Source organism: Myxocyprinus asiaticus, chromosome 6 (assembly GCF_019703515.2).
Source record: "Myxocyprinus asiaticus isolate MX2 ecotype Aquarium Trade chromosome 6, UBuf_Myxa_2, whole genome shotgun sequence".
NCBI lineage: Eukaryota > Metazoa > Chordata > Actinopteri > Cypriniformes > Catostomidae > Myxocyprinus > Myxocyprinus asiaticus.
The window spans coordinates 47,115,536-47,187,624 of record NC_059349.1 but is presented as its reverse complement, the minus strand read 5'-3'; positions in this window follow the sequence as shown (position 1 = coordinate 47,187,624).

Sequence of the window (72,089 nt, the reverse complement as noted above, 5' to 3'; positions counted from 1 at the left end):
CACCAGCATGTCAGAGTGTGCACCTCCTCTCTGTAGGCTGTTTCATCATTGCCAGTGATCAGACCTACCACTGTCGTATCATCAGCAAACTTAATGATGGCATTGGAGCTAAGTGTTGCCACACAGTCATGTGTGTACAGGGAATACAGGAGTGGGCTAAGAACACAGCCCTGCAGGGCTCCAGTGCTGAGGGTCAGTGATGAGGAGATGTTACTGCCCATTCTAACCACCTAGCATCTGCTTGACAGGAAGTCCAGGATCCAGCTGCACAGCGAGCTGTTTAAGCCCAGAGCCCGGAGTTTCTCATCAAGCTTGGAGGGCACTATGGTGTTGAATGCTGAGCTGTAGTCTACAAACAGCATTCTCACATAAGTGTTCCTTTTTTCCAGGTGGGAGAGAGCAGTGTGTATTGTAGATGCAATGGCATCATCAGTGGAGAGGTTGTTGCGGTAAGCAAACTGCAATGGGTCCAGTGATGGAGGCAGCACAGAGCAGATGTAATCTCTGATTAGTCTCTCAAAGCATTTACTGATGATAGGGGCAGAGCAACAGGGCGCCAGTCATTTAAGCAAGTGATTTTGGATTGCTTTGGTACAGGCACAATGGTGGACGTTTTAAAGCATGTGGGGATTACAGACAAAGAGAGGGAAAGGTTGAAAATGTCCGTAAAAACAACAGCCAGTTGGTTCGTGCACGCTCTGTGGCGTCTGTTCGCTAAGTGGCGTTTCTCCCGACGCGAAGACCCCCAGAGATGCGCATTCGGATCGGTGCTTTCCTTCCTGCAGGAGAGGCTGGAGGGGCAGCTGTCCCTCTCCTCCTTGAAGGTGTATGTAGCCACCATTTCGCCATATCATGATGCAGTAGATGGTAAGTATTTGGGGAAGCACGACTTGATCATCAGGTTTCTGAGAGGCGCTAGGAGGTTGAATCCCTCAAGACTGCACCTCATCCCCTCGTGAGACCTCTCTGTAGTCCTTCGGGGTCTATGGGGAGCTCCCTTCAAGCCCCTGGAGTCAGTTGAGCTTAAGGCACTCTCTTTGAAGACTGCCCTCCTGACTGCGCTCACTTCCATCAAGAGGGTAGGGTATCTGCAGGCGTTCTCTGTCAGCGAAACGTACCTGGAGTTCGGTCCGGGCTACTCTCACGTGATCCTGAGACCCCAACCGGGCTATGTGCCCAAGGTTCCCACGACCCCGTTTAGGGATCAGGTGGTGAACCTGCAAGCGCTGCCCCATTGCTGTGTCCAGTGAGTGCTTTACGCATCTATTTGGATCACACGCAGAGCTTTGGAAGCTCCGAGCAGCTCTTTGTCTGCTTTGGCGGGCATCAGAAAGGGAGCACTGTCTCCAAACAGAGGATCGCCAATTGGGTCATTGACGCCATCGTGATGGCATATCACGCTCAGGACGTGCAGCCCCCCGTGGGGCTACGAGTCCACTCTACTAGGTGTGTGGTGGCCTCCTGGGCCCTGAACAATGGCACCTCTTTGGCAGACATCTGCAGAGCAGCGGGCTTGGCAACACCCAACACTTTTGCGAGGATCTACAATCCCCGGGTTGAGCCAGTCTTGTCCCGTATATTGTCAGGTACGAGCAGGAGAGTTCCGGGACAGCTGGCCGGGTGTTCCCCTCCCCTGAGGTGAAGACATGTGCTTTTGACTCCCTGTCGTGTTCACAAGTTGTGATCCCTGGATGAATTTCCTCCTTAGCCCTGTGGCAGGTGAGTTTGCGGAGAAACTCGTTGCTGGCCCAGTACATGTGCTAACTAAGCCCTGTATGGGGGTAGGTGCTCCACATGCGCTGGTTCCCCATAGGTGACCCTATGTGATATATCTGCCGCTAAATCGTTTCCCTGTCAGTAAACTGCATCTTCCTTGGGCAGAGGGTCCTCTGCCCCTATTCACTGTGTTTGTAGAGTTCCTCCCCTCTTGGGTAGGACCTACCATGGGACTTATCCACATGACATACATCCGACAAGACTCGGTAAGACCATGTTACATATTTCCACTTGAAATGCCCCCTCTGGGCGGGGTGTGGTCTCCGCGGTGTCTTCCCCTTTGGAGTGACACCCCCCCCCGATGTAGACACTTATGGCCCCCAGCCGGTAAACAAAATTCCACTCTTTCTGGGGAGAAAAAAGAGGAAAAGAGGCCACGGCTGGGCTAGCCTGTCCCTTTTTGTTGGTCAAGTCGACTTGTTCCCAAAGGACCATTACATGATCATAAGAGCATTGGGGGAGGTTCGCTAGCAAGGCACACAGCAGTCTGCCTGTCTCGCACCGCCAGTCCATGTAACACAGTTCAGCTTATTGTGGCATTTCGTATAGGGACCCCTAGTGTCACTACATCGACACAACTTCAAGTGATTGACAGATAGGGAATGTCCTGGTTACTTTTGTAACCTCCATTCCCTGATGGAGGTAACGAGACATTTTGTCCCTCTTGCCACAATACTGAACTACCCGCTGAAATGGCCGGGACCTTGTCTCGGCTCCTCAGCACAAAACCTGAATGAGTGGTTGCGAGCCAGCTCCTTTTATACCCGTATGTCCGGGGGAGTGGCATGCAAATTCCACTCACCAATTCCCATTGGCCTTTTTTTTCTAAATCAGAGGTGTTTGGGGCTCCCAAGCGTGACCCCTAGTGTCACTACATCGACATAACGTCTCATTCCCTCCATCAGTGAATGGAGGTTATGAAAGTAACCAGGACGTTTTGCTTGCTCACTCATGTTTTCTTTAAAATTTGTACATATATTACCAAGTCTCCAAGGGTATGCAAACTTTTGAGCACAACTGTATATATATATATATATATATATGAGAGAGAGAGAGAGAGAGAGAGAGAGAGAGAGAGAGAGAGAGAGAGAGAGAGAGAGCTTCTGCCATCTGTACCACAGTCATTCTTATTTCATCAAGCCATTTCTATTAAGAAAAAGTTGTCGTCCCCTCCATATTTCTTCAGGCAATAAAAGGCCAGTAAGTCTGAGGAGGATTAGTTTGTATTTGTAAGTATCAGAAAATTGTCTTGTTTTCAAATTATCTGCAATTTTACTAATTGAAAGGCTATTTTCAGTGGTTGCAGTGCATTTTTATTATCAAAAAGTAATGGCAATCAAATTAGTATCAGTATAGAAGTAATCATCTGCAGTTGCTCTATCCTGCTTACAAGAAGTGTAACTGACTAAACTACAACACAAACATTATCATATTTTATCACTTTATTCTATGCTTTTTAATCTGTATTTTGAGACATCTGAATTACTGTTATTAATTATCATCAAATGCTACAAACCAAAAGACAATATGCCCATGGCTGATGTAGTGTGCTGTTTTTTTTTTATTTTTTATTATTATTTATTTTTTTATTTTTTTATTTAATAATCAACAGAAAAGTGTTATCATTTAAAACCATGAAGAAATGGCAGACTTTAATCTTTAGACACCTGTGTAAACCGACAGTGGAAATAAGATGGTAAACTTCATCCTCCTTAGTCTACTCTGACTGAACTAGAAAGAAGGATCCAGTCAATGAACAAGTTGGTAAATTGTAAGCGTGAATGTAAATGTACACTGCCTGGCCAAAAATAAAAAGTTGCCATTTGCATTTGAATAAGCAGATACTTAAGAGCCTATGATTGGATCATTATTGCAGTGATTAATATGTTTCAGCTGGCAACAATTCTTTTAACCCTAACCGATGCAGTGTGTAGCTTCTCATTTCTTAAACAACCATGTCGGAAGACGTATCCCATGGTCATGGAAAAGATGTTACTGTGTTTCAGAAGGGGCAAATTATTGGCCTGCATCAAGCAAAGAAAAAAACTAAGGAGATTGCTGAAATCACTGGAATTGGGTTAAGAACTGTCCAACGCATTATTAAAACCTGGAAGGATAGTGGTGAACCATCAGCTTCGTAGAAGAAATGCGGTCGGAAAAAAATCTTGAATGATCGTGATCGGAGATCACGAAAAAGCTTGAAGTCGCATCGTAAAAAATCGTCAGTAGAACTCACGGCTGTGCTTAATAGTGAAAGTAAGAGCATTTCCACATGCACAATGTGACGAGAACTTACGGACTGGGACTAAACAACTGTGTGGCCACAAGAAAGCCACTTGTTAGTGAGGCTAATCGGAAAAAAACTACTTCAATTTGCTAGGGAGATTAAAGATTCATAGCTTAAAGCATCACCGGCTACCACATCTGGCCCGATTAATCGTCATGCATAATGCCCACAAGCCTCTGGAGGCAGTGTTATGATCTGGGGTGGCTTCAATTGGTCAGGTCTAGGCTCAGCAACATTATGCGGCAATAAAGTCAGTTGACTACCTGAATGTACTGAATGACCAGGTTATCCAATCAATAGATTTTTTCTTCCCTGATGGCATGGGCATATTCCAGTACGACAATGCCAAGATTCATCATGCTCAAATTGTGAAAGAGTGGTTCAGGGAGCATGAGGAATCATTTTCAAACATGAATTGGCCACCACAGAGTCTTTACCTTAACCCATGGAAATAAGTGAATATACTAATTTTACTTGACACATTACAATATTAATCATGCTGAACACAGACACTTATTGTTCTATCATTGGACTCTGCATTGTGAATAGTTTATCAAACAACATACAGGTGTTGGCAATACATGGAAACTGGGTCTACCTTTCAATATATTTTATTTCATGAAGTTTGCATTCAGTTTGAACATGTTGCTTTCATTAATAGGTCTTTGTCTATATGATTTACTCTTTCAGGTACCATAAAGTAAAACTCTCAAAGAATTCACTGGATACAGATGTGGAAAAACATGTTGCACAATGACTATGAAAATGTTGGAGGGAGAAAGTGAGTATAGACCAGCGCACAGTAATTGCTGTCACAAGCATTTGTAACTTGTCAATGAGAGATGTTTAAGGTGATGTACCGTTAGGCATGTGCACTCGCTGGCCACACCTCAGACTTTCTGGCGTACAGAGGTTAAAGTGGATAAAATATATATAACGTCCACGAAAGTCAAATTTGGCAATATTTGTGCAGACCTCAGACATCAATACACCTTTCCTGGGACTTGGCATGGATGAAAAGCATTTTTTTAGGTTTTTCTTGATATAGTTTTATGGGTGTTTTTCCAGTCAACACCATTGTTTCCTCTCGCTGATGGTCAAAAATATGGCGGCTGAGGGAAAAAGTGACGTCACTGAAACAGGTCAATATAGATTTGTAAATATATATTGTTTATGTATTATAAACTATAGTTAAAATGCAAGAGAACATTTAGGCTGAATATCAATTTTACAATGTAACATTTATGAACCATATATGTTTACATGCAGAATTGAACACAGGCCAGCTCTGGCGCGCTGTCCATATAGTTATGGCCCGATTCCATCTTAACGCCAGCAATGTTGGTGCATCACCGGCTGTCACCTCTGGCCCAATTGACTACAGCAGACAGAAACGGGCCGAGGGGTAAGTCTCCAGCAGGTGAGGATCTAACCGGAACTGGCTCGAGTGTATTTTGCTATCTGGGTGGAGTTTAAGTTGTATCATGATCATTTTCATCAATACTTCAGAATGTCTGTTGAAAATTCAAGACTTTGCTTCAGCTGTTGCACCCTTGTTGATCCGTTCTCAAACGAACTACCGCAAACCCATCGACCCTGAACATCGTGTGTTTACAGTGAGTGTGTTTACAGCTTTTTATAGGCTTGTTTGTGGGTCATACCTACAATTCGGTGACATTTAAGTCCTCAGTGCAAGTTGTAGTATTTCTATTTATACTGTATTTTGTGTGTCCCTCGATTTATTGTCTACCCTGTTACGTCATGATACTGTGAGTGTGACATTTAATTGAAGATATATGTTATAAAATGACATCACACACAAAGGATGGAGAAGAAGAACTACTGTTCAGCAAAATTATTTTAAGTTTTTTGAAGTACGTATCTCTTGTTTTATTTGTTACTTTCTTATTCTAAGTTCAATATCGGTGTTCAAAACAGCTTTCTGTGTTTTAGCGCCACCAAATGCGCTTGTTTTGGTAACTGCAGCAGCTTCTGACACGTGATCCACAGCTAAAATTGTATTGGTCAGGGTGTTTCATTGCCAGATGAAGAAAAAAAAACACCATAAAAAGAAAGCTTGACTTTGTCGGCATTCGAATATTCGCTCCAGGTGGGAATGGCTTGTTAGGAATGCATTGTTTCTATTCAAAATGTCGATCGGGTCGAGAATCGCGTTTGGTCTAAAAAGGCCTTTAGAGTAACAAAATGTTAAAATATCCATTCAATAAATTTTTGTCTTCTTTTGTCATCTTTATTTTATTTATGTTTTTTTTATCATGTTATCTTACGGAGACACCCTTTGTTAAATAACAAATATGTAAATCGTTCATTTCCCTCAGGGCTGAGAATTCATACTGGTTCTATTTTCTCTTTGCAGTTCTAAAGATTTATTTGTCTCCAGGGAAAAGGGACTACGACAAAACTAAAGAACATAATTTCACATTAATTTATTAGAATAAATTAATTCTTAAATTTACAAGTAATACACCAGAAAACATGCTTACATGTTAAAGTGTCACATTACAAAGTGAGCCTGAGCTTTTTCTTATTATTATTACTTGTAAGGATTTGAAAAACTCTTGGCTGTTATTTTAAGCTGGAGAGAATGGCAGTAATATATCTTAGCAGTAGATAAGCTGGAGATACCTGCCATCTTAGTCTTCTCTGGGTCAGCATTTTGAGTGTCAGGACCATATGATGGAAGGCCAATGCAAGGCCGCCCACCACAGGCTGACACAGATCAAGCAACACACAAACAGTTGCACCCACACAGTGTATACACATTCAAAAACCACCAGCAGCAGAAGGTGAGAGAGGGCCAGGTTAACTTGCGGTCAGCGCTTTGCCTGCTGAAAAACACCTTGTTGTAGGAAAGAAAAAAACAAACAAACGAGATCTATGTCGTTTATTACAAAATAAATAAATAAAAATAACGCGGATACAGTAAGGCACTTACAATGGAAGTGAATGGGGCCAGTCCATAAACATTAAAATACACACCGTTTCAAAGTATAGCCACAAGACGTAAACATTATAAGCATGTGTAAAGTTATATCAAAGTCTTTGTAGCAAGTTAGTCCACTGTCAGCCATTTTTGGAACGCTCTCCGGAGGCTAATTCTAGTCATGCCAGTCTAGCTCCTATATAACTTGAATGGAGAAAGACCAAAATCTCAAAAAACGGTTGGTCAAGATCACAATCAAAGAACATCAAATCATCAATAAAATCTGAAAATACTAGCATCATAAATTGTGATTCTTTACCTCATATTACGCTAAACAGTGCCATTTTCCCGGCTTGTATAGCTAATGCACATGCATGTTCTAGAGTTGATTGATAGGTGATATCTGTATCTAAAATGTGATTGCTCTTTTAACTGTAAGGCGGGACTTCCTTTCTACATCAGTTGACCGTTGGCCGCTCAGAGCTCCTTGGTTGAGTGTTCCAATTTCTCCCATTCATTTTAATAGAAGTGGCCCATCTCTGCTAAATAATCTCTGGTTATATCCACTTCGTTGCCATGACGACACAATGCCATAAAGCCTATAAGCAATTTTATTGCACTAACAACAAGTAGAACAAAGATTTTATCATTCTAAAACCACGTTAATATGTATAATATTGCATAATATAAATGTTAATGTTTATAGACTGGCCCATTCACTTCCATTGTAAGTGCCTTACTATAACCCAGCTTTTTTTAATAAACAAGGGATGAGTTGAAAATATTTTTTGTGGTAATCAACATTATGCTACAAATGCTGTCAGTTTACCGTAACTTGTACTGAGCCTTGATTATTCCTTTAAAGGTGTCATGAAGTGCTATCTTTTATAATTGTATTATCTTCCCTGGGGTCCACTGATAATGCTAAGAAAGTTTTTTTTTTTTTTTTTTTTTTTTTTTTTTGCACCAAAACAGTCAAAATTTAGTTCATATGTTCATTTTCCACCCTGTTATCTGAATATATTAAACTGTTCATCTCAAGCACAACTGTTAACACTCAGCACCATAAACTATCAAACAGTCATGACATTTGAAATATTCATGAACGAAATGGTTTACTTAAGTTTTTTAAGTGTTTTAACTGCCCCCTCCTTCAATAACAGTTTCTTTGCAAGGCTTGAATCGTATTATGCCTGTTCACAAGCAATCCATGCTGACATGAGCCGAAAAAAATGCACATAGTCCAAAGAACAGTGAAATTAAGCACATACATACTGAGGCGCACATCAGAGAAAACACACCAAAATGGTCGAAGACATCCATCGTCAAAGATGTCCTATGTGTACAGACACCAACAATTACAAATAGTGCAGATGGGCGAAAGAACGCGTCCATGACGTGTTTGTGCTCAAAGCAACACAGGCAGCAGCGAATAAAAGAGAATTGATTCTTCCTTTCAGAGTTGTAACTTGACACTGTGTCTTTTAAAAGCGGCACGAGATATGTATCAAGTGGTCAAAGATGTTTGACTAGAGCATGAATATATTCAAAAATAATCCAAAATAGTCCAGATGGGTCCCCTTAGGTGTTATGTTAGGAATAGTTAGCCACGGAAGGCCTGCTTTCTTGACTTGAATTGCACACCAGTGTGCGGGGCCAAGGGTTCGATGACGCATGTTGAGGTAGGGCTGAACGATTAACCAAAATTAAATCGAAATCGTGATTTGACCCAGTGTGATTATCAAACCGCAAGGGCTGCGATTTAATTAAATAAATAATTAGTCTCCACGTGCTTCCCGCTGTGGTGTGCCTATGTGCACAGCTGTTTGTCTGTAGTGATTTCTTAAATACATGTAAACGGGTTCATTGTATTACACATGTAGTTTCAAAGTGGTTCTATGCTCAATACACACACATTCTATCTATCTGTTGCCCTGAGTGACAGATGTACTCTTGAGTTCGGTTCAGTGTGCTAACGTGCGATAAGCGCCTTATTTAAAGCACCCCCAATTTACTTTAATTGCACATTTGCGTAATTTCACATACAGTATATGTTTGGCCGCTACAATTGACTATACACATTTAAAATAATCCCATGAGAGCGTGTTTTTGTTGACAGCAAGGCAGTTGAGAGCATTTAATTCACAACAGGCTGTTCTCATCTCATCTACAAACATCCGCGTCAGCCCTTTCACTTTTCAAAATAAAAGCTTCCACCGAAATAAAGACTTAGGGTTTAACCAGACTGCATAGTAAGTTAAGAAATTATTACATAAATTACTATTGAATAATAATTCTAATAATAATACATTATTATAACAATATTGATAATTATTATTATACAATAATACATTTCTATAATAATTACTTAACATCATTATTATTGCAATAATATAATATTCAAATTGACTGGGTTTCAAAAAAAATAATGATGAAAAGTGAACTGACCCTTTCACAAATTGGACAATTATTATTATAATTATAATTATTATTATTTTTTTTACAAAGCAGACAGATGCAGTGTGATCATGATGTTTTCCCTCCCTCTGTTTCACTGTTTTATTTATTTACTTTGATTCATTTTAGAAAACTAAAAAATGAACACCCTTTTTAGAACAGTATTTTCGGTCGGCAGTAAAGCATGGGTAAAACATGGTTTAATTTTGGTTGAAAGAAATGACGCTTTTTGTTGTTGTTGTTGTGTATTTTGTTGATTCTTGTATTTCATGTCTTTTATTTTGAAAATTCTAGTTCCTGGTTCATGTCACGTGGTTCCCTAGTCATGTGATTCCTGTTTTCCCTCCATGTTCATGTGTCTTGTTTTCATTGGTTTATTGTTTAATTATCTTGTTTAGAGTTCTGTTTGTTCATTGGTTTGTCCTCCCATGTCCATGTATTTAAACCCTCATGTTTTCCATTGTCCTTTGTCAAGTATTGTTGATGTAGGTTGGTTCATAGTCATGCCATGTAAAAGTCAAGTCAAGTCAAGTCAAGTCAAGTCAAGTCAAGTCAAGTCAAGTCAAGTCAAGTCAAGTCCAGTCCATGTTTTGTTTTTGCTTCATGTTTATGTTAGGGTTTATTGGATTTCACGTTTATTAATAAATTGCACTTGGATTCTTGTCAGTCATCATCATTGCCAGCAGCCAATCGTTACATTTGTATATTTATCTATCGCAGTTCAAATCGCAATCACAATTTTTTTTTTTTTTTTTTTTTTTTTTCTAATTATCGCAATAAGATTTTTTTTTGGTCCAAATCGTTCACCCCTATATTGTGGGATGTGTAAATACAAATAAGCAATGTGTCATGACATCACGAACAGACAGATTTCAAAATGAGATGTTTCAGCAGGGTGGCTACTATAAATGCTCTTTTTAGACTGGGGAGGAATTTTTGAATTCTGAAATGTACAGTATGTTTGTATAGTACAGTTAACAAGGACAATTTGATTCTCCATTGCATGACCCCTTTGAAGAAAAACTGGTAACATGTTACAATAAGGTTCTGTTTGTTATCATTAGTAAATGCAATAGGTTTTATGAATTTTAAATGAATTCGACAGCATTTATTATTCTTGGTTAATGTTAATTTATCAAAATACCATTGTTCATTATTAGTTCATGTTCATTCATAATGTATACTTATGCTAACTAATGTTAGCATATACAACTTTTAATGCTGAAAAAGTGTTAGTATACAGTTACTGAACACCTGTACACCTACGGGATAGGAGCTCCAGTTAATGTCCACATAAAACATCAGAAATGGGAAAACATGTGATCTCAGTGATTTCGGCAGTGGCATGATTGTTGGTGCCAGACAGGCTGGTTTGTGTATTTCTGTAACTGCTGATCTCCTGGGATTTTCACACACAACAGTCTCTAGAGTTTACTCAGAATGGTGCCAAACGCAAAAAAAAAAAAAAAAAAAAAAAACATCCAGTGAGTGGCAGTTCTGCAGACAGAAACACCTTGTTGATGAGAGAAGTCAATAGATAATGGCCAGACTGGTTCGAGCTGACAGAAAAGCTACGGTAACTCGGATAACCACTCTGTACAATTGTAGTGAGCAGAATAGCATCTCAGAATGCACAACATGTCGAACCTTGAGGCGGATGGGCTACAAAAGCAGAAGACCACGTCGGGCACTTTATTAGGTCTATTGTGTTCCTAATAAACTGTTCAGTGAGTGTATGTTAATATTGGATTAATAACTGCTGTAAAAGTGTTGTTAATTTTTAGTTTGAATAGAACAAATTTAATTCTATTGTAAAGTTTTACAGAGAAACTTCTTAGCTATATGCAATATTTTCTTCTGTATGGGCCGTTTGCAGATATGAGGACCATATAATTTATTCGTAAAGTTTTTGTATTGTGTTGTTAACTCTCATAGTCAATTCCATGATGGATTTGATAAGTATGGAAAACAGAATCCATCATTTGTTTGAGATACCAAGGGCTATAAATTTTGAACAGCAAGTAAAACTCACAGCTTTAAAATCCCGCAGTGCTGCAAACTCTCGAAACATTGAATAATCCGTTTCATACATCTCTTCCTCGAGGGAAGTTTTTCCAGGTTGCAAACCATCCACAACACATCCACTTTCTGCTATTACTGCTGTGCAGACTGCCAAAGTTATACATGCATGGTCTGGAAACCTGTGTTGTAAAAGAAAACTGGTGCTCCCTTGACTTATAGCCAGAAAAATATTGCCAGAAAAAAAGCAATAATTTGCATCAGTTTATACAGTCAATCTATTATACATATACTCTGTGTGTGTGTGTGTGTGTGTGTGTGTGTGTGTGTGTGTGTATGTGTGTATATATATATATATATATATATATATATATATATATATATATATATATATATATACACACACACACACACAGATCTCCCACAACATTAAAACCACCTGCCTAATATTGTGTATGTCCCCCTCGTGCCGCCAAAACAGCACCAACCCGCATCTCAGAATAGCATTCTGAGATGATATTCTTCTCACCACAATTGTACAGAGCGTTTATCTAAGTTACCGTAGATTTTGTCAGTTCGAACCAGTCTGGCCATTCTCTGTCAACCCCTCTCATCATCAATGCATTTCCATCTGTGGAACTGCCCCTCACTGGATGTTTTTTGTATTTAGCACCATTCGGAGTAAATTCTAGAGACTGTTGTATGTGAAAATCCCAGGAGATCAGCAGTTACAGAAATACTCAAACCAGCCTGTCTGGCACCAACAAACATCCATGTTATTATCTAATCAGCCAATCGTGTGGCAGCAGTGCATAAAATAATGCAGATACTGGTCAGGAGCTTCAGTTATTCTACCATCAGAATGGGGAAAAAAATGTATCACAATGATTTGGACCGTGGCATGATTGTTGGTGCCAGATGGGCTGGTATGAGTATTTCTGTAACTGCTGATCTCCTGGCATTTTCACACACAACAGTCTCAATTGTTGCAAAAATTCAAAAACAAATCTAAGAAAACAAAGGCAATCTGAGTAAACACAAAATACTGTTTTTAAATGATAATGTTATTTATTGAAGCAAAACAGTTATCCAATACCAACTGGGAATGTGTGAAAAAGTATTTGCCCCCTTTGTTACTAAATCCCCAAATCTATGAAACTGCATTCATAATGGGGTTCAGATGGACTAGACCCACCCAGGCCTTATTACTGCCTGCCCTGTTCAATCAAATCTACACATAAATATAACGTTTTCAGCAGCATGAATTTGGCTAAAAGGTCTCACCCAGTAGCACACTAAGCCAAGGTCGAAATAAATTCCAGAAATGATGAGGAAAAAGGTGATTGAAATACATCAGTCTGGGAAGGGTTACAAAGCTACTTAAAAGACTCTGGGACTCCAAAGAACCACAGTGAGAGCCATTATCTCCAAATGGAAAAAAGTAGTGAACCTTCCCAGAAGTGACCAACCTTCCAAAATTCCTCCAAGAGCACAGCGACGACTCATCCAGGAAGTCACAAAAAAGCCAAGGACAACATCCAAGGAACTGCAGGACTCTCTCGCATCAATAAATTTCACTGTTCATGGCTCCACTATCAAAAATGCCATCCATGGAAGAGTGGTGAGGCAAAAACCACTGCTAACCCAGAAGAACATTAAGGCTTGTCTGAATTTTGCCAAAACACACCTTGATGATCCTCAAACCTTTTGGTAGAATGTTCTGTGGACTGATGAGTCGAAAGAGGAACTGTTTGGAAGACAGGGGTCCCATTACATCTGACGTAAATTAAACACAGAATTCCACAAAAAGTACATCATACCTACAGTCAAGCACGGTGGTGGTAGTGTGATAGTGTGGGGATGCTTTGTTGCTTCAGTGCCAGGGCAATGTGCAATAATTGAGGGAAACATGAATTCTGCTCTCTACCAGAAAATCCTAAAGGAGAATATCTGGTCATCAGTCCGTAAGCTGATGCTCAAGCGTAACTGGATTATGCAGCAAGACAATGATCCAAAGCATAGGAGTAACTCCACCTCTGAATGGCTCAAAAGAAGCAAAAGTTAAGTTTTGGACTGGCCTAGTTAAAGTCCTGACCTGAACCCGATTGATAGGCTGTGGCAGGATCTTAAATGGGCAGTTCATGCTTGAAAACCCTCCAATGTGGCTGAACTAAAGCCAAAGAAGAGTGGGCCAAAATTCCACCACAGCATTGTGAAAGACTGATATCCAGTTATAGGAAGTGTTTGGTTGCAGCTGTTGCTGCTAAAGGTGTCACCCCCAGCTTTTAAGTTTAAGGGGGCAGTTTGTTTTTCACATGGTGATATAGGTTTTAGATCTTTTTTTTTTTTTTTTTTTTTTGCTTCAATAAAAAAATAAAAAAATAGAAAAAAATTAAAAACTGTATTTTGTGTTTACTCAGGTTGCCTTTGTTTTTTTTTTTTGTTATTTCTCGTTTGAAGATAAAAAAAAAAGTATGAAAAATACACAAAAATAGAAGAATTCATATACTTTTTCACAGCACTTTATATATATATATATATATATATATATATATATATATATATATATATATATATATATATATATATTAGCTCAAGTGGTAAAACAGGGTCATGGGTTTGACTTCAAAATAAAACCCAAAATAAATGAGGAAAAGTATTGTAAAAAAAAAAAAAAAAAATACTTTACAGCAGTTACAGACATTAACAAGGAATTTGCTCCATAATATTTACTGAGGTTTTGTGAGTCAATATTAAAAATCAATACCTCTGTGAAAATGACCTCAGTAACCTTCTCAGGGAAAACTAGTCTCTTGTGAACAGTGTTTTAGACAGGGTTAAAAATGACAGACGACCTCTCCTCCCACAGCTCCACTTGACCTCTGAGACCTCTCTGCTGTTGCTATATTCAGAACAGACTTACCTGATGAATGAAAGAATGAGATGAGGCACATGTCTACACATCCCCACAAAGCTCACTTTGATTTTAGCTCTACCCAGCTCTCCTCTGAGACTCATCTAATCACAACAGATATCTATCTAGCCATCTTTCCTTTCTCCCCTGCCACATTCTACTGTCAAAAGCCTAGAAAAAATAAAATAAATAAATGTTCATCAGTGCCAATAGACATAAGCAGATATGAGAGCCATTATTATCCATGTACACACTGCAACCATTTAGGTGTGTCACTAACTACGTCTCCATCCAAAGATTTTTTTGCAAAAAAAGGTTTAGCGCATCAAAATTAAGCTAATGGAAATGCAAATTATTGATAAAATCTCACAAGTGTTGACATAATATTTTTCCATTTAACTTTAGTTCATAAATCCTATGTCGACATGTCAAATGTTGAAAAAAAAAAAAAAAAAAAAAATTCTAGTTTGGAAACAGTTTTTGTTGAGAAAAATGGCATTAACGCAAAAAAAAATAAAAATAAATAAAAAAATAAATTGTGTCACATGACAGAATTTACATCACATGTGTCCTCACAGCAAACATCATAGTGGAGAGGAACATGTGGAGTGATGAGGAGACTCGAGTTTTCCTTAATTTATTTAAATACAATGACATTACCTTTATTCTTGACTTTTTATGGACTGCACGTTCCCGAACCGGTAAAGGTTACGGCGTCTTTTACCAAAATGGCCAGAAAAATAACCCCCAGGTTATATCAATCCCGTGCGACTGACATGCTGGTAAAAAAATAAAATAAATATATAAATAAAAAAACTGTAAATCTGCACTGTTGTGCCTGTAATCCTTATAATAAGTTCTTCAATGAAGTGGATGTTGGCCAACGAGAAGACACCAGAAAATTGTTTTCTTCTTTTTTATTGTATTGCAATAACAGAGAGTTTTCAGAACAGGGACAAAGGGACAAATCAAATTACGTAATGTGAACGGACTGTCCATATTTTTAATTCAAGGGTGCAATATAGCACTACAGGCTCGCTATAATGCCACCTGTTCTATTGTAGGCCATTTTGTCAGGTATTAGAAAAAATTTCTTCTAATAATCCCAGATACAGACAAGCATGCATCTCCCTTTTGACGTCGTCTTCTGGCATTTCTTACAATTGCAATTATGTGAAATTAAAATGACAGTAAGCTGGCCATTTTCAATAAATAACCTCAATACTCTCTCCATTTTATACATGTGGGGACATCTGGGACAGATACAGTACACAATTTGCAATATACTAAAAATTCTGTATGAAACGCCTAAAGAGCAATTTTCTTTTGCACTAAACGAAAACCTATGTGACAAAGTGTTTAAGAATGAAAGTCATCACGCACACCATTTAATCAGTAAAAGGTCATTTGAATGGAAAAAAAGCAGGAGACAGTATTGTCTCAATTTTTATTTTTATTTTTTTATTTTTTTTTTATGTATTTCCACTTTGTCCATAACAGAACAGTGCAAAATAAGGAAGTATACTGTTCTGATCTGATATAAAGACCACTAAACATGAATTGGTTACATGAGAAGGAGTGGTTTGCAAACATTAAATCACTGTGGTTTATAGGCTGTATATTGGCTGTGTTGCAATGAAAGCTTAGTTAAGTTTTTTTTAATTTATTTTTTTACACTTGTTTTATATAAGTATTTGCATTTACATTCTGGGGAGTAACTAACTAAAAGTAGCAATGCTACTAACTTGACTATAGTTGTAGGTAGTGTAACAGTTGTTCAGTTTAACAGCTTTTCCAGTAACAAGCTACTTTTTCCAACAAGTAGCGGTATAGCCTCACAAAACGTGACATTTTTCCCACACTGTACTGAGCATGAAGTGATATCTGTGTAGTGTTGGGAATTCAGTATCATTTAAGTAAATTAGTTAATTCAAAACAGTAATGTAAATGCACTGGTTTAAATAAACGATTCCCTAGTTCACTTATATGAAGCGTTGGGAAGTGCTTAAAGGTGAAGTCAGTAATCTTTTGAGGTATGTCAAAGTGGCTTACATTGGCTTACACTGACATCTAGTGGCCTGGATGCTGCATCATTCAAACAGTAGTTTTCAGTTACCAACAGGGTTGGGGAGTAATGGAATACATGTAACGGGATTACGTATTTAAAATACAAAATATTAGTAACTGTATTCCACTACAGTTACAGTTTAGATCAATGGTAATCAGAATACAGTTACACTCAAAAAGTATTTTGATTAATGAAGAGATTACTTTGCATTTTATTGTCATTTGTTTCATTTAATGTTTAGACTATTCAGTTGGAAAACATTTATCCATATAAACGATACAATCTGAGGAGCTTTCGAACAGCAGTGAAACACTTTCTTATGATGTGTTACATTCATATTAGTTCATACTGTTGTGAGTGAAAAGGTGGATATGACATTGAGGAATTTTCCCTTGGGAGCTTAATAGAGGACCTACATCACTTTTCTACAGCTTAACAAGAAAACAATTAGAATCGCTATGACAGATGAAACACAAATCCAATATATACATGACTACACGCCATGTCAATGTTTTTTAATGAGGTTAGGATATTTTTACAAGAAATGCTAACCAATGTAGCCTTTAACATCATATGGAAAGCTACAACCAATATATCTATGGTGAAAATGCACGTTGGAGCATAACTTTTTTTTTTTTTTTCCTCTAGTAAGACCTTTGATATTAGAGCAAAGATGTACTGCAAACTTCTTATTCTTAATGAAAATGTAATATTGTTTTTCTGTAAAAATATATATTTTTTAAAAATACTTAAAGCAAGATAAATTTAAGTGAATTTTCTTACTTTATTTACTTGTTTATAGTCAAAACAAGTTACAAATTTGCCAGTACTGAAGAAGTAATCCAAAGTATTTAGATTATGTTACTGACTTTGAGTAATCTAATGGAATGCGTTCCAAATTACATTTTACAGCATGTATTCTGCAGTCTATAGCGGAATTTTTAAAAGCTTCCCAACCCTGATCACCAATGCCATTGAAGAAATTCATTATGCCCAATAAGCCAGGATTAATTCTAACCATGATTGAAAGTGTCCAATAACAGGACAGTTACTGAGAGAAAGCGAGTAGTATTCAGCTGGTCATGTGATGCTAACATGGCTGCCCCCATGAGGCACCCCTGCCCCATGTAGAATAAAAGAGCTCTTATAAAGTTACTGATATGACTGAACTCTTCATCTCACATGAGTAGTAATAATTGTACACATATGTTTCAAAATTAATATTAATTTCTTTAGAAGTAAAACTTTTTATATGAGGAAAAAAAAAATTACTGAGTGCACCTTTAAGTTGTGAATCGGTTGATTCAGATGGTTAATGAAAATATACCAGTTCAAATAAATGATTTACCTATTTCCATGAGCCCCTGCAAATGTTTTTTTTATTTTATTTTTTATTATTATTTATTTATTTATTTTTTACATTAAATATTTAATTGCAATGTTTTCAACTTAATAACTGTATATAAAAGTTGGTGTTTTCTAGCTTTGTTAGTAGAACTTAGTATAAATGTAGACCTATTTGTTCAATTTAATGTTGTCACCCTAATTTAAATTGAGTTTTGCTTCCTTCAGTAGCTTCAGTGTAGTTAGATACTTTTTGTTAGTCACTTGTAGTGTAGCCCACTACATTTTTAAAGGGGTAACTTGAATATAGTTTAGCTACTTATAGTTACCAGTGGCTTGTAGCTTGGGAAGCTACAGTTTCAAAGTAGCTTCCCCAGCACTGGTTAGTCACGATGGAAACAAATAAATGGTTTACTACAATTAAATCCTTGAGGGGCAAGTAATAACAATTGGTCACAAAAAGAAAACAGGACTTATTCCAGAAATTTCAATGACTGACACAGTGATAACCAATACAACAATTTAGCATCTCCTGGCGGTAAACAAGAAACATGGATGCCAACAATTTAAACCATTTAAAAGCTGCAGTGTGCATGCAGCTTTGTTGGTGTTTTTTGCAACCAACACTGCATTGATGTCTACTGAAATAAGAGCAATATACTGCATCATGCGGCCATGCCAAATCACAGAGTCTCTTGTTAATAGCATCCTAATAACTCTTTTTTTTTCATGTTTTAAATTTTTAATGTGTGCTTTATGAAAGCATCTCTCCGGGGAAGGTGAGCACTCATACATTTGAATGAACATAGCTCCAATAAATCTTAAGTTTATGCAACAAATAAATGAATAACAGCAAAGAAAATATGAATCCATCTTAACAGCCCCTCTTCAGTGTCAAAAGAAAATATTGCTCAATTTAAATTTAATGACTGGTTCCATCTTCACTGGCGGAGTGGCTGGGCACATCGCTCCTGCCGTAATAACAATAATAGACTGTTTTATAGGCTGCCCTTCACACAGGAGAGTCTAGCGTAGAGAACAAACAACATAACAACAGGAGCTTAACCAGAAACCATGGCTCAGAGAGAGGAATGTGACGGAGTCTCACGCCAGAGAGGGTTCATTGCAGAAAGGTGGTCAAACTAAAAATGTGCTGATGAATATTACTAGAGCAGTGAGTTAATTATAAATATTTCGTTTTCATTTTACATTAAGCAAGTAGTGAATCATTGTTCATAAAAAAGAGGAGAAAATAAAGAAGATAAAAATAATGCAAATAAAAAGAGTAAAGGAAACCTTGTCAAAATGTTCAAAAGTAGAGCCATACATTATAAATTTTGACATAAGACTTGTGCGATAGAATAATTTAATGACCTTAAAGTTATTTCCAATTTTTAAATGTCATGCCCACGTAATGTTGGTAAACCTGGTCATTTTCGCAATATTTGCAAGAGAATACAGAAAGGGACTGTTTACATAAATCAAACTCCACTCATAGGAATTACAACAGTAACGCATAATCCACCTAGAAAATTAGTCCCTGCCTCAAAAAGCATGATTTAGGCCACATCTACACTAATATGTTTTTGTTTGAAAATGCATTGAATTTGCTACGTTTACACCTCTCATCCACACTAGAATGGTGTTTCCTTAGCCAAAAGAGAGATTTCTGAAAATGCTTTCAATAAATGAATACTTTGGAAAATGTCTCGGTTACTGATGTAACCTTAGGTCCCTGAAAGGAGGGAACAAGATGCTGCATCAGTAGCTGAAGCTGTGATACCTCCTTACAGAGGGGCGTTGACCTTGAAACCCTATTCCATCATGCCAATTCGATTGGCTGGTAACACTTGCTGTTCTGCCCTATGCATGCGTCATCACGGGCATATAAGCTGGAGCCCAGCACCACAACATCAGGATTTTCTGACTGAAGGAAGGAGAGCACATCTCTCAGTCCCTTACATGCTAAAATTAGCAATGCGGTTCAGCTACACAGGTCTTGTTCCCTCCTTTCAGGGAATCAGGCTTACATTAGTAACCGAGAGGTTCCCTTTCAAGTAGGTAACTTTGACGTTGTGTCAGTAGCTGACGCTGTGGGAGCCATATACTATAATGCTGTGCTACTGATAGGGCAATGCCCCCTAGACTACAATGGCAGTCTTTGGCTAGTCACCAACAACAGTAAAAACAGACCTCGATGTGACCTGTGTCACACCACCTACTCGTTCCCGGCTCGCAACAGGGGGGAAACCGAAATGGCGGCTTAGGCAACATGGAGGCACATTAAATAAAAAATAAAAAACATGTGACATGGCAGTTTTGGTATATATATAAATTCTGTGGTAAGTGACATGATGCCACAAATGCAATTAAACTTGTAACACTGCTTTGAATGTACACTTACAAAAACAGTCTAATTTTAAGAGTCAAAGATATAGCTGTTTTTGGTGCAAACAGCCTTGACTTACATTATAAGGGGATTTTATGCAATAAAATAGACTGTTTTTTTGTTTTGTTTTTCTGTTTCAATTAACATTTTTATTGATTCATAGACATAACACAAAGAAAAAAACACAACATATATATAATGAATCACATTTAACATTAAACCCCCACTATTACCACACCCCCAAAAAACATGGGTTGTGTCTCCATCTTCTGATTGGCATCACCAGCAGGTGGGTGTGTCTTTAAGACCAAACCTATACAATCTAGAGGGGGTCCAATTGAATCTATGTAAAACCTTAAAATGCATAAGGCGCACCCTTGCATCTCTAGATGCAGACTTGACATTTTATAGAATCGTAGCCCACACTTCCTCCTCCAATACTAAGTTTAAATATTTCTCCAATAGTCTCTTGATAGAAGTTAAAGCTCCATCCCCCAGACTCTGAATTAGCTGGGAGTAATACACTGATGCATCATGACCTTTGTCAAAAGCAGTAATCACCTCTCCCAGAGTATCTGCCATTTTAGGGGTGTGTGTGCTACTCCCAAAAACAATACAGAGCAGGTGGCACAGCTGTAAATACCTATAGAACTGAGATCTGGGTATCCCAAAAAGTTTGTTGGGCCTCATGTATTCAGATATAAGACAAAGGCAGGCCTAACACAGTCGTAAAAGCCTGACTGATGCCTCCATACAAACTCATAAATCTTACTGATAAAATCTGTGCCAAAATCAAACAAAGGGAGTCCAAAACAGACTATAAATCCCATGAAGCCTTGCTCACAAAGGATCGAACTCTCAACACCTATTGGATGAGGCACATGACAGAACGCCCCTCAACCATGACATCATCAGGAGTAGAAATACCTCTGAGATCTTTCTGAGCATTGCTTCCAGCAACTTTGCTTGCCATGTGTAGATGCAGCTCATCGATGCTCTCAGGTGTAGCCTCGTGGCACAAGGAAGTAACACCCGACTTGAAACTGTGGCCATACAATCTCCATCTCGCTGGACAAATTGAGATTACTCTGTGTTCCACTGAACACTCTAACGGATCCGAAGGAGACCGCCGAGCAATCCACACCTTCATCCATTTGCCTGCAGAAGTGAAGAAAAAAGATTTATCTTCCCTTTTCAATCAAGTCGACGTCGCTGATTTCTCCGCCAGCCCGCAGAGAATCGGCAGCCATACCGCCCACTGACAGAGCAAGGAAACAGCCTCCCGTCATCACCCAAGCCTCGAGGAAATGAGTCGGAGTCAAACGACGGATGAACACACATTCTACCTGCGTCCTCATGTGATTCAAGTAAGAGGTTTACGTCTGGGCAGAGATAGAATATAATAGTGTGTTATTCTTGTGTATCAAGGTTATTGTTTGTACAGTTAACGGACCGCCGAGTCTGCTCATAGCTGCTAATAATACTCAAGGTATTACTGTAATGTACTGTTATCATGAATGAGATCTGCTGTGTTGTAGTCCAAACACATTTGACTGTTGTGTATTTCTGCCATCGCGGCATACTGAGTTTATCCATTAAAGAACCAAAGACTATAGGACGGTTTACAAGCCGTCCACCGCGTCTCTGAGTGATAAACTAACAGCTGCTTTCTCTCCCACGATCGCGAAACTGGCTTTGGTGCCGCCACTTTATTCTCTCTCTCTCTAGTACTAACCACACACACGCGACCCCTCACAAACATTCTAGCACACACTTTTGGCTAGTAGATAACTTTGTGATAAAGCTCAGCTTTGTCCCTAAGTTATCGTACAAGCGGAGACACGCGGTAAATGGGCAGACGCCATTAACCGGCTTCTCTCCGCCCACATTCGCGGCCATATTCTCTGGCCGGAAATCTCGCGTGACTATATAATATATATAAAATCTATATATATGAGTATATATAAAATCTATTCTAGAATAAATCTTATGGACTGAAGAAAAAAATTATAGTCCCTACCAGATGGGTTCAGAAGTCTCCAAATATCTGTAAGACCAAGATATTTACACATCCTGTGAAGTGTCAGTTTTGCTCTAGGGGGCTTGCACACTTCTGCATCACTATGATCAAGGACTGAGTCCTTCAATAGATTAAAGTCTCCTCTCAATATTATATCATGAGGGGTGCCAGCGGCTTGCAACATCCCTTCAAGATCTATAAAAAAACCCTGATCATCAGCATTAGGTGTGTAAATATTAGCCAAAATCAAACCTTGCCCCTGAATTTCTGCTAAAACAATAATGACTCTTCCTAATTTATCTTTAATCTGTTTGAGACATTTGAATTGTAGATGCTTATCAGTGTAATGACTCCCCTGCCCTTACTCTAGCCAGCACTAAAGAAAACATGTCCACCCTATAACTTCCCAAATTTTTCAGCTTCCTGTGGGTAAAGATGCGTTCCTTGAAGAAACACTATATCAAATTTCTTTCGTTTAAGAAAATAAATAACCTTCCTTCTTTTTATGGGGTGCCCCAACCCATTTACATTCAACGTGGAGAGAGACAATCCACTCATATTAACATTTGACATTTTGACATATGATAAAAAATAGATTGTGTGTCAAAAATAAAATTATAAAGACCACATTCCAAAATTAGTGCAACAGTCAAACCCCGAACTTCCCCTCGAACCAAACAAACAGAAAAAAGAAAAATGTGCGCATTAACCCCGCACACGAAAGTGGCAACTGGCATCCATCCCTCTAAACTCAAACAGTTCATGTACGCCTACGAGAGCCCCCGTGACAACTTTGCCATCGGATTGCTCAAGTCCGGTGCTTCTATACAAATTTTGTGAGACAGAATTACATAACAGAAGAAAATCTATAAAACAAACTCCAGCCAATAGGCAGAATGAACACAAAGAACATGTAGATTAATTCACAAGACTGTCCCGAAGGTGTGTTACTCCACAAAACAAGCTCCTGCCGCTAGTGGACCCAGCACAAAAACAAAAAAAAAGCAGTTCCGTTTCCTCAGACAGTCAAACGAGTGCTCAGTGAGCTGGCTGTTCATGAGTGCAGCAGATGACCTAATCCTTCCAATGTCCTGCAAAAAATACTCCACAAAACAAACTCCAGCCAATAGGAGGCATAAACACAAGGAACATGCAGATTCATCCACAACTGTCCTGAAGGAGTGTTATTCCACAAAAAAAAAAAAAAAAATTCCAGCTGCTAGGCAGAACCAAATGAATGTTCAGTGAGTCAGATCCACTGGGCAGCAACATGAAAATAACCAAATGGCTTACTCACTCCATTGTCTCAATTAAGGACAATGATTACTTTGGGCATGTAAATATTTTGAGACCATCCTTAGTATCTAGTCTCAATTTGGCCAGGAAGATTAGTGCAAAAGTGACCTTCCGTTGATGTAAGAGTTTCTTGCATTCCTTGAATCAATCACGTTTCTCTCTTGTCGAATTCGCAAAGACTGGGAACAAGAAAATGTTGTGGTTCTTCCAAGAAAGCCTTCCTTTACTCCTTGCCTCGCGTAATACGAGATCTTTATCTTATGATCTCAGAAATTTGGCCAGAATTGATGGGGGCCTGTCTTCTTCTGCGAATCACCAAGCTGGGACCCTGTGTCACGTCTAGATGTGTTTTTGTTCATGTTTTGTGTTCATGTCTTTTATATTGAAAAGTGTTTCCATGTTATGTTATTTCCTGTTTTCTTTGGCATGTTTGTTCCTGTTTCCTTGGTCATGTGATTTCATGTTTCCCTCAGTGTCATGTGTCTTGTTACTTTGTTATCAGTTCTGTCTTGTCATTGGTTATCATTGTCATGTTTCTCCCTTGTCCATGTATTTAAGCCTCATGTTTGCCATTGTACATTGTCAGGTATTGTGAATGTAACTTTGTTGGATTGGTCATGCCATGCCATGCCATGTCATGTCATATAGTTTAGCCAAGCCAAGCCAAGCCAAGCCAAGTCAAGTCAAGTCAAGTTATAGTCAAGTTCATGTTTTTTTTTTATTTTGTTCACGTTGGGAGTTACGGTTTTTGGATTTCACAAATGATAATAAACTGCACTTGGGTTCATCACACATCATCGTCTTCATCATCAGCCTATCATTGCCAGCATCGTTACACCCTGTGAGCTTGTTTGATTTCCAGCTTATGGCCTGTTATGTTGAGCAGACTCGGGAAGAGCTCGTCTAATTTCACCACCACGACCTTCGCCAGCATTACAGACATGCTTGCCAGTTGATGTTGAATCTTTCCCAATGCACCACCCAAACTGAGTCCCTAGTCTGCGGCCCTGTCTGGGGTATCAGCTTGAGCACGTAAGTGTCTTTTAATGTTTCCAGGGCCCGAGGATTTTGAATTCTTTGGCATGTTGACTTCATAGAACAGTTATGTGGCAGGGTGTATCGAATCTCACTGGTTTAAGACATAAATAAAAAACTAGCAAAGTGCGCAGAGCTCGCCGTTCACATGTCCAACCCCCGCATGGCGCTACACGATTCCCCAATAAAATAGACTGTTAACTTGAAGGTACTTTTCCCAATATCCCAGCTTGCAGTTTTAAGTATTGTAAAAGAGAGTCTGGGTAAAAGTGGGAAGTGATTAAAACTTTTCGTGTGTTGAAACCCCTGTTCTCTCTTCGTGCTGGTGTGAAGCTCTAAGTATCAGTCTGACAGCCTTTCACTTCCTGTCAGAGCAAGTTGAATTTGAGTGACAGGAAACTCTGGAACCTCCCTACTTCTCTTCTCGGGACCAGTCCGACCTTTCCATCATCCAACTGCACAGAGAGAAAGAGAGAATTTTCATAATAAATATTTTATGACATACTTTTTTGCCGATCTGTCTATCTTGTTGTTAATGTTTTTTTTTTTTTTTTATTAAATTATGTATACCAGTTGTAAAATGCTATGGGAAATGCATCACAACAGTCATACCAATACATCTTAATAGAAATATAAATAGTATGAGAAGAGAGCAAAGGAGTGAGTAAAAATTGATAAAAATGGGTAAAGAAAGAAAGAGTGAGAAGCCATAACTACCAGCAATATTTGCTGCACTGCTTCAGTTAGACTTTATTTTTCTAACCAGCAGTCTGGTTATGTGACTCCATCTCCGCACTTAATTGTTAAACAAAGTCAGTAACTTTTACAGCCAATAGACTTGTTACATTGGATATTTATGTCAATTCAGGAATGATATACATCAAGTTTACAGCTTTTTGCTAATGAGTTTTGACTTGTAGTTTGTACAGAGCATATTTGACCATTAGCAATTGTTTTTGGAGCCCTAGAGTCAGTCTGTCACAGCTGAGCAATCATTACTATCTGTCAAATCCAGACAAGGCTCGAATTTCAAATGAACAACATAACGAGGGCACAAACTTTTTTTTTTTTTTTTTTTTTTTAAATGATAGACACACAAAAGGCTAAAAGTTGTCTCGAAAAACAATTAAACAGTTTTCACTTGAGTCACTTTTGAATGAGTTTGTGTGTGTGGGTGAGTGTCCATCCTGCCATTTTAATAATTCTCTAGGTGATGCTGAATTGCAGAAGCTGAAGAGTAGTTTGAGTTTTGCAGTAATGGAACAAGGGAATAAGTTTAACCACAGTCATTGTTAAAGAAGTCAGTGTTTTGCTGTAATTTTGATTCAAAGTAAGAATCTCAGTTTATTGTTTTCTTTCCATTTGGATGAGTTTGTCTGCATCCACTAAAACAAACAATAAAAGAGAAAGAAATCACAGACCAGAAATAGGAAAATCAGCCCAGCCCGCTAAATAAGTAATGTTTTTGGGCAAGCTTACACAAATTTGCATGAACAAAATTTTACAGTCAACATTCACAATGAAAACTTTATGAAAGTTATGACCAAAACCATTTTACTGTACTTACATTATGATTATTTATTTCCCCAAAGGAAATATGATAATTCATCATGCTGAGCGTTTCCTACTAATTCTCATCCCATCTCATCAAGCCATTCATAAACGAGTGGCCTGTCTCCTTTTCATACTGTCTTTGAAAACTGCCTCCTTTGTTTCCCTTTTGAGAAGCACTGAGAACAAAGACACAGATGAGCTCATAACATCTGAGATTATTCTAACCTATTATATTAAAACCCATGATCTTTTCAAGTCACCTTCAGTAATATAAAAAAGAAAAACTCTTAGAAACGCTTTAATAATCCCAGAGGGTAGTTTTAGCTTCTACAACAGCAGCAATATTAAACATTAAAAACACCACAGTACAGACACAGTGTAATGAAGACAGAACATTAAGTTTAATGGCATTACAGACTTAATACAAAACATGAACACATTATCTGACAATGCTATTTGCATGTGAATGGGAGAAATGCTTTTGTACGGGACAATTTAAAAGATAATGAGATGTTAAACTAATTAGGGAGGAGCATGCATGTTCTTATCTAATCCTCAACACAAATGTATAAAAAGGCTACATACCTTACTGCTGTGGACATTTGCCATACTGGGGAAGGTCTCAGCATTTCTAGTGGCATTTACATGCACAACTGGGGAGGAACTAACTAATAGTACCGACACTACTAACTTAACTATATTTTTCAGTAGCATTACAGTAGCTCAGCTATTTTCACAATACCATAGCTTTTCCAATAACGATCTACATTTTCCAACAATTAGTGGTGTAGCGACACAAAACCCTATATTTGTCACATTTATTGTGAACACAGCAACCAAAAAAGTGATCAAAACACATTCACCTAAACTTTTTATCTAATATGTAGCCCTGGGAAAATCAAATAATTTAAATGAATCAGTTCTTTCGGGCAGTTCATAATAATGAACCCATTAAAATAAGCATTTACCTTAAATTTATGTTGGGTACCCCAGTTCATTTTAGTGAGTTGGATAGTTTGTACGCTTCATGTAAATTAACTAGTACACGCAAATGATACACTGATTCACTTGAGCCCTCGCACAGCCTTAAAGGGACTTTTGAAGCCAAGTATTTAGTTAATTGTTGCTGTTTATAATGATATTTTGACTCAGTTATACAAATGGTTTTCTTTTTCAGGGTTGGGAGGGTTATTCCACTACAGATTACAGAATACATGCTGTAAAATGTAATTTGAAATGTATTTAGTTAGATAACTCAAGGTCAGTAATGTATTCTAAATACTTTGGATTACTTCTTCAGCACTGGTAGATTTTTTCACTTGTTTTGACTATAAAAACTCTGCCAGTACAGTGAGACAAAATACATATGTTAAAAATACATTATCTGAAAAACCGAAATATCTTATTCAGTGTTGTTTCTAAAACAAGATAAATCAAATTGATCTTGTTTTAAGGATTTTTAGATATTTTTACAGGGAAACAATAAAAAAAAAAAATATTATCAAGAATACGATTTTTGCCCTAATATCAAAGGTCTTACTAGAAAAAAGAAATTATGATCCAACGTGAATTTTCTTGATAAAAAATATGATCGTGCCTGGTAACGTGCATGTAAAATGCCTAGAAATAGCATTTTAGCTTAGCGTAAAGCTGACAATTTACACAAGGTTTATTTCTATTTCTTCTGCTCCAAACTTACTTCAAACTTACTTCTCTGTCTGCTTGTATAAATGTAACACATCATAAGAAAGTGTTTCACCGCTGTTCAAATGCATTTTGAATCGCATCGTTTATATGTATACATTTTTCCATCTGAAAGGATTAAATATTAAATTAAACAAATGACAATAAAATGCAAAGTAATCTCTTCAGTAATCAAAATACTTTTTGAATGTAATTGTATTGTAAATACCAATGATTTAAATTGTAACTGTAGTGGAATACAGTTACTTATATTTTGTATTTTAAATAAGTATTCCCGTTACTTGTATTTCGTTACTCCCCAACCCTGTTCTTTTTATATTTAGTATAAATCTGGCCTATATGTTCATGTTGTCACCATAATTGTTGTCACCTTAATTAAATAATATAATATAATTGTTGAATGTTTAAAAGTATTTTCTTCTTTAAATAGTTTTAATGTAGTTAGCTACTTTTTGTTAGTATCTTGAAGTCTAGCTAACTACATTTCAAAAGAGCAGCTTAACTGTAATTTAACTACTTTAAGTTATGAGTAGCTAAGGAAAGTACAGTTTCAAATTAGCTTCTCCAACACTGACTGTTTGATCTCTTTTTTTAAACCCTATAATCTCAACAAGAAAATGTAAATGTACATTTTAGCTCATATCTTTTGAACCAAAGTTAAGACCTACTTGGATCGTGCCGGATTCAAAAGGTACAACAGTGGTTTGGCTATATCTTCACAAACACCATGACATCAGCATGAATCTTGCTATGTTGACACAATTCCCTGAGCATACAGAAGAAGTTTGGTGACAACACCACTTGTCGAAATGTCATTAAAACTCTGTCCAAAAATTATAACTTTGGAAAAACTCAGCTCAAAGTTTTTTTCATTATTTGAAACGGTTCATCTACATATTTTTTTTCACTATTTTTCAGACAAGGTTTATCCAATATTCACCAAAATCATCTTCAGACCCAGCTTCACAAACATGAGCAATTGGAAATGTTATTGTCAAAACCACATTAACAATTTCATTGCCGAGACGGTAAAACAGTTTACAGCTCACTGTAAAAGTTGAATATTGGTAATAGAGTAATATTGTCCAAGTATGCATCTGAATATTAGCCTGGCTTACTCTACAAAGCAAAAAATAAAAAAAATAAAAAAAAAAATAAAGAGAGAGAAATTCATTCGTGGGCAGAAATGGTGCTTGACTGAACTGGTAGTGTGATTTCTCTGAGAGTCAGATCTTCTGACAGTGGCCCCCACGTCTGAGTCACCCACTCCAGAGAGCCAATCTCACACAGAGGACCCTTCAGGAGGTAAATAGATGAAGCCCACCAATGGCCTTATACTCTCTATCTCTCTTTCTCTATCAATCCCTCCATCACTATGAAACAAAATATATGACAAATGCTGATAGTGTCTTTACGTCAGTCATGCATCTATGAAGGCTGAAGATGGGTGATTTTAATGTGATATTTACAGATGGTTAAGATATTCTGGGAACTGAAACTAAAAAATAAGCAGGTCAGAGTGGAACATAATCATGTTCTCTCTCTCTCTCTCTCTCTCTCTCTCTCTCTCTCTCTCTCTCTCTCTCTCTCTCTCTCTCTCTCTCTATCTATCTATCTATCTATCTATTTATTTATTTATTTATTAGGGGTGTGACAGTACATGTATTCGTCCCGAACCGTCACGGTACTGACGTCACGGTTCGGTGCATGCAGTCAGACGAAGAATACATCTGAGTCAGTCACAGGTGATCCACTCCAATCCAGAAGGGGGTGCGCGCGGTAATGCAATGCTGTTTGCCAACCGCCACAACAGGAAAAAGAGCAGAAGAAGAAGAGACCATCTATGCACCAACCCAAAACAAGAATGGCTTCTCCTAATGCACAAGTTTTATTTTTCATTATTCTATTTATTTTGTACTTTTATAACATGAGATGCTTTTCAGTTTTGTAGCTGACTGTGACCAAATACCTTTTGTTTTTTATCAACCATACAAAAAAAATATGGCCTATGCAAGAGTGCATTCTGTTTACTGCTTTGTGCTTAATACACTATAGGAGGCTGTACTGTACCAACTACCTCAGGGGGGACTAAATGTCACTAGGTGGAACAAACTGTAATTTGCACTACTGTCTGTTCAAAATAAATGAAAAGAAACCTAGCATTTGGGATTTGTTGCTTTTTCCTGTTGTACTGAACTCGTATCGAACCGTGACCCCAAAACCGAGGTACGTACCGAACTGTGACTTCTGTGTACCGTTACACCCCTACTATCTATCTATCTATCTATCTATCTATCTTTCTATCTATCTTTCTTTCTGTCTGTCTGTCTGTCTACACATATATAAATTAAAGGGGTCATGACATGAAGAATCACATTTTCCTTGATCTTTTGACAAATAAGAGGTGATTGCTCTATTAAAACATACTGTAAGTTTCAGAACTGAAAACTTCTCCTTAATAGAAAATTAGTATTTATTTAAACCAGGCTGTTGAAATGGCCCGTTTGGAATTTGTGGAACTTGTGACATCACAAGGACCAAATACATCTACATATGACTGCCTCTTCAGCAAGACAACAACGCCTATTTTTCATCATTGCACCCTTGGCCCCGCCCACTGGTGCTCAGTCTGTCACACAGGTGAAGAGGAGAGAGATGGGCCTGTCATGGGAGATTCATCTACACTTTAAAGGGGACTTACACTGGACACCTTCATATGCCTATCTGGATTTAAATGTTTTTCCACATTTACCTGCACTAGCTTTGACCGTTATCATGCATCCCGCCTCTTTTAAAAGACATGATGTCAATTTAAAACTCTAAAAAGGAGACCTCTGTTCTGTTTTATTCAGCTGCAATGTGTCTTGCTGTTTTGAAGGCATCCTAGTACATTTTTGCACCCACCTGTGCTATATTTAATTGTTGGTATTTTGTAAATATGCACTCGATGGACATATTTGATCATTTTGATGTATTTCAGGCGATTTGAGCCACGTTTTAAGAGCCAATGACTAGGAGAAACACATGCTCTACAAATATGGAAGATGTGAGATGTGAAGACCAGCATCTCTCTGCTTTGGCCTGTTGAAGCCAGCTGAAGCACCCAACATCATGGATTGTATTACATTTGCGTATTCAGAACATTTCAGCGTGGATTGTATGTGTTTTTAGGCTCATATAAGTGCGGATTGCTTGTGAACCAGTCAAAATATGATTCAAGATTTGCAAAGGGACTGTTATTGATGAGGCAGTTAAACACTACCAGACCCGTGAGTAAATAGTTTAATTCACAAATGTTTCAAATGTCATGACTGTTTGATAGTTGCTGTGCTTGAGTGAACATTTTGATAAATTCTGATGAAATGTGTTGGGTGTACGTTATGCATTAACCCTGAATGTAGTTTTATAAATTATAATGTGAAGCTTGTTCACTTTCTTCTGATTGAGTTTTAAATATGGCTGAATTTGAGGGGCTGCATGAAGTTAGCCAATCAGAACAGTGGGAATTTGCATTGAAGTCTTAAAGGTCCAGATAGCTTAAAACCGATCATCTCAGACAGCAGCCCAGAGACAGGTTTTGGTGAAAAAAAAAAAAAAAAAAAAAAAAGCTACTGAAAGAGGCCACTGCCATCATAGAATACCATTGCCATGAAGGGGTGTACGTGGTCTGCAACAATCTTTAGGTAGGTGGTACGTGTCAAAGTAACATCCACATGAATGCCAGGACCCAAGGTTTCCCAGCAGAACATTGCCTAGAGCATCACACTGCCTCCGCCGGCATGCCTTCTTCCCATAGTGCATCCTCCAGCCATCTCTTCCTCAGGTAAACGACGCACATGCACCCGGCCATCCACATAATCTAAAAGAAAACGTGATTCATCAGACCAGGCCACCTTCTTCCATTGCTCTTTGGTCCAGTTCTGACACTCACGTGCCCACTGTAGGCACTTTCAGCAGTGGACAGGGGTCATTATGGGCACTCTGGTCTGTGGCTATGCAGCCCCATACACAGCAAGCTTTGATGCACTGTGTGTTCTGATACCTTTCTATCATGGCCAGCATTAAGTTTTTCAGCAATTTGTGCTACAGTAGCTCTTCTGTGGGATTGGACCAGACGGGCTAGCCTTCACTCCCCACGTGCATCAATGAGCCTTGGACGCCCATGACCATGTAGCCAGTTCACCGGTTGTCTTTCCTTGGACCACTTTTGGTAGGTACTAACCACTGCATACCGGGAACACCCCACAAGACCTGCCATTTTGGAGATGCTTTGATCCAGTTGTCTAGCCATCACAATTTGGCCCTTGTCAAAGTCGCTCAGATCCTTATGCTTGCCCATTTTTCCTGCTTCCAACACATGAAATTCAAGAACTGACTGTTCACTTGCTGCCTAATATATCCCACCCCTTGACAGGTGCCATTGTAATGAGATAATCGATGTTATTCACTTCACCTGTCAGTGGTTTTAATGTCGTGGCTGATCAGTGTATAGTTGTACAGTATAAAATACATTATGGCTATGGAGAGTCCTCGTAAACCACAAATACCAACATGTGTGTTTGTGTGTATGAGAGTGTCTGTGATGATAATATATCCAGCAGGAGTATTTTGTGTGCTGGCCTCTCTCAGAAAGGAGAGAAAATGAGTTTGACCTGCCTGGCTCTTAGTGCTGCTCTCTGACCACTGCGTGTCCGGCCTGGCTTTCATGTGTTCAATTAATGTACAGCCAGCTGCTGGCTCACTCTTTCCCTCTTGTTCTCTCCTTAGATTATCCATATAATCTTCTTCTAACCCTCTCTGCTTTGTTTATCTTGGGAGATGACCCAAAAATGGATGTGTTCTTCAGAGACAGGCCAACCTCCAGACATCCAGGGGCCTGTAGGTGGAAACACTACATTTATCTATGTTGGCGTTACCTGCCAACAATCACATCCTCCTTCCCAAAAACACATTGTTAATGGAATAGTTCACCTAAAAAAATTAAATTCTGTCTTTATTTACTTACATCATATCATTCAAAATCCATTTGACTTTCTTTCTTTTGTGTAAAATAAAAGTAAAAATTCTAAATACTGTTATGGTCCCTCTTTTCCATACAATTGCAATGAATGGTGAATGAAGCTTTCAAGCATCTAAAAGAACTCAAAAGCACCATAACATATCATATAAGTGGTTCATATGACTCATGCACCATATCCCAATTCTTCTGAAGTTATATAATAGGTTTGTGTGAGGATCAGACTGAAATTTAAGTCGTTATTCAGTGAAAATATTGACATCCACTCTAGCTCTCCATGGTGCATTAATAAGAGTTCAAAAGAGAAGTGGCTGTTTTGTTTTGTGAATACGGTCTGTTTCTCACCCCAAACCATCATATCGCTTCAGAAGACATGGAATATACAACAAATCATATGGATTTTATTAATGCTACCGTATGTCCTTCTTGGAGCTTCACAGATTTTATATAAATTACACTATTCATTTAAGTTTTTGTATTTGTCTCACTCAAGACTTTAGAAGACTTGGAAAATAGTGCACAAGTCATATGGAGCACTTTTATATTGCTTTTATGTCCTTTCTGAAGCTTAAAATATCCATTCCCCATTCATTGTAATTGCTTTGAAAAGAACGACCAACTACATTCTTCAACGCATCTCCTTTTGTGTTTACAAAAGAAAGAAAGTTATACAGGTTTGGAATGACAGGATAGAGAGTAAATGATGAAAGAATTTTATTTTTTCTGTGAACTATTCCTTTATTCCAGGAATTATTTTTAGCTTCCCCTTGTAGTGTTCGAGGGATGGGAAGTGGCAAACTTTGGTCTTAGCTAAGAGTGAAAGGCATGTACGAAGAGCAGCAGGGGTTCTAGTAATCCAGTCAGGGCTGTAGGGAGGTGCTGTTCTCTCTCACACATAAAAAACTGAAAAACAGGCAGCTAATCCAGTGTAGCAAGACTCCAGAGGAAATGGAAGCTAACGGTATTAGCGCAGGCACAAGCACCTTTGATCCTGAGCAGAGTCTTCCACGCTAAGTCTTTCTTTTCCAAGTAATATTTGTTTGTGCGAGAATCTTTGCCTCTGATCTTTTTCATAGTGCATTACCTTGAATAATCAGTTAATTATTTTAAAAATGATACCATGATAATTCATGCTTGAATCACACTACCTTGATGGGAATAGCATGGTGTTCATTGTCATTGCATGTATCTTGAAACTGTAAATGATATGGCAACCACACAAGAAATGTGTACTAAATGAAAGTGCCACGATATTACCATCTGATACCATCACTGTACCATGGAATTCCCAAAGTACTTTTTATAAGGAGAAAAAGTGATGTTTTAAAAAGCCATCTGAGCCACGGTGCAAATGTATATAGACATGTTCTAGACAAGCTGGAACAGTAGCGTGGATACAGGCTGATACAGGTTCAAATCTGGCCGGGAATATGTTCTTATGCTCTCTCCCCAATTGAAAGGAAATGAATGTAGCTAGCTAGAAGCTAACGCTAATGTGCAAATGGAAACAATATATGTCAAAGGGGTCTGTGGTACCAATAGTTAATTTTATTACATGGTTGGTATGTCCCAGTAGTGACATACACTACATACTCAAAAGTATTTTCCCCTCACCAGCGAATTACATACTTTAAGTGTGCATTAGTAGTTTCCAAGCTTCAAGCTACTCAACTTAAAGTTGTTTAACTAGTCAATCTGTTCTTTAAAAAAAAAAAAAAAAAAAAAAAAAAATAGTTAGCTATACTACAAGCTACTACAAAAGCAGCTATCTTAAAAAAAAAACAACAAAAAAAAAAAACACATCAATCTACACTCCATACCCCATAATGACAAAGCAAAAACCAGATTTGTGATAACTTTGCAAATTTATTAAAAAATAAAAAACTGAAAAATCACATTGACATAAGTATCCAGACCCTTATAAGTGGAGTAATCGATTCCTGAGTAAGACTGTTGATATTTGAACTCAACAGCCAATCAAACACAACCCTCCCTTCAGTGGTCCTTCAGAAGCTCTGCCCCGCAAATTCATGCATGCGCAATAGTGTTATGTGGATTGGTCCGATCCACTTTGCTTATTTTCCCATTTACAGAGCCAGGGCTGTGTACAAACACCAGATTTTTTTTTTTTTTCAGCACGCACACAGAACGGATAGCTAGCAAACCGTGAAGAGAAATTCACGGAATTTGACAAAAAGTGTATTAGATTAAAATTACTTACTCCACCTTTAACTCAGTACTTAGTTGAAGCACCTTTGGCAGCTATTACAGCTTCAAGTCTTTTTGGGTATGATATGACAAGCTTTGCACACCTGGATTTTCTGCCATTCTTCTCTGCAGATCCTCTCAAGCTCTGTCAGGTTGGATGGGATCATCAGTGGACAGCCATTTTCAGGTCTCTCCAGAGATGTTCGATTGGGTTCAAGTCTGGGCTCTGGGTGGGCCACTCAAGGACATTTACAGAGTTATCCCTAAGCCACTCTTGTGTTGTCTTGGCTGTGTGCTTAGGGTCATTGTCCTGTTGGAAGGTAAACCTTTGGCCCAGTCTGAGGTCCTGAGCGCTCTGGACCAGGTTTTCATTAAGGATATCTCGGTATTTTTTTGTGTTCAGCTTTCCATCAACCCTGACCAGTTCCCCAGTCCCTGCTGCTGAAATACACCCCCACAGCATGATGCTACCACCACCATGCTTCACAGTTGGGATGGTATTGTTCAGGTGATGAGCAGTGCCTAGTTTCCTCCAGACATGACGCTTGGAATTGAGGCCAAACAGTTCAATCTTCGTTTCATCAGACTAGAGAATATTGTTTCTCACAGTCTGAGAGTCCTTTAGGTGCTTTTTCATGTGTCTTGCACTGAGGAGAGGCTTCCATCTGGCCACTCTGCCATAAAGCCCAGATCGGTGGAGTGTTGCAGTGATGGCTGTCCTTCTGCAAGTTTCTCCCATCTCCACACATGATCTCTGGAACGCAACCAGAGTGACCATCGGTTCTTGTTCACCTCTCTTACCAAGGCTCTTCTCCCCCGATTGCTCAGTTTGGCAAGGCAGCCAGCTCTAGTAAGAGTCCTGGTTGTTCCAAACTTCTTCCATTTAAGAATTAAGGGGGCCACTGTGCTCTTGGGGACCTTCAATGCAGCCAAAAATTTTTGTAGCCTTTCCCAGATCTGTGCCTCGACACAATCCTGTCTCTGAGCTCTGCAGGCAGTTTCTTTGACCTCATGGCTTGGTTTTTGCTCTGATGTTCATTTTCAGCTGTGAGATTAAGGTCTGTATAGATAGGTGTGTGCCTTTCCAAATCATGTCCAATCAATTGAATTTGCCACAGGTGGACTCCAAACAAAGTGTAGAAACATCTAAAAGATGATCCAGAGAAATGGGATGCACACAAGCTAAATTTCAAGTGTCATAGCAAAGGGTCTGAATACTTATGTCAATGTGATATTTCAGTTTTTTCTTTTTAATACATTTGCAAAGTTATCAAAAATCTGGTTTTTGCTTTGTCATTATGGGGTATGGAGTGTAGATTGATGTGAAAAAAATCAATATTTAAAGCATTTTAGCTGCAATATAACAAAATGCGAAAACAATGAAGGGGTCTGAATACTTTCTGAATGCACTGTGTATATATATATACACTGGAGGCCAAAAGTTTGGAATAATGTACAGATTTTGCTCTTATGGAAAGAAATTGGTACTTTTATTCACCAAAGTGGCATTCAAATGATTACAATGTATAGTCAGGACATTAATAACTTGAAAAATTACTATTACAATTTGAAAAAAAAAAAACTAAAAAAACAAACTACTTAAAGGTGTTCTCATCAAAAAATCCTCCACGTGTAGCAATGACAGCTTTGCAGATCCTTGGCATTATATCTGTCAGTTTGTCCAGATACTTAGGTGACATTTCACCCCACGCTTCCTGTAGCGCTTGTCATAGATGTGGCTTCCTGTAGCGCTTGTCGGGCACTTCTCACGCACCTTACAGTCTAGCTGATCCCACAAAAGTTAAATGGGGTTAAGATCCATAAAACTCTTTTCCAATTATCTGTTATCCAATGTCTGTGTTTCCTTGCCCACTCTAACCTTTTCTTTTTGTTTTTCTGTTTCAAAATTGGCTTTTTCTTTACAATTCTTCCCATAAGGCCTGCACCCCCGAGTCTTCTCTTTACTGTTGTACATGAAACTGGTGTTGAGCAGGTAGAATTCAATGAAGCTGTCAGCTGAGGACATGTGAGGGGTCTATTTCTCAAACTAGAGACTGATGTACTTACCCTCATGTTTAGTTGTATCTGGGCCTGGGCCTTCCACATCTCTTTCTGTCCTTGTTAGAGCCAGTTGTCCTTTGTCTTTGAAGACTGTAGTGTACACCTTTGTATGAAATCTTCAGTTTTTTGGACCTTTGTATGAAATCTTCAGTTTTATGGCAATTTCAAACATTGTATAGCCTGCATTCCTCAAAAGAAGGATTGACTGACGAGTTTCTAGAGAAAGCTGTTTCTTTTTTTCTCTCTCTCTCTCTTTTTTTTTTTTTTTTTTTTTTGTTGTTGCCATTTTTGGCCTAATATTGACCTTAAGACATGCCAGTCTATTGCATACTGTGGCAACTCAAATACAAAAACAAAGACAATGTTACACTTCATTTAACGAACCAAATAGCTTTCAACTGTGTTTGATATAATGGCAAGTGATTTTCTAGTACCAAATTAGCAATTTAGCATGATATTTAGCAGGATAAGGTGTTGGAGTGATGGCTGCTGGAAATGGGGCCTGTCTAGATTTGATCAAAAAAGACTTTTTTCATGTCCTGACTATACTTTGTGATCAGTTGAATGACACTTTGGTGAATTAAAGTACCAATTTCTTTACGAAACAGCAAAATTGTACATTATTCCAAACTGCTGGCCACCAGTGTATATACTGTATATATACACTACCTGTCAAAAGTTTTGAAACGCTTACTCATTCTTCATTATATATATATTTTATTTTATTTTTATTTATTTATTTTTTTCCCCCACATTTAGAATAATAGAAAAGTCATCAAAACTACGGAATAACATAAATGGAACTATGGGAATTATGTTGTGACTAAACAAAATCCAAAATAAATCAAAACTGTGTTATATTTTAGCATCTTCAAAGTGGTCACCCTTTGCCTAGAATTTGCAGACATGTACTCTTGACATTTTCTTATCCAACTTCTTGAGGTATCACCCTGGGATGCTTTTTAAACAGTATAAAAGGAGTTCCCATCTACGTTGGGCACTTATTGGCTGCTTTTCTTTATTATTTGGCCAAGTCATCAATTTCAAAAACTTTTTTTATTATTAACTTTTAGTTTTATAATTAAATAAATTAATATGATGGCACAATTATATTTTTGTCTACAAAACTAATTTCAAACATTTAAGCATATGCCTTCAGATCAAAAGATTTTTAGGATCATGGGAAACATTTCAGTCAAGTGTTACAAAACGTTTGACCGGTAGTGTATATATATATATATATATAAGAAAATATTAAAATATTTTTGAATATATTTAATAATAATATTTTTAGATATATAACGAATCAGAAGATATTATTTAATTTATTAATATCATTTGATAGTTATACATTTAATTAGGGTGAAATTTCCATACGAAAATTAACCATGGGTTTACTACGGTAACCATAGATTAAACATGGTATTTGTAGTAAATCCAGTGTAACCACAAAACAAACCATGGTTATTATATGGACACTACAGTATCACTGTAGTAAAAACATGGTTAATTTTATCAAAATTGTAACATGGTTGCTACAATAATGGTCAATACAATATTATTTTAGTAAAACCATGGTCAGTATTCAAAGGATTAAAGAAATAGGCTCTCTACTGAGTTCAAAGCATAAACAACTTCAGATATCTTGTGTATGGATACGTTCCATTGGCTGACAGCAATGACAAATGCTTTGATTTTACCTGTGTGTGTTTTCGAAAGCTATTTGCATGGAAATCACGTCACTTATGAAGATATATCACCACCCCTGTACATAAGCGTAAACAACACTAATATTTATCTAAGTGTATGTACACACATTGCTAAACACTCACAGCAGGAAGCTTCATTCGCTCGTCCTGATCAAAGTCCCCAGCACGGCTTAGTGTTTGGAACTTCTAAAACCTTTTAAATATCACAACTGTCAGCTTACGGCGGGTGCACACTGTGTGAATGTTTTCTGACCTTGCGATTGTTGCTTGACAGATTGTATGATATAAGCCTGGTGAGATCTTGTGTAAAAGCCAAGGCAGACTTTGCAACATCAGTGGTCTTTTATGTGTTATCTTAAGACTTTGGCCACGATATACAGCATTGACTTGTCATTTTACATCATCAGTCTTGTCAATTTCTGATATCCTAATTGACATGCAGAATTGAAATGTTACCACACAAACCCAAGCCAGAAATTGTGCTAATGCTGGCAATGTTTTTCATGAAGAAAAGCAGAAAAACAGCCTATGGTCTATTATTTATTAAACGCATACGCAACGCGAGGGGGATTTCTAGAATTTTATGAATGACATGAGTTTGGGTCATACTGAAATCTGCAGATATTTTTGAGGCGTTTTGCAGGTGCAGATTAAGTGTGGGTCTGAGTTATTTGATGTTTTCACCATCAAATTTTAAGCAAGAATAAAATAGTAAACAGTTTTCAGTGTCCTCACGGGTGGGGAATCAGGCTCATTTTCAAACCGTTATGGTTAGCAAAATAATATATGTGATTTATTTTGCCATGCTTGAAATCAAGGACTTGTGGTATTTATTTTTGGGTTATGGACTGCTCTAAAGCACGAATAAACTGCCTTGGGCCTGCCATTGTCAAGAACACCCACATTTACATATAAATTGGGAAACCGAGAGAGCGAGAGTAGAGAAAATAAGGGGGGGGGGGGGGGGGATAAAGAGAAAAAACATAATGATATATTGACAATGTGTGGTCTTTAGTTAGGATAAACGTGCCAGTTGTAAGTGTAAAGAATGCTTTCTGTAATATCTCATGATTTTTGGTTTCTGTCGGTCTCTTCTGTCTGTATATGTGTGTACATTTTTCGTGATAAAGGTAACCTTGATTAGAGACCGATTTTATCTCTAATTAGCAATTGTAATACTTATGGGCTTTTCCCACAGGACATATTCTTGCATTTCATCTATGCTATTTTTAATTGTTTATCTATGGACACATGCCTTTGTAGGACGTCTTTGGCTGTTGTGCCACATCTTGCAGTTTTATCAGCGTCTCGCACCATATGCGATGTTTCAACTTTATTTCAACTTTGAAAAAAGGTGTCTTGAGACTTTCTTTCTCTATCCCTATGTGCTCCATCTAGCTGTTTTAAATGCAAGAATGCATGTTTTGTGAATGGCCACATCTTTTGTGAATGGCTGCTTTCTCATTTGGTTCGATTGCTTGGTCCAAACCTGAATAAATTCAATAGATGTTCATTTCTATTCAATATGACTGAAAATGACTACTAAGATAACTGAATCAACTTGGTCATATTGGGTTACACGAACTAAAGTCATTTTAAAGGGTCAGGTGTGCTTTCCCGTACAATGACATAACTCACTGTTTACCAAAACCATAGTAACTACGTCACACATCCATCATTCGAACCACATTGGCTGAGTTGGTGTAGTAGGGGCCATACGCATGTATACGCTGTATGCTTACTTTTTTCCCAGGGTTGTTTGTGTATAAGGACTTCTAAGGATCAATATTTGTGTATACACTCGGTATACCCACTTGTTTTGTTGCTTCAGATGTCCACAATCTACTGTCATTAGTTTCCTTTAATTGTATTGGATGCTGTTCCCTATCTGTCACTCACTCGACGTTGTGTCGATGTAGTGACACTAGGGGTCACTCTTGGGAGCCCAAGACACCTCTGGTCTTTGATAAAAGGCCAAGGAAAATTGGCGAGTGGTATTTGCATGCCACTTCCCTGGACATACGGGTATAAAAGGAGCTGGTATGCAACCACTCTTTCAGATTTTCTCTTCAGAGCCGAACAGTCATGCTCACTGAGCTGAATTCCCACGACTGTTCATTCACCTCTGCTGGATCTGACGGCACATTTCAGCAGCTTCTCCCCCCTCTGCACTGGTGCACTGCAGAGAATGCCCCTGGGCGCTTCAGCAAAAATAAGAGTATATTTCTCTAAAAGAGTATATTTCTCTAAAAGAGCGGCACACACGGAACGTCTTTTTAAAGATGCGTCTTTTTAAAGATGCCTTTCCGATTGTGTGTTATTCCTGGTTGCGCTCGTTATCTCTCGCCTTCTGACGGTCACGATCACTGTCTTTCGTGTCTGGGCACTGCTCACGCGGAGAGAGCGTTCGTGGATGGTCATGTTCTCATTGTGAGGACATGTCCATGGCAACGATGCGGTTGCGGCTTGCCTTCATAAGAAAGCAAGCCACCCCAGAGGCTCCCCGCCTCGGTCCTTTTACCCACGGGTATGAGGCCAGCGCGGCTAGCAATGGGGGCGATTTGGGGACCCCAATGAGACCGCCTCTGCCGGGTATCCCCCCGCGGACCTCCCATTCCCCAGCACGCTCGTCTGCCCCGATCGGGCTTCCAGATGAGTCCAACGGCTTGTCTCACGGCGAGTTCGACCTCTTATTCGTCCAGTCAGACGCGGAAGCCTCAGCTGGGCTCCTCCCTTCGGGGATGATTGCCCAATCACAAACTGACGCGGAGATGATGACATGCTTTCCCAGGCTAGAGTGGAACCCTCCGCTCTTCCCTGAACCCTTGCGGCTCGATGATTGGTTCCTGGGCTTGCAGCGCCGCTCAAAGCCACGCCCTGCCCCCGTTCCTTTCTTCCCAGAAGTGCATGAAGAGCTGACAAGGTCATGGGAGGCACTTTTTTACTGCCCGGTCCCGATCTTTTCAGCTTCCCCGCCCTCACTACCCTTGATGGTGGGGCGGCCAAGGGCTATTTGGCAATCCCCCAGTGGATAAAGGCACTCGCGGTGCACCTATGCCCGCAGAGCGCCACCACCTGGCGCGGGTGCCCAAAGCCCCCATCCAAGGCCTGTAGGTTTACGTTGTCTCTGACAGCCAAGGCCTACGGTGCCGCTGGACAAGCCGCCTCTGCCCTGCATGCCATGGCTGTCCTGCAAGTCCGCCAAGGCGCTAAAGGAACTGCACAAGGGTAGTTCCGCCCCAGGATTGAGGCAGGAACTGCACTCGGTGACCGACCTTGCTCTCCGAGCGACGGAGGTCATGGCACGGTCTCTCGGGCGGACGATGTCCACATTAGTGGTCCAGGAGCGCCACCTTTGGCTCAACCTGATCGAGATGGGATTCCTTGCTGCCCCCATCTCCCAGGCTGGCCTATTCAGCGACACCATCAAGGACTTTTCCCAGCAGTTCTCGACGGTGGAGCAGTAGACAGAGGCTATCCGGCATATCCTGCCCCGGCACGGCTCAAGATCCCGCACTCCGTCTGCTCGTCGCCAAGGGCGTCCCCCTGCGGTGACTGCACCGGCTCTGCCGCGGCCCGTCCCTTCGGCCCGGTCCCGGCGTGGAGCCCACCGCAGGAAGCAGACGCCACCCGTCTCGTGGCCGCCCAGAACCTGTGAAAGGCTTCAAAGTGCCCTTGAGACGGGCGACCCAGGGACGACGAAACCTGCTGCTCTGGAGCTGGTAAGCAGACCTCTCCATCTTTTTGTTACCTTTGCATGCCCAAGTGGCTGCAGTACTCAAGAGTTCAGCAAGAGTGGTTTCCTTGTTCCCTGGGTCACGTATCAGGTGTGGAGGGCCGTCATCATGACCACCGTCCACCACTCTATTTGGCAGGTTTGGCACTCCAGCGGCGGTCTCCCGCCACTGAGTGCCAAGCTGTGGCACAAATACGCCCCCGATGTGACAGTCTCCACAGGTCACGAGGACAGGCCTCTTCCTCCCCCATCCCAGGCTGTTCTGGGGGTGGTCACAAGGAGCCAGGTAAGTGCTTCGATGTCCTTAGACTCAGCACGGCCACGACATGGTGTGGCCCCTCGAGCTCTGCCCCGCCACGAGGCCCCACCTTCAATTCGATGGTGGAGCAGTAGACAGAGGCTATCCGGCATATCCTGCCCCGGCATGGCTCAAGATCCCGCACCCCGTCTGCTCGTCCGGTATGTCCGACGACATTGTCCCTTTGGTCCGCCTTGCGCGGAACTTGGACGCGTGGCTTGCGCTTTCCAATCCGTCACGATGGCTGGTCCGGACCGTCCGACTCGGCTACGCGATTCAGTTCGCCAGGCATCCGCCCAGGTTCAGCGGTGTCCACTTCACCTTGGTGAAGGACGAAAACGCTGCTACCTTGCGCTGAGATCGCTACCCTCCTACAGAAGTGCGCAATAGAACCTGTCCCTCCGGCCGAGATGAAGAAGGGGTTTTACAGCCCCTACTTCATCGTACCGATAGAAGGCGGTGGGTTGCGGCCAATCTTGGACCTGCGAGTACTGAACCGGGCTTTACACAGACTCCCATTCAAGATGCGGACGCAAAAACGCATTCTGGCGAGCGTCCGGCATCAAGATTGGTTCGCGGCGGTAGACCTGAAGGATGCGTACTTCCACATCTCGATCCTTCCTCGACACAGACCCTTCCTGCGGTTTGCATTTGAGGGTCAGGCATATCAGTACAAGGTCCTGCCTTTTGGCCTGTCCCTGTCTCCTCGCATCTTCACAAAGGTCGCAGAGGCAGCCCTTGCCCCGCTAAGGGAGGTGGGCATTCGCATTCTCAACTATCTCGACAACTGGTTAATCTTAGCTCACTCTCAGGACATGTTGTGCACACACAGGGACTTGGTGCTCTCACACCTCAGCCGACTAGGGCTTCGGGTCAACCGGGAAAGAGCAAGCTCCTCCAGGTTCAGAGCATCTCTTTTCTCGGTTTGGAGTTGGACTCAGTCTCTTTGACAGCACACTTCATGAACGAGCATGCCCAGTCGGTGTTGGTCTGTTTGAAGGCGTTCAAACAGAAAACAGCGGTTCCACTGAAACTTTTTCAGAGGCTCCTGGGGCATATAGCATCCTCAGCAGTGGCCACCCCGCTCGGCTTGATGCATATGAGACCGCTTCAGCACTGGCTCCAGACTCGAGTCCCGAGATGGGCATGGCGCTGCGGGACATATCACGTGGTCATTACGCCGGTCTGCCACCGACTTTTCAGCCCTTGGCCCGACCTCTTGTTTCTACAGGCAGGTGTTCCCCAAGAACTGGTCTCCAGGCGCGTCGTGGTCAGGACTGATGCCTCCAAAACAGGCTGGGGCGCTGTTTGCAATGGGCACGCAGCCGCCGGCTTGTGGACGGGCCCATGACTGCATTGGCACATAAACTGCCTCGAGTTGTTGGCAATTCTGCTCGCCCTGCAGAGATTTCGGCCATTGATCCAGGGCAAGCACATGTTAGTTCAGACAGACGACACGGAAATGGTAGCATGTCAACTGCCAAGGCGGTCTGCGCTCTCATTGTATGTCACAACTCGCCCGCCGTCTCCACCTCTGGAGTCAGCAGCACTTCAAGTCACTGCGAGCCACTCACATCCCGGGCAACCTCAACACTACAGCAGATGCTCTGTCATGACAGGTTACCAACAGGGGAGAGTGGAGACTCCACCCTCAGGTGGTCCAGTTGATTTGGAGTTGATTCGCCTCCCAAGAATCCTCCCTGAGCTGTTTTTAAATGTAAAGCAGCGTCTCGCACAGGAACGCCTGTAAATATGTGTCATTCCTACAATTCTGTGTCATTTAAGTCCCCATTACAAGTGTGTGTGGTATTTATATTGTTTAATTTCACCCGATTTACAATTTTGATAGGCTTGTTAAAAAGAATAAAGACTTTTTATAATGTTACACACTTCTGTGAGCTTAAAAGTTCAATTTTAAATAATTGAAATCCTTTTCTATTGCACTGTGTCATTTTCTCATGTCCCAAAAACTGCACATCAAACATATTTGACAAAATAAATGCTAAATCATTGTATTTCCATTTTCCCCCCACATACAGTTAAGGTTTTAGTGTAACAATCTCTCACTAGCGTGTATTCATTTGTGGTAAATATGTAATTTTAACACTGATAGTGGAGGTATTTTGTGTGTCCCTTGATTTATTGTGCACTCTGTTCTGTAATGATACCATGACCTTTCATTGAAGATATACTGTATGTTAGGAAATTACATCACCCATTCTGCACCCAGTTATTTGAAGTTTATAACTCTATTTTTTTATTTATGTTTTCCTTTATTTTGTGATGTTAGTCATATGTGGTCAAGCACAACATGTCCACCCTGTTATGGGAAGATTTAAGGGAAATTAATATAATTTAAAATTTCAATATACAGTATTTATGTTAACAGAAATAAAATAGTAAATATTAGTTTACAAATATCTTTCCTAGATATCAATCACAGACCATGTAGTGGCTCATTTATCCACTGAATGTCCACCCTGTTATTGTCCACCCTGATGCTGCCCATTTAACTGGATGGACATCTGAATTTTTTAGTAATTTAGCTTGACCAGTATGACTAATACAATCTTTAATATGTCCCTGTAGTGATGAAACATGAAGAAACTTGTAAAAGTACGTTTTATTTTTCAAAGGTTTCAAAGCTGGAATGTCACCGAATTGTAGGAGTGACCCATTTACGATATGTACAGAGTTGTAGTTCCGCCGCTCTCTATACGTAGATCACGCAGTCTACAGTAACAGTAAAGTACAATCTATAGTAACAGACACCCCCACTTTGTAATGTGACAGATGTGTTGCGTTGCAATAGTAGGGTGTCCCTTTACATCAGACTTCGGCATTCCCCTGACACGCTTGAGCATACGCACATGCGCACTCTTTAAAAACATATTAACGACACTTATGCCTTAACATAAACACATTAAAGTCGAGTTCTCTGACACAAACCATGTGTAATAAAGTGCTTTCTCTTTAATCCTTTATATGGCTGCATCCACGTTTATGTGACGTTTCAGAATTCCGCTTTCTGCAAAACCCCGGAATAAATCGTTTTCTTAAATACATGTAAACGTGGTCAAAGTCTTGACAGAATGAAAGATATATATGGAATAAAAGATATAGAAGCCTCAGCAAAGTCAAATAATGTCCACACAGCAAACTAATAAGGAACTGTGCTTCTAACCACAGGTAAAGAGCTGTAGCTTGCGAATGTTCGCTGGAACTACATTTTCGGGAAACACCAAATCGTTGAACTTGCGACTATAGTTGGCTAACGATGCTTTTGGGAAACGCACCCCAGATCAGGTAGAGGTAGCTCCTTTAAAAGAATGTTCCATGTTCAATTCAAGTGAAGCTCAATTAAAAGCATTTGTGGCATAATGTTAAGTTCCACAAAAAATTATTTCAACTCTTTCCTCTATTTCAAAAAAAAAAAAAAAAAGTTTTATATACATTAAGGCACTTACAACGGAAGTAAATGGAGTCAGTTCATAAACGCTAATATACACATTTTGTTTTTAAACTTTTGATTAAACTAAAGTCATGTTCACAAGTATTATGTTTACCTCTTGTGGCTATAATTTTGAAACAATATGTATTTTAGCATTTATGGACTGGCCCCATTCACTTCCATTGTAAGTGCTATAATGTAACCATTTATTTTTATTTTTATTTTTTTAAATAAACAACAGATGAGTCAGAATTATTTTTTGTGCCACAAATGCTGTCAGTTGAGCATAACTTGTATTGAACTGGGAACATTTCTTAAAGGAATAGTTCATCCAAAAATGTTTGGCATTATTTAATAATCTTCATGCCATTCCAAGCTCATATGACTTTCTTCCATGGAAAACAAAAGATAATTTTTGAAGAATCATCATACAACGACAAGTCCTTAGTGACAACCTAAAAGGAAATAAATAAATAAATAACCATATATAGCACCGTAAAAGTAGTCCATACGACATATACACTGTATTTCAAGTGTTCTGAAGACATATGACAACTCTGATGACAAAAGGCATGAGTTTTTGCATGTGTCTTAACTGAAGGTGGTTACAATGATATTTAGTCATTTAGCGGACACTTTAATTCCAAAGCGACTTACAAATGAAAAACCAACAATATTTGCAGTATCACACTGCCAAGTTCCAAAAATAGCTTGAGTAGCTTTTTATTATTGTTATTTTATTAAATAGAAAGTGCCTCTTTGCTTGTGGTCTGTTTAATGACTAAATTTTAGTGTGAAAAGTATTCCTTTCAGGTAAAAAAATTTACTTTACTCAAGCCCCCATATTCAAGCAGATTGGGTTGCGGTTCCTTGGTGCACTGCTTGGAAAATAGCTTTTACATCAACCAAACTGAACTCAAGGTCAACTGAACCTAGGTCCACATCAAAAGTTCTAGTGTGAAAACTCCCTTAAACAATGGTACTTTTAAACCCAAATGAAATCCCTCTAATGCTTATTATTTAATTACTTGTCTCCTAGAACACAACAAACACAACCTTAATCAGTCATTGTTTCGAGTTAAGGTGAAAAACAAAGCAGTGCCTGTGAATTCTGTCCCCTGGTGGCAGGGCTTTGATGGGGCGGAGCGGATTAAAGTCAGTGCCGTAATACGGACACATTAAGAGTAAATTGATTTTGCTTGGAATAAAAGGTCAGGATAAGTGGTTTGTGAGAACCTGGCCACTCTCTCCATTAGTTTTCAGTCCCTTATCTAACAAGTTAAGGCATCAAACACTCTTTGGTCACCCAACCAACAGGAAACAGGCCTCTGGGAAGTAGCTTTATGTAATTGTCAATATTATAATGTCAAATTATGAATTATGTGTCAAAATCACAAACTACATATGTGTCAGTTAAGACAGACGACCAATGGTGAATTAGGCAAGCACAAACCACATGTCTCATGGGGAGTTTTGAATAGTTATTAGAAGTGAAAAAGTCTTTAAATATTTTGACAGCAGCTTTATATAAAATATTCACATTGTAATAATTTTCACCTAATTCTTGACCTTTGATCATCTATGAGTCAGGTTTTTATACATTTATTATGTATGCAGCACTAAACTGTTTAAACATTGACATTTTTAGGTTGTGTTTTTGGTTGACTGTGAAATAAAATAGTATGTTATCATCAAAACAACTTCAGCAACCACAGACTCTTTAAACCCCTTCAAAATCACTTATTTAAAAAGTGCAGTCTGTCCTGTTTTCAAATTGTTTACTATATTTTCTTATCTTCAGTTAAAAATATTTCCTTTTTTTTAATTAATTACATGCTAGGTAGATGACTTCTGAATTGTAGTTTGGTAATTATTACAAATTACATAACTAAAATTGAAGTAATGTAATCTTTTGGATTACATTTTAAAGTAATCTAATCTGATTGCTTTTGGACTGCTTTTGGATTGCTTTTGGATTATTTCTGACCTTCTGTTTATTTGATGTCATATACATTTTAGTAGGATAAACTTCTACCATTTAGACCTAATGTTGCTTAAAAATAATAATAAAAAAAAAATTAAAAAAAAATAAACTTTTAAAAAGAATTATGGGAATAAATAAATTATAAAAAATACTTTCTTTGTATAATAGAGTATTTAATTACAAATACTTGATTTTTGGTAATCTGATTATGTAATGCAGATTACATGTAATCTTTTACTACTTAGCACTGAGTTTATCCATGAAATATCACAAAAGTTCACACCTGTATGTGTGTGTGTGGGCGTACATGTATATGCATGTCCCATATTTATGTCACCTGATTAATATTCCATCTTTAAGGGCTCTCTTCTGGAAATGAAATTTTCCCCTGTACCTCTGAGAAGAGATTGGATGTTTAATAAACTGTCTCAACGTTTTACAATCTCTGAATACATCAGATCGGATGTGCACTAAAGCATAAAAAAATAAAAAAAAACTCAAAATCAAGTCTCGCTGCATCCCGTACGTGGAGTAGATGCAGTTGCCATGACAACACCACACAGTGCTACTAGGATGCAGTGATCTTTTGCCTAAATGACCCTGATTGGGGTCCTCTAGTCACTCTAGAGCAGTTCATAATCAGTGAGAGAACACAACAGTGTAGGAGTGAAAGCACAGTCAGGTAATAACACCCACCACATAGGTAAAGTGGTTTAGAGAGAAGAGAAACCAGTGTTAGAGCAATTTAAAGGATATTTTTTAAAATATTTCAAATTAATGACCTTTTAAATATTAACATATTAAGGTATTTACAATTTAACAAGTAATATTGTTTAATTAATTTCATATTTGTACCTGTGAGAACCTGCTTATCTGACTTTTAAAATGTATGTATGGCATTGTATGTTCGTCATGTTTTGCAAAGGATTGATTTAAGACTATTGTTTAGTTTTTGAAATGTGCTAAATGAGTAAATTCTTCTCTACAGGTGAAATGTGTAATTTTCTTGATGTGAAAAATTTATCCTATCCCAGTTTAATGTGCAAAGACAACTATAAGTAAGCCATTTTATGAAACATTGCTCTATTTGTTTGATAATCCCAACCAGCCCTAAATAGCAAATTGTTCTCTTCTAATGTAAAGTTTGGTTCTAGCACGCGTACATTTGCTTACGTTGACATAGACACTGAAACGTACAATATTGTTTTGGGCTGGGCGATAGAATGATGTAATTGGATATCGACGATGTCTTACAAATCTCCCGATGCAGATTTCGACACTCATTGAAAGACGATGATAGACAATATCTGTAAATGGAAAAACCATGGATCTGGGAAGATGCCAGATACAGTATATTAAACAGCCCATGGTGTTAAATTTGCACCCACCCCGCCAAATGCGATGAGGCTGAATCCAGCTCCTTATTCGCAAGCTCCTCATCTAAAGGCAGGTATTTCATGAGCAGGTAAGTTTGCTCATCTACCTGCAACAGTGGTGGGCAACCTGTAAGACGTCTCGGAGTAGCACATGACAAGAAATGCTGTTAAACACAGACATGCGCTTGAATAAAATTTTTAAGAAGAGACAACAGAAAAGCCGACAATGTCTCATGGAACATGTGAATGTAAAGAATTCTCACTCTTTTTTCTCTATTTCAGTCGTCTGAAAACTGTTTGCAAGAATAGTGGCATGTATGAGAATGCTGCAAATGACCTAAGACCATCTCAGGAGGTGCTGTGAGTTTAGTTTGCTTTATTTCCATGGAGCAGTTCACGCTTAACCAGCATTGTGAACTCAACTCTGCAGGTCCGCTCAAATATATCTTTTTGTATTAAAGAAACAAAGACGAATGTGATTAAATCATAAAATAATAGAAGACCATATTCACGTTGAATCTAAAATGGAGTTCTATTTTGTTTTCTTTAGTCAGCACTTACTGTATTAATGAAATGCAAAACAAACACAAATTCGATAAGAACACACATTTGGCAGCATTATTTTGGGAACACAGGGGAATTTATTGGGCTTGCAGCTAATATGAAACTGTAAAATGTTGAACTTTCTATAGGTAAAGGTTTATTATTATTATATTTACATTTATAATTGTCTTTAGTTTTACATTTTTATTAGTAATTTCCCACCTGTTGTTGTAGACGAATACTTTCATTATGGCAAATAGGGCTATTGGAGATGGTAAATGTTTGGATTTGGGAAGGTAGTTAGCCTACATATTAGCCTTTTTGATCACTTCGTTATTTTAATTGCTGTTTTTGTTTAGTTTAAAGTGCAATTTGAATTTAGAAATATATTTTGTTTGAGTTTTTCGTGTTTCAATATATAAATTAAATTTTTTAAGCAAAATCAATAAAGCAAAAATATTCAACGACCCTCGGCAGGGGGGTTGACGATATATTAGGATATTGTGATATGTTTTAAGGTGATTATCGATAAAATATGTTTTACATATCACCCAGCCCTACAATATTGATGTATTGACAGAATCTAAAATGTAAATCAGTTTATGTGTGAACAACTTAAGTGATGTACAAATGTTTACATATCCTTATTGAAACCATGAATATAATTAATCAGTGGATTTTATTGTATTTAAATGTCCAAGGCCATCACATGTAACAAAGCAGTTGACGTATTTTCCTAATTTGATTTTATAATGGTAAATTCTGTTCTGTGTGATTTCTGGTGCCGCATTCATCTTTATAAGAATTGCATCACTTGATTGTTGTTACAATATAAGAGTATATTGTAACTAAAATTATTTTCACTGTACATTTATCTGCCTGTTACTTTTTTATATTGTTGAAAATTGATTAGTTTTAGGGGTTGGGTTAAGGGGTCTGAAAAATAAAGTATCTATAAAATAGTAAAAATGTTACTTTATAAATATTTTATAAATATAATATAAAGGGTTTGTAAATATTGTTACGTTTTGAAAGCTGTAAACACATAAAAGCATTTATGTTTTATGTGCTTCAGCATCTATCCAAACATACACAACTTTACATTTAAATGGTATGTATTTATCTAGGAATAAAAATAAAATCAGGCTGCAATGGTATATGTCTGGGATGGCAATATATGGGTGGAGTATATGGGAAACCTCTTTGAAACAGAATCTTTTTTTTTTTTTTTTTACATAAATACAAATTAAATTTGTGCCTTCTACGACCACTTCTTACGACACCCTCGGCAAGAGTTATAGAAACAAAGGCTTTGACCAGCATTACAGCCAATGCAAATATAAGACATAAATAAATGAATCAGCTCCACTTCAATGATAACACTAACTAATTAGCAGAACTTTGTAACCATGGATAATCTAGGATTTTTTGCAGATACATGTTCATAATCACAAAGTTTGTCTAAAGACCCCAAACCTTTTGCTTTTACAGGTGACTTATTTCCAACTGCACTTCAGAATGTTAAAGAGCACTCTTCAACCGTTCTGGAAATATTTGACAGGAACAAAATTGATTCCACCTCAGCTAAATCATCGTGAGTGGCAGAAACAGGATATTATATCTTTAACGGATCATTAATTCCTAAAAGGCAAGCATCTGGCTCTGTGTTGTATATTTACAATGGCAATAGTTAAAAATAAAATGTCATAAATAAATTACATCATGTCAGTCACACCAAATAGAAAGACAGTTTCGTATCAATATAGTGCTATATAAACATACCCTTAGTAAGCCTGTTGCAGGCATAAAGATTCGACAGGAGATTCGACATTTTTATTAGGTTCTATTCGTCACCTGACTTGAGCGCAGAATGTGAATTCATCAGCGTATTACACACACACACACACACACACACATATACATATACAGTGTGTGTGTGTATATATATATATATATATATATATATATATATATATATATATATATATATATATATATATATGGAAATTATTCCACTTGAGATGCTAAACCACTTTTATTCCTCCACAGTAATCTGTGATTGGCATGGTGAAAGAGGACTGGTGCATATAGTTATGTTATTAATTCACTTTTTATCATGAACTATGAATTTAAAGAAGGGTTGGTGTATTAACAAAAATAAAAAAATGGATCCCGGGTCCAGAAATGGACAGAGTGATCTGGTGGTCTAAGGACTCTGATACCATGTGGACTAATCCGATTTAGAATGTTTAAAACAAGATGAGTTTCAAACTAAGTTCTAAACTGCTCTAAAGAACAACGCCAATTCTTCTTTTACATTAAATTCCCAAAACATTCCAAACACAAAATAACTACCTATTATTGAATATAGATCCTAACAACGGCTCCATATCATTCTACAGACTTTGATCCTCTTTATATGTCTGTAAATGACACAAACTCTTACAAATGGCTGCAGGTAGAACCATTACTGCCCCAAAAAAACAAGGGATCATCTGCCTATGCTCAGTTCACAAGACAGAAAAGTCATTATTTCTGGCCCAATATCAGTAATAAATATTATTCTACACACATTACATTTACATTTATTCATTTGGCAGACGCTTTTATCCAAAGTGACTTACAAAAGAGGAATAATATATCATAAGCGATTCATCTTAAGGAGACAGCAGTACAAAAAGTGCTGCATTACAATGTTTCACCAGCATAAGAATAGTCATATCTAAGACAGATTAGAGTGCAACAAATGTATTTATTTATTTATTTTATTATGAGTGCATGGTTAAGTGCTCATGAATAAGATGTGTTTTTTGCCATTTTTTAAAGACAGAGAGTGAGCCTGCTTCACGGATGGAGTTGGGAAGATCATTCATCCAACGAGGTACAGTGAAACCGAAAGTCCGGGAAAGTGTTTTGGTGCCTCTTTGTGTTGGCACAACAAGGCATGCTCATTAGCCGACCGCAGGCTTCTGGTGGGAACATAGCTCTGCAGAAATGATTTTAGGTATGCTGGAGAAGACCCAGTGACTGTTCTGTATGCCAGCATCAGAGCCTTGAATTTGATCCGTGCATCAACCGGCAGCCAGTGAAGAAAGACAAGGAGTGGCGTAACATGCTCTCTTGTACAATGAGACCCCCATGTACAATGCACAAGTTGTTACGACAACCCCATCTGTGATCTCAACATAGATTAAATTCACCACCTGCAGGAGTTGAGGCCTCTACCACAACCCTGAAGAAAAAAATAAAGTTTAAATTTAAATCTGTTCTTTCATTTGCAAGAAATCTCATAATCCTTCTGGCATGGTTCAGCACTGATAAAGCAGCATGAAATGTTTGGATTCAGCTGAGCTTTTGCAGATCCAGATCACAGCTCTCGTAAGACCTGCTGATAAACACAAAAGCTGCGATCTGATTCATATACTTCTGCTCTAATCTATGCCATTTTAAAGTGTAAGTAGTGTTAGTTGTGTGTTCACACTGAAAAAGGCAATGAAATCCCCTAGAACCATAAACACATGCTCTGTTAACTCTAGACATCAGCTCATTCAGTACAAGGTTATACACAGAAAAAACCAAGCTCAAGAAATTCTACCCCTCTGTCTTCTCCATGTGTGATACTGTAAGTGTCAGTGTGGCAAGAGATTTATAGGGCACTTGTTCTGGTCATGCCCACAGATCCAGATACATTTTTAAGTTTTACTCTGTGGTCTATAATTGTAATTTACCACTGATCCAAAGATTTTCATATTAGGCTGTTCAGATTCCCTGAAGATTTACAGTCGGATGATATAGATAACCATACAATATGGGATGATTGTAGCTCAGAAAGTCATTCTGTCTTTATAGAACACAAAGGCAAGGCCTCTATTGCCAGCCTTGTTGACAGAATTTACCTCCACCCTACAGATGGAAAGAACTAAGTATTAAACATCTTGAAACAGTTGGATTTCGTAAAATGTGGGAACCTCTTTTTGATTATTTGTTGAGCAATATGAACTAACTATTGTTTAACTGTTCACATGTACAATTACTTTGTCTGTAGAATATTGCATGAACTGGTGGTGATTTTTGTCATATCCCCATTACTTTATACAAAACACCACAATACAAAACAGACTTATCATTAAGAGAAAGGTGTAAAAATGGAAAAACACAGACAGACATACAGACCATTCATATCCAATCAAAATGTGCTGCTGTTGCGTACAACAGGAAAGACTAGCACTGGCACAGTAACAAATAAAGTAACAAATAAATAAAATTGCCCTCTGTGCAGGGCCACCACAAACTATCCAGTCCTGAACTTTGGGACAACCATACCTGAACTTTGGGACAACCATACCTGAACTTTGGGACTAAGTCTAAGTTCAGTTTTATAAAAAATTTTTTTCCTGTTTTCCTATATTTTTATTAATAAATAACAATTCATAAAAAAATATGATTGTTGTGTGATTATTATTCATGATATATACAGTTATGGGGCTACATAAGCAATCAACTGTGCAAACGAACACTTAGTTGTTCTGTATATTTGTTCAGACAATGCAAGTACAAATACTGGATTTATGCTGCCCTCCTTGACCACTGTTGTAATATTACAACGTGTCATTAATTTATTGTTTTTTTAAACTTTTAAAAAACGTTTTTTTCTGCATCAGAGGCCTCCTACAACAACATCTGAAAGGTAAAACAATTTTTTGCTCATTTATTTTAAAATTTGGCCTTCACAGGGTTAAACAGAGAGAAGAATTTCAAATTATCATCACTGAAATTGATGCTAAGACCATCAAAACACTAATATACTGTAAAGTTAGATCAAGCTCTAATAACTTTGTCAGCCACATGATAATATAATTTAATCAATTTACTCTCAAATTAATTAGACAATTATTGTAGTCAGAACTAAAATTTGGATATATTTTAAATGAAAGGAAATCTCTTCTCTTTTGACAGCTTTGGGTGCAACAGTCTCATTAGCTGCCCGCCTAACTAATAGACTCAGCGAAGAACAAAATGCAATATTAATACTGCCAGCCTATTCTCTTTGTCATTTACATACACTCCTGAAAGTGTTTATTGTATCTTTCCAAATTATGAATGCAACAATTCTGCAGCTCTCTGTGGACACAGGACTTTAAAGACTTCCTCTGTGCTTTTGAGGATCTGAACTGGGACAAACCCAGCTCTTTTGAGTGTCTGATCTTTACCGCACTTACTGTGTTTATATGGAGGGGTATATAAGGAAAGGTGTCTGTCCCTGCTGGAGATATAAGCTTATGAGACAGTATGAGTGAGAACAAAAGGGTCCAGAGGCACAGAGAGCCAAGGAAACTGATTTTTTTAGGCTGAGGCTTTATGTGATGGAGATAATTTTCTGTGTTTTTACTGCAGATGATTTATCAGCTCCAAAATAAAGTCTCATATACCCTCCCAGATTCCAAATTGTCATCCACCAGTTGTGATATTACAAAGTTTCCTACTGGGACTGACTCACAAGATGAAATCTTGCCACAGCACCAAAGTATTATAAGTTCCAGTGGGGCGTACAAACAAGACACTGTCCTTGCTTTCTGTCTTTGCTTTGTTTGTTTGTTTTTGTTTTTACATTTTTGACCACATACGTTGCAAAAATGGCGTTACTTTGCAGTTAAAGTGTACAGCAACACCAAACAGAATCGCAATAATAATTAAAAAGACCTTAATAAAAAGGTACATTTTGTCCAGACAAAGTTTAATGTTGGCTTGACAAAACCTTATTCAAAATAGTTTTAAATGTTTACAGTCAAGACAGATAGACAGAGACAGAAAGTCAGACAGAGCATTAATAAGTGGTTGCTAGGTTGTTCTGGCTAGTTGCTAAGGTGTTCTGGCTGGTTGCTAGGCTGTACTGGCTAATTGCTAGGGTGTTTTTGCTGGTTTCTAGACATTGCTATGGTTCTAGTCAGTAGTTAGAGGATGGATGATTGATGGATGGATGGATGGATGGAAGGATGTATAGATGGACAGACAGAGAGAGAGAGAGAGAGAGAGAGAGAGAGAGAGAGAGAGCGAAAGAGAGGTGCATGTGTATATATCTTAAATTTATATCTTAAATGCAATGTAAGTTGCACATCTAATTAACACTTGCATTTTGCATTCTGTTTAACTCAGCTGTGCTCCATCTAGCTGTTTTTTAATGTACATTTAAATGTAAGCGTGTATGTGTGTCCTCCTATTCTGCATTTTATGCTAACTGAATACAAACCTTTATTACAAATTACATTAAAAACATAATTTGATGGATGATTTGAAATTGGAAAAATAAATATGAATGTCAGAATTTTTTTGCATTGTTACCCCTGCATTCTGTGCTTTGTTCAAATCTGTTGCACTGTGTACAGCTGTTTGTTTGTTTTTTATCTAGGAATGCAGGAACGCCCCTTAAAGCATTACATCAGTATAGGGCCATCTAATCAGTCAGGTAGATCTGAAGATCTCCTCTTTGTATTCCAAGCAGTTCTTTGCTCTTTTGCACAAGGATCCATATAATTAGCAGGTGACTGCAGTGAGCAGCCATCGCGCATATCGGTTCTGATTGTAAATATTTCATTACAGAAATACGTGTTGAGTGCTTTAGGCTAACTTGTGAAGTGACGGGCCCAGCGAGCCCTCACCATCAATAAGAGCTGAAATTTTTATTATGAACGTACAGTGATGTGGCCCAGGGGAACGTGGGCTGACAGACTCTGGAGGTCCAGCTAATACTGTAAAACATGATTAACTAAGTTTCCACAAAGAATTCATGGAAAATTAAAATGTTTTGCCAGATCTGCATTAGAACAGCAATGTACTGTATGTGTCATTAGTAGCACTTTATTTTTAGTGTCTGTTACACCTATTAATTAATTTTATATACATATTATCTTACTACAATAATCAATATTGCAATAACAATGTAATTACAATGTTATTTACATGAATAACATAAACACTGTAATATAGTTTTACCACAATTTTTAGTGTAAGAAAACAGCAAAAAAAAAAAAAAAAAAAAAAGGGTGAAATATTGGCTACACTGTAAGATGAGTTACACAAGGCACTGTCTATTTTCCATTTTCTTTTTTAAACCATAACAAACAAGTTATTGTTAAAGTATGATTCAGTCATTTTTAAACTAAATTTATATTACAAGTAAAATTAACTTGGATCCTATCTCAAACTAATGTTTTGTTGAGCTTAAAATAAATTGAAATGCTGTACAGCATGAACAGTCCAAGAGTTACACAAGAGTAACAAAAATACTATGTTTTTGGACTTGTACCATTGTAATATGGTATTATTTGAACTATAAATCTTCAAACTATAACTTAAATACCATGATATATGAAAATAGTAATCCTTCATTACAATGGTATACTGTATATCAAAAGTACCATTGTATTACAATATGATACCATCACTAAACCATGTTACTGCCACCTGTATTTATTTATTTATTTTTTTTAGGGTAAAAAAGTAATTCTCTATACAGTTTTTTTTTTTTTTTTTTTTTTTTTTTTTTATAAAGTAAATGCTTTCTGATGTTTGAAACAAGTTACCTAGTAGTTGTTTTTTTAAAACATCAATATCCCATATTCTACTGTGCTCTCAAACACACTCTGTTCATAACTAACAGTTTTTGCAAGCAGGTCTTATTGTGTCTCATCAATTAAAAAGCTAATTAACGTCTGCACTCAATGAAACCCTGCCATGGAAATGTGGCAGGTGTTGAAATGTCCCTTGTATTAAAAATTAGAATAATAAAAAAAAAAAAAAAAAAAAAAAAAAAGGGAAAGAATGGGAAAGACAAAGAGGACGTAAGAGGTGTGAGGAAAGATGTAAAATAAGATCCAGAGAGTCCATTTACATTGTGATTTGTTTCTGAGAGAGAGAGAGAGAGAGAGAGAGAGAGAGAGAGAGAGAGAATCTATAAAACCTTTGGATTAAGATATTTAGAAGTGTATTAAAACAAGTAAAGCAATAACATGTTATACCACGGGTCTGTTGAATGCTTGATTCTGATTGGTTGACAGACGTCCTAAGGTGTGCAATTATTTTTCAAGTAACCGCACAGCTATAAAGTAGTTCCAGGTCTTGACCGCATAATGGTTCCATATCACTTTGCCAAATTATTTCAGTTACTTAAAGAGCCCTACAGGCTACCACAACAAAATAACAAATTAAAACAAAGACACTGGTTAAGTACATCGGATAAGAATGACAAACAATGACTATAATATCCTATCAGATACCAATCAGAATCAAGCATTCAACAGACCTGTGGTATAAGTTTTAATAACTCAATGGTCCATCATCAATTATTCCATGCTTCCAGTTGTTTCATTGAAAAAAACCGCACTTGTGATCTAACGGTCAGCAGCCGTCTGTAAGCGGCACTGTCCGGTGCTAAATTCAAAATTAATTCAAATGACACACAGTGGCCCGATCGCGACGATTGACACAACAGTGCAAATTCAAGACAGTGAGGAAACAAGTAAAAACATATACTTTAACAGAAAAGACAAGTGATCACTCTCTTAAGAACTTTTATTTTTATTTTCAAACATTGCTTGCATTACAAACTAGCTCAACGGTTTGTCAAGACGCATTCACTGGTTGCCATGGAGATTCATTATCCTGCCGACTTTAAAGGGGATAAGAAAAAAGCTTTCAAACAGTCACTACTGTGTACAAATCCAGAATGTCTTTATGCAGATTTGACATCTGAAGAAAAAGGACAACTCTCATTTTCTATATGGAAAAAACACAATATGGAAAAATACTTTCAGTGAACATTTACCTTTTCTAAGAAAAAAGGCATATTGTAAAGGCACCCAGATCTGCATTTTTGAAAGTGCTGACTTTACCTCTCATTACCAAATCATCGGTACAACAGTGGAGTGATTTTGATTCAAGGGAATGAATCTAGTCTCCAGGTCTTTGAAGTATTATTCCCCATTTAAAACAGAAATTTGAGAAAGATACACGATGCACAGTTGAGGAGGAGCAATCTGAAGAGAATACACTGATGCCCTACTCTGCAGTCAAAATGTCTCCTGTTCCATTTGATGAGCTGAATTTAGAGTAGGCTACACGCACATAAAGTTATCTTCAGTGTCTCCCTGAAATAATGGCCCTTCTTGAAATGGAAGTGGCAGAACTCAGACAGCTGATTCTTACACACCCAGATTAATTCACCATAACAAATCTCAAGGCAGAGATCAGAGAACTGCACAGAGACAACAAAACTTAAGAGCTGAAATGGAAAAAACGAAAGAGGACTCAACAGAGAGAGAAAAAAGCCTAGAGAGAAACATCCAGGAGTTGAAAGAAAAGCTGAAAGAACAGAGCACAATTTGTGTATGGCATCAAGACAAGGCAAGTGAATCTCCCAACACCACAGAAGCTGGTTCACAATTGCATCATGAAGTGATCTCACACAATTCCTCACCTCCAGACACACTAAATGGCCATGAAAAGGAACCCCCCCCCCCCCCCCCACACACACACACACACACACACACACACAACTCCCCTCCCACAGACCATCAGAAGAGGCTAAGGCACCAATAGTTCTACTAATAAACTCAAATGGTAAAAACTTAGACCCCAAGAAAACTCTTCCCAAGACAGTGAGTACTAGCACACCATTGCAGAAACACAGGACGTGCTCTTGAACTGCTGTCTACAGATGAAATTGGCAGCCCTCAATGTATTATCATTCATACAGGCACGATTGACATTCACAGCCTTAAGAAAGACACAGCCAGGGCCATGTATGAAATGGCAGAGAAAGCCTCACATTCATTTCCCATAACATGTGTGTTGATCTCCACCCTGCTCCCGCAGCTTGACATCCCTCCTAACGTAATTGACGAGATCAACAAAGAGGTCCGTCACACCTGCGCCAGCCTGCTCAATGTGCACTTAGTCCATCATACCTCTATAAGGCCATGGCACCTGTATGATGGCATCCACCTGTAACAGGATGGAGTCAAGATATTTGCCAAAGCCATTAAGGATGTTGCCCTTGGACGTTCATCAACAATGGGCTATAGAGGATCCAAAAGACATCATGCGAAAATGCTGCCTTCAGATTCATCAAGCCCTTCATCTCACTCAGGACCACCACAAGACCTCCACAGATGACCCATGGCTCCTCGATCGCCTCACAGAACACAAGAGAGACAGTCTTACAATGAAGCCCCACCCCAGCGGCACCCACCTGAGCCACTCCAGCAGGCACAGTTATGCCCAGGTATTATCACAATGCCACCCACCCACATCATCAGCTCCTGAAGCTAACATTAGTGATCTGGGAGAAATTAAGCGACTGCTGGGTCTTCTGTGCAACAAAATGTTAAACTAGAAATGCACACCAACACTTATATTACATTTGCTCCACAGCTGAGGAACTGATTGATAAAATTGTTTAATCAACAACATATTAGTAATAATTAAAGTTTAATCTTTCACATATCCAAAATCTGTAGTCAGAATGTAGTAGACCTGTTTTGACATAACATTTTTGTGAATATATGTAGTATTTAGCAATACATGTAGTTTGACATATTCTTTAACTAATGAATTGTCTTCTGTAAATGATTATTATTTCTATTTATTTCTATTTATTTATTTAAAAAAATATTTTAAATAAAGGTTCTTCGTTTTACCTTAGGATAAACAGCAATAATTTTAATCTCCGATCCAATGAAAATGTTAAACATTAGCTTTTGGAACATTCAGAGTTTGTGCTCTAGGACATTTTGACTAAAAAAGTACAAACACAAATTTTTTAAACAGCATTATAAATGTTGACATACTGATTCTAACAGAAACATGGAGTAAAATGGATGTGTCCACCCAATGCCCTGCAGGTTACTGTGAATTCATAGTACCTGCCTTGAAACTCAATACATCGTGGCAGAAACTCTGGAGGTTTAATTGCATGGATAAAAAATGACCTAGCCCCTTTTATAACACCACTGCATCAAGGCAAATGTAACATATGGTTAAAATTAGACAAAAACTTGGAATCTTGTATAAAGACCTGTTTAATTGTGGATTTTGTATACCTCCTTCAGATTCTTTATACTATGAAGATGACATTTTTCACTCTTTCCAAAGCGAAATTGGCCAATATCAAACTAAGGGAAAAATTGTACTCTGTGGAGATTTTAATGCTCGAGCTGGCTCATAGCCAGACTACATTTATAATTCAGGAGATTAGCATTTGTTTACTCAAATGCTTTAATATCTCTTCAATACTCTTTCTACAAGAAGTAACCAAGATATGGTAGTCAACAGGAATGGAAAGTAGGTGGTGCATTTCTGTCAAAACTTAGGTCTTCATATTCCAAATGGCAGAATCAGAAGAGATTCTGGTGGACGGGTTACTTATATCTCATATCTTGGGAACAGTGTAGTCGATTATGTGTTAACAAATATAAGCCCCTCCTACTTTAGTGTATTTACTGTCAAAGCTCAATCACCCCTTTCTGACCATAGTCAGATCAACGTTTTCATTAAAAATGAAAACAATAAATCAAAACACCAAAATAAAAAGTAAACTAATCTCTACATGCTTAAATCATACAGATATGATAGCACTGCTGAATCATATAATAAATCATTAAATTAAAATGAAATAGTAAATTCCATCATAGCTTTTAACAATTTAACATATGCTAACAACCATGAAGGAGTCGATTTTGCTATAAAACACATTAATTAAATTTGTGAAAATAAAGCAAGAAAAACACATTTAAAGGAAACCAAAACAAATAGCCTTCTGAAAAATGGTTTGGCCATGATTGTAAAACAATTAGACAAGAACTAAGAATGAATTCAACCAAAAACCCAAAGATCCAGACAATCCTGAGTTACGTTTAGAATGCTCAAAACTTCTGAAACAATACAAAAAGACACTGAGGCAGAAAAAAACTGGAGTATTACAACCAGACCTTACAGAATATTGTAAACACAATAGACCAGAGGCAGTTTTGCAACATGTGGAATGGCTTAGGCACTACAAATCCACAATAACTAGCCATACAAGATGGAACAATTTGGAAAGATTATTTTGAAAACCTATACACCAATCAAATATGCCATTTAAATAATCCCAATCAATCACAAATCCTTGAAAAGTTGAATGCTTTTGAGACATGTATAAAAAAAAAACAACCACAATCCACTAGATTATCCAAAAACCCAACAAGAATTAAGCGGAAAACTGAAATCCCTCAAAGGCAAAAAGTGGCATAGGGGGCAAGGTATATGACTTAATTAAAAATATGTATACTCAAAATAAATGTGCAGTACAAATCAGACAGAAAATAACCAAATACTTTTCCCAACAATGAGGGTTAGACAAGGCTGCTTCCTCAGCCCAACCTTATTTAACATTTATATTAATGAATAACCAGACCTGCAGGACTGATCTGCTAGTCCAGGACTAGAACTACAGGACACTGAAGTCAAATATTTACTGTACGCAGATGACTTAATTCTATCTAAAACACCAGATGGTCTCCAAAACAACCTGGACATCCTGAATCTGTTCTGCAAAGACTGGGCCCTAAAATGAATGTCCAAAAAACTACAATTATGATATTTCTGGAAAAAAATAACAAGGAATAGGGAACAAAAATACATATTTCTTGTTTTAACACCCTCTGGAAATTTTAATTTGACAATAAAAACATTGCTTACCAAACCCTGTAGGGCAATGCATGCCATAAAAATGTATCGTTTTAAATTATACATTCCAATCAGAATTTGGACAAAGATATTTGATAGCATCATACTACCCATTGCCTTGTATGGAAGTGAGGTCTGGTTCTCACTAAATAAATACATGCATAATGAATGGGACAAACATCCTATAGAAGGTCTACATATAGAGTTCTGCAGAGGTGTCCTTCGTGTCCACAAAAAGACACCCAACAATGCATGCAGAGCAGAACTAGGCCATCTACCCCTTAACTTACCTATTAAAAAAAAAAAAGAAAAAAAAAAGAGTATTAAAATTTTGGATTCACTTAAATTCCATATCTAAAGATGCACTTCATTATAAAGCACTGAAAACACAAGAACTGAATCCACAGAAAAGTCATTTCTGCCTACTAGTGTCACAACTTATAAATAAAGCTCCCAAAATCACTGCCTCAAAACAACATATAAGAATAAAAGAAATAACGAATCTTGAAACTGATACATACATAGATCATTGGAAAGATCAAACAAAAACCCAAAGTCGTCTTCAACCTTATCTTCAACTCAGCAGAGACCGTCTTGCTGAATATTTTTTCTTGGTCAGAAATGTCAAACACAAGCAACTATTAACCAAATACAGACTTAGTGACCACCAACTGGCCATTGAAATACGAAGGCATAAAAAGACATGGCGACCTAAAGAGGAGCGAACGTATGCCACTGTATATCAAGTGAAGTTGAGACAGAGATGCACTTCCTCCTTCACTGCCAGAAGTACTCACACTTGAGAGATTCACTGTATGTGAAATTACAGCAGCTCATCCCTGAGTTCCACTCTCTTAATGAAAATGATCTTGCTTGGTGAAGGACCCACATCCTCCTTAGTGGCCGATCACATTTATAAATGCCACAAAAAGAAGATGAAAAGTGAACACACATCCACCACCTGTTTCAGTAGTTTAGTTGAGTTTAGCTACAGTTATTATTACAGCTTACTGAATCTGTTAAGCACAATTACTTTACATGGCTTTGTTTACTAAATAATCTTTCTTGTTTTATAGTATTATTCTGTGTTATCATTACTATTCATGTATTTGCTTTGCATACATTTTTTGTTTGTTTTTTTCAGCAATGCTATGCCAATATGTGCTTATGTATGTCATGCCAATAAAGCAATTTAAATTTGAATTTGAGAGAGAGAGAGAGAGAGAGAGAGAGAGAGATTCTAATTGTATTGTTATTTTATAGTTTCTCTCTTTCATTTTCTCATTTTATTTATTTCCTTTCTTATTTTTTTTATTTCAATATATTTTCCTCTACTTCAATTCTGTATTATTAGTACTTTAGTTTAAATGCTTAGACAATATTGTAAATGTTAATAAATCTTTGTTGACTTAATCTATGGCTTCATCCACACTAATATGTGTTCATTGAAAACGTAGCGATTTTATTACTTTATGCCTTCAGGGCTGTTAATTTACGTACATGTTAATTTAGTGCAAGCAATTATTTAACAAAAAATTTTTTTTAATAAAATATGTGACACAACAGGGGCCTGGGTAGCTCATTGAGTATTGACGCTGACTACCAGCCCTGGAGTCGCGAGTTCGAATCCAGGGTGTGTTGAGTGACTCCAGCCAGGTCTCCTAAGCAACCAAATTGGCCCGGTTGCTAGGGAGGGTAGAGTCACATGGGGTAACCTACTCGTGGTCGCGATTAGTGGTTCTCGCTCTCAATGGGGTGCGTGGTAAGTTGTGTGTGGATCGTGGAGAATAGCGTGAGCCTCCACATGCTGTGAGTCTCAGTGGTGTCATGCATGGCGGTGAGTAGGCCACACGCACAACGTTATCTTCAGTGTCTCCCTGAAATAATGGCCCTTCTTGAAATGGAAGTGGCAGAACTCAGACAGCTGATTCTTACACACCCAGATTAATTCACCATAACAAATCTCAAGGCAGAGATCAGGGAACTGCACAGAGACAACAAAACTTAAGAGCTAGGTGGGCCAGTAATGGGCTCATATTCAATTATATAAATCAATATATTAACAAAAGCCATGTATATTCAATGGTTTTGTCTAGAACATAAGGTCATGTCTTTGAATTATCGGTAACAATTTGCAATAAGGTTGCATTTGTTAACATTAATTAATGCATTATGTATCATGACCTAACAATAAACAATATATTTGTTAAGCACTTATGAATTTTTTGTTAATGCTAGTTAATAAAAATAGTTATTGTTAGTTCATGTTAGTTCATAGTGCTAACTAAAGTTAACATATAGAAGTTTGATTAAAAAAAATATTTACTATACTGTATGTTGAAATTAACATTAACCAGTATTAATAAATGCTGTAAAAATATTGTTCACTTTTAGTTCATGTTAACTAATGTTTTTAACTAATGTTTAACAAATTGAACCTTATTGTAAAATGTTCCCGAATTATCTTCAGTTTGGGTCTATTTTCAGCAAATATTGATATACATGGGATTACTTGTGAATAATTTGATCAGGTAATGAATTATTGTCAATATTTTTTTTATTTTTATTATTATTTACCATTTTTTTTCTATACTATTTCTGTACTATAAATACTTTATACAATTTATTCTATTGACAATATTGTAAATGTTAATAATCATATCCAATAAAGTCTTCATGCTGAGAGAGAGAGAGAGAGAGAGAGAGGCAGAAAAAAAACATCTGGGTTACATGAAACACAACCCTGGTTTCCTGAGAGGGAACGAGTCACTGCGTAATCACATTGTGTCACGCCCTGAGTGTCACGTGGTCTGAAACCCTCGTACAATCACACCAAGTTATTGACTGGTGGCACTTAAGCATCACCCCTGGGAGCTAAGACATGGGCTCCATAAAAGCACTCGCTTTGGCGCCATCGATTCAGATTTTCTGCAGGAAGGCTCGAGCCTCTGCAGCTTAAGTGCCACCAGTATGGCCAGTTTACGTAGCGTCTTGTTTCCACTCAGGGAACCAGGGTTACGTTTACGTAACCGAGACATTCCCTTTCATAGGAACTCGAGCTGCGCAATTGTATTGGGAACAATATACATTCACGCCATGAGAACAGTAGCTGCCATCTGTCTATGCCCGGGTGGCAAGCATATAGGAGCGCACAAGCAAGCTAAAGTGTCTGAATAAAACAGAGAAAATTATGAGTTTACTCCTGTTCCAACAAAGAGAACCTGGTGAGCAGGAGTCAAACCCTCATCCAGATTATAAAATCTAACAAACGTATGTGGAGAGGACCACCCTGCTTCCATACAAATATCCTCTAAGCATGCACCTCTAGCCAAAGCCCATGAGGATGCCATGTTCCTCATAGAATGGGCTTGAATACCCGGAGGCGAAGGTAAACCGCGCGCTTCGTAAGCACTTGAAATTACATCAGTAAGCCAATGAGACAGCCTTTGCTTGGACACCAAAACACCCCTGCTGCGGCCACAAAAGCACACAAACAGATGTTCTGACTTACACTACTGGCTAGTACGGTCAACATAAACTCACAGCGCCCGAACTGGGAAAAGCATATGTAATCTTTCATGCTCCTCCAACTCAAATGCGGGAGGATAGAAAGCCTGAAAATGAATAGTCTGAGTGAAATGATGTAGAACGACCAAGGGCAAATAGCCCAAACGAGGTCTTAACAACAGTCTTAAACACCCTGGCACAAAATCCACACATAAGGGATTGATCGACAGAGCATGCAAATCACCAACCCTTTTAAACGATGTCAATGCTACTAGCAGGGCTGCTTTAAGAGTCAGAAACTTATCAGCAACTGATGCAAAGGGCTCAAATAGAGCAACCGAGAACACCTCTAAAACAACAGATAAGTCCCATAAGGGAACACGGACGGGACGAAAAGGTCTAAGATGACAGTGGAAGCCGCGATCATGAGCCCCAAAAGCCTGTGAAATGTTCTCACAGGGAGAACGTATCCCACTCAGAACATTGTTAGACACTGGTGAAATGACAGAATGCGGACTGGAGACAGACATGCCTGCATCGCTCACAAATCCAGCCCCTAGAAACAGAGTCTGTTGCCCTAAACTTGTCTAGGTTAAACACAGCCCTAGATCAAATGTCTAAGAATGACATCTCGGTTTTGGGCAGTCAAAGTCTCAGAGTGGGCAAATGCCAACCAATTGTCGAGATAATTCAAAACACGGATGCCTTGAAGCCTCAAGGGTGTCAAAGCTGCAACCATGCATTTTGTGAAAATATGTGGTGCCAGGGCAAGTCTGAAATGAAGGACGCAAAATTGATATGATTGCCCCCAAATGCGAACCTGGAAAAGCACCTGTGCTTCGGCTGAATCTGAATATGGAAATAAACATCCTTCAAATCTATTGTCACAAACTAGTCCCCCGGCTACACTTGTGACATTATTTGTTTCTGAGTCAGCATTCTGAATTGACATTTCATTAGGGCGAAATTCAAACGTCTCAAAATCCAGAATGGGATGCAAGCTGCCATCTTTTTTTGGGACCAGAAAATTAATGGATGTAAAAGTCGCATTCTCTCTGAGAAGGGAGAATCTCCTCTATTGCCCCTTTTTTCTAAGAGTGCATTTCCCAAATAAAAAATGGGGCTTCCCGAAGATAAATGTTTGTCAGAACAACCCCACTGAACACTGGCGGAGCCCACCTGAATTGAACTACATAACCATGCTTTATCGTTCAAAGTATGTAGTTCAAAACTCCCTACAGCTGCTGCCAAGCCAACAGACGGGCAGACAGAGGGATTAATGCATGGCTCTTGCCTGCAGCATGACCTGTAACCACTAGGTGGCAATCTTGGCTTAATTTTGGCGATTGCCCCAGAACCAGAGGCACAGTGGTGGGAAGCCTTCGCTCCTCCAATTCTGTGTCTGGTTGAAGGGAATTTGATAATGTTTTTGCCTTTATTGTATTTAGGCATAAATGATGAGCACCCTGAAATGTATCTACAGCAGGGACACTGACAGAATAAACCTTTTCCCTGGTATTTGAATAGGGAAAAGTGTATGAACATTGGGGAGAATATTTATTTGAGAAAACTGGTTTGCACCAACGGCCCCAGCATTCTTTTTCGGGGGACAGCGTGTGGTGCTTATGCTTACTGTGTGTTTTTGTGTACACTTGTGCCCGATGATCATTGAATTCTATTATGCTTGTCCCGAAACCTTTGGCCATGGAGACAGAGGTCGAATTTGATCAGGCAATTATAAAAAACGGTCACTCTGAATGTATTCACAGCAGTTAGACACCAGATAAACCATTTCCCTAGCATGGAATGGGGAAGAATGTGTGAGCATGGAATGGGGAAGAATGTGTGAACATGGAGGGGAATTGAGAGCAAGCAGGCTCACCACAATGGCCCCAGCATTCTTATGGGGGGACAATGTGTGGTGTTTATGTTCACTGTGTGTTTTGTGTACACTTGTGCTCGATGGACATCGAATTCTGTTATGCATATCTTGAGACCCTTGGTCATGGAGACAGAATTTTTATTTTATTATTTTTTTTTTTATGTTTGCTCCCCAGCAAGATGCGGGGGGAAATGGAACCATATTCTGGTTGTCGGAATTTTGAGGCACGTACAACATTGAACTCATTCTGATACTGACCGAAGGGCAAAAAAGGAGAGAAACGTATACATTTATATGGTCCAATTTCATTCACTGAATGAGGTCTCATCCTTCATTACACAGCAAGCCCGTAGGCTCATGTGTAGACCTGTTTATATCGTACATTGAGTTATATTACATGTGCCCCGAGACCCTTGGTCATGGAGGCAGAGGCCAAACTCAAGCTGAAAATATTCAATGCTCATTCGCCAACGTAAATTACGGGGGATACTGAGCTAAATTGGTGCACTGAAAAATGGGTTAGACACTAAATCAATCCAGCATATAATGGGGGAAGAACGTGTAGTACCTGAATAGCGTGAAACACCCTCGTGGACAAAAGCATCGCCTTGACCAACTCGTTCCCCAGCACGAGCCGAGGAAAATTCCAAACGGAGCCGATATTAGCTAAAAGTTATTCCTTAATGTGATGTGCTTGGTTGGACTGCAAAACCATTGTACCACAGCTGACTAAAAAGAGCAACATCCATGCCACCACCAAAAAATCGAGCAGAGATACCAGTGCGCATCTCATGTCTCGCAAGAACGCCCGCATGGTTCACAATTGGCGAAAGATAAAAGAAACTAGTTAAAATACCTTGCATCTCCTGATAGAATCCTGAAAGAATAATGGCACTGACTAAGAACTCTGCATGTTGGTTCACCATCACTTTGTTGGGGAATATTCTCCTATTCCAGCCCCCTCGATCTGCAGCCGGCTCACCGGCCCATGCATGATCCCCTCTGCCATGAGCAGTTCACTTCGAATGGGGAGTGGACAGAGAGAAAGGCCAAGGCCACTCCTTCATTGCCTTATTCATGTGCATTCTCACAGAACAACAATAGTGACAAAGGGGCCAATTTTTTCCTTACCTTCCAATGATGAACTCTCTAATACAGAGTTTTTAATGGTGACGGATCAAGACACACTTGGAAACTCTTTCGCACACTTTGTTCATCAGAAAATGGCCACCGAGCTAGGCCTCAGAGCATGTCCGACGAGACTCGCGACAAACATGAGGAAGAACACAATGTCCGTTCGCACTCCAAACTTATCAGACACAAAGGTGAAATCCCAAATGGCTCCCACACATGGAGCTCCAAATCTGGAGGCCGTGGAACTGGAAAAAGTGGGGATAAAGCCTCGTGGTGAGAAATTGCGAGCCTCGAAAAGTGCAGCTGTCCCCGTCAGACCATTGTAATGTTTGGAAAAAATCACATTAAAATTGCTCTGAATTTGATGCTGTATAAACAACGTCCTTACGTATTCACCACTCAGAAGGGAGGATTAATAATCCTCACTTTGACACGAGTCACTGGAACAAACACGGGCTCTGATCATGCACTGAAAATCTGACTCGATGGTGCCAAAGCGAGCCTTTTTATGGAGCCTGTGATGTAGCTCCCTAGGGCCATCACTTAAGCGCCACCAGCCAATAAATTGCCGTGATTGTACAAGGGCTTCAGATCACGTGATACTCAGGGTCCCAATGCAATTACGCAGCTCGAGTTCCTACGAAAGGGAAATTCAAGACAGAGAGCATGAAAGAGCTCAATGTGAGACCTCAACATATCTTATTTATTTTCATTCAAACTGAAAATCAGAATAAAAGAGTATGTTTTTAATCAGCACCATCTGTTCTGTTCCACAGATCCTTGTCTTACAATCCTCCGTCTCTCCTCCTCTCAGTGCTCTGATTTCACTTATATGAAACCCAGATGAGACCCTAAAGAACACAGACACAGGCGATGATGTTTGGTATATCACAGGAAATTAGCTGTGTAGGAGTTTCGATCCATAAGAGATCAAACAGACAGCAAAGAGCATGCCAGATTTACAGAGAAACAACGATACAAGACAATTTGCTTTGTGTCCTCTACATGTTTTACCTCCTCACCTTCGTTTTTTCTCAATCAACCAAATGCCCTCAGTGAAATGCACCAGCTCATCTCCTGCTCTACAACATTTCCATTTTCATGCCTCAGAATTATAGCAGATGCCAGTTTAATTGAAAGGTCACAATAAAAGCAACCTGATGCATTTCACAGCGAGGCTCATTCAGAGATCAAACCCTAGTGATCTGCCTACCTAGGCAACCTTTTTAGGAATCATAGGCATGCTGTGACACAAAGGCTACTCTGAACAGTATTGTATAGCCAAAAAAAAGGGTACATTTTTGAGAAATTCTCAGCTCACATTCTACATATCCTTTAAAGATAAGGCAAACTCAGACTGCATTAATGAACACTTTAATGCAAGGTAGAGGACAGACTCGAGGGAAATGTCAATTACATTTTTATTCAGTACTGAACATATCAACAGAAACAGTTTCATCTCAATAAAAAGATTACTTATTAAGAAAATAGTTCTGAATAGTTATCTAATTTCTGACTGAATTTACAGTCACTGTAAAATGCAGATAAATGCATCCTGTGAACATTTGTGTAATGAAGCTTCCATAGAACAATGCAGCCACAGGCAAGGTTTAATTAAACAAAAGGGAATGAGGGTACAAACAAAGTAGCAAGAGGTAGCCATGCTTGTATAAACAAAAGAAAGACAACACTGGCAACAGTGGCGAAAAACTAAATCAAAAGCAGTGTTGCGTGAGACTAATGTTACCTGAATTCCAACTAAAACTGAGGGCATATACAGTATATACCCAGAAGTATCAGCCCATTTGCTTGCTAACCTGCTTATCATTGCTTATTCCTCTACATTTATTGTTTTATCCTTTGCCATTTTACCACATACTTCTGTTTTTTTTTTCCTCGCTTTTCTACTGTTTCAACTGCGTGTATATTACCGTGGGCACCTTTTATTCTGCTTATCTACATCTCGCATTTCGACTGCATGCATTCATTTTCTCATGGTTTTACATGGATTATTGCATCAATCTGAAACATCTGCTGATCAGGAACCTCCACAACAACAATAAACAATTGCGTGGGGGATTTACAATGATCTCAAACCCTCGGCACTCAAGAACAACCATAACAACAACAACAACATACAATTGCAGTAAGTCATGGAATCCGCTCATGTTATTGCTACCTGCATCGCATGCCACATGTTTACTATAGCTTCTTCCATCAGCAGTGAGGGATTTACATGTGATAAATGTAAGGAATTAGCCAGGCTGATGGACAAGGTTAATGAGTTAGAGACACGCATCTGAATACTAGTGGTGGTCAGTGAGAAAGAGAAGCCGGTAGATACTGTTTCGGATGTGGGTAGTACAGCGAGCAACACACACACTTTGGTTCTGGCTATACAGCCCCCACACCAGGGCATTTGGGTGATGTCTCAGTGGCATACTCACTCAGCAAAGCGACACCACCCTCCCATTCCTATTAGGGTTTCCAGTCGATTCTCCCCACTCATTGATGCACCCACTGAGAATCATGTTGAAAGCACCCTTGTTATAGGAGATTCTATTGTAAGGAATGTGGAAATAGAGACTCCAGACACTATTGTTCAATGCATTTCAGGGGCTTGGGCATCTGATATCAGATCAAATTTACAAGT